Raw genomic sequence first — 72,089 nt, 5'->3', positions numbered from 1 at the left:
CACCTAAATTGTTATTTGAACAAAAAGATCACAATAAACTTTTGGCAAAAGCACTTCCCACCAATAATAAAGGCTAGAGAGACCAGTACTTGGTCTATTATCCCCCTTGTGATTGTGCTGTGCTGGAATGTTTGTACTTCTCGAAAAGTGGCTTGAAGAAGTTGAACACCAAGCCTACTTTGTCTGCATTTAAAGAAGTAGTTTACCATATATTTGTTCGATGCGAGGGGGTTCCTGTCCATGATAGAAAAAAGGAGTATATTGCTCCCCTTATCAAGTGGGGAATTGTGGACAGTGAGCCCCCTGGCCTTCAACTTTTTTCCTAGTCATTCTTTTCTTTTTGGAATGCACACTAACACCTGTTTCTTTTTTCTAGCACCAAAGATGGCTACTCATGAAGAAGTTGTGGCAAAGTATAAGGCTGCAAAGATGGTAGCATTTGAAGACTCTTCCAAGAAAAAAGGGTAGTGGAAGGACAACAGAGTTGACATAAACAAAATGCCCCACCTAGTGGCCAAGATCCCTCCTGATTCCGAACTAAAAACCTTTGAGGAAATGGATGAATGCTTCAAAGGATCGGAATCAGGATTTTCCTTCCAATAATTGGAATGGTAGTAGCAGCTTTAATAGAGGCTATAAGACTTAGAATAGCTAAAGACCATGAGCTTGCTTGTCTACCTAAGGTAACTGTGCCAATGGCCATTTGGTGGTTACTTCCACTGTATATGATCTGAGGACTTGCTGATGTCTTTGCACTCATGGGATTGCAAGAACTCTTTTATGATCATATGCCAAATAGTTTGCATAGCTTGGGGTCAGCAACTTGGCTTAGCATCTTGGGTGTTGGGAGTCTATTGAGCGGTGCTATCATTTTCATTGTTCAGTCAATCAGCTCAAGATATGGAGAATCTTGGCTGGAGAATAACCTTAATGGAGCACACCTAGACTACTATTACTGGTTTCTAGCAGGGTTGAACACACTATGGTTTTGTTCATATGTTCTTGTGGCCAATCTTTACACTTACAAGAAAATTGACGCTGTTGCAATTGATGTTGTGTAGAGGAGGATCTCAAGAGTCTCTTAACATGTTTGGTTCATTAAGGAATAATTGATCAACATCTCATTGTTCGCGTGAATAGTCTCTATCTTAATTTTATTCTCCTAACATCAATAACTCTATTGTTCCTTGAAAGATCTAGGCTGTTTTAAGAATCATGATGCACTTGCATATACCAAGATGCATGAACATAGAGGATGTAGAAGTAGTTGGAGGCAATGACTGTACCACCACCCCTATTTGTAATAGAGAGCATGAATCCCCAAATCCACATATCCATTCTAACAACTATATGTTTAGCAGAAGGGATAAGAGCATCTACCCGTGATATGCCCCCAATGCATGCATGCCGAACATTAACATAGCAATTAGACATAAAACAACCTAAGCAATTCAAATATCAAAAATAGAATGCAAATTCAATTCTAGAGCTAGCATCAATTTCCCCTCACCGTGCATGACTTGAGAATTCACTTCTTAGGATCAGCATACCACTTTGGGTTTTTGTATCCACCTCTAATGCTAAATCCTCTATTTGTGATATACACGAGTTAGTAGGCACATAGTTCTCCCACCATTTATAGTTCCTAGTTTTGTTTAGCAACTATAGTCAATCGATACTCTGATCACTAGCCAGTCGTTTCTGTGTCGACCTGGCTATATACCCCCTTATCTACCTACACTGGTTCAATCCAAAATTTGGGGTGTTTGTTCTCCATTCTCCAGCGAGTTTTCCCAACGAATTGAGGTTTGCCCTTTTAGTAGCATTTTCAAGATATATTGCCCATCAGTTGATCGCAAACCCATTCGACACATCTCCAGTCAATTCCTACACCTCCCTTGGGTCCAATCCTGGATGACCTTGATCCCTATTGTAATTACAGCTAGCGTTTGACACATCAATGGACTTTTCTAAGTGCAAAGTTTTGGATTTCATTTAATTAAATAAACAAATATTAAAGCTTTTAACTTCTCCTAATTATGATGTGGCCCAAATATTCTTTAGAATTACAACTTAATTCAAGGTAACCGCATTGGTGGTGGTGTTTATCCTTATAGCTCATAGCATGTTATAATTTGCCCTTCCGGGTTCCGTTCATATAACGCAACATCAAGCTAGGGTATTAGGGGATATTACACATAGGGCTTGTATTAGTGATAAGTATGCAAGACAAAAGAAGTTTATCTACACAAAGAGCTCATTGTTTTATGGGAGAAAGGACTTGGTCCAATGAAAGGACAAAATGTCACCTATGCTGATGTGGAGGTCATTGGTGATGTGCTTTCAACATGATGATGGAAGCTTCTTATGTAGAAGCAATAAGATAAAGGAGGTCTTGGGTTCAAACCTTCATCACTCCACACCTTCCCACCCTATGGTCCCCCAGTCCTTGTGACTGGCCTTGATTATGTCCAAAAATGATACTGAGCTCATTGTTTAATGGCAGAATGCATGCACGTGTCCCATGAAAGGACAAAGTCTCAACTATGTTGATATTCAATTTTTGTACGTAGTTCCAAGAAGTTCTCAATTTTCACTTGACAACAATTTTGGAATAAATCTGACTCGGAGGGAGTACGCCAGCTAGTGGAGGATGGATGAAGGCCTTCCACTCACATGCTTGCCCCCTTAATGGTGTTGCTTCAGGGGTCAAGATGACCATTGGGGCATGGAAGGGCACTCTCCCTGGTCCATGCTAGCATGGAGGCCATGCTTTTGAATAGCAAAAATATTCCCTTTATTTAAGTTTTCTTGCCAAGTTAAGATTGATCTCTACCCTCGTGAGTGGAGGACTTTGTTCCTCTTACATTTCTCCAACTCATGTTTAGGAGGGACTCACCTCTAGTCCACCTTGTCATTGTTTAAAGTTGAACCCCATCTTAAATATATAGATGAGGCAAGTTTGAGGGGAGCACAATCCTCTACCGTGCAGAAAGAATATCTAGACTAACATTGAGTGTCCACTATTCTATTACGGCATCCATCCATTAACCCACCATCATTTGTTCTTTTAGGAACTGTAGCTTTTATATATATATATAGGAAAATGGGGATAACTCATATATAGGTGCAAAGCTCAATAACCCAAGGAGTTTTAACCTTTGGCCTCTTACTTATGAGGTGTTGGTCTTTATCAACTTAGCCAATTCCTTAGGATAACCTACCATCAAAATATAAAGTCCATGTTATACTCTATGATCCACTCACCACCCATTCCCAATCTACTATTCGACGTACCATCATCTATAAAAAGCCAAAAATATAAACTCGTGTGCCATATTATTGCAACTCTCTTAATTTTCAATTACATTTAATATTTCTAACCAACCAAGTCAGGTCTATGTGGATGCACAAGAGAACATATGTTATTATATGAGATAAATAATTAAATTTGAGTTTTAAAATTTTTAACTTAGTACAAAATCCCAGATCATCACTTAGAAAATTAGATAAATTAAGATGGTATGATTTGGACTTTTAATTGTTAAATCCATGTGCAGTTTTTCTTTTTGGTATAACGAACTACATGAAAGAGAAGAAGCCCATGCTAAGTCAAGGGAGTAGAGAGCAAATCTTGAAATTACTCTTAAGCCCAGGAGTCGGCAACAACATTAATCTTAAAAATTACTGTATATCATACAAGAGAGAAAACTTTGTTGAAATTAATATATCTCATCAACCACGCTGGATGCAAGAAGGAGCTGCCCCAAGGCCATGTTCAGTTCGCTACAATAGGAAGTGCATGAGAGTAATCCTGTAAATAAGGAGGGTTGACCGGAGAGAAAAAGAAGGATTTATTTCATTCTTAATGTAGGACTACAATAGCATTTCAAATTTTTTTGAAAGTTTTCAATACAACTTGGAGACTTTATTTGAAAATCCTTCATTTATTAATTCACTAAGGGCCTATTTGGTTACATGAATCCAGAGATTTCAAATCTATGGATTCATGAATATGAGAATTATACCCGTTTGGTTGTAAAAATCTCTAGATTCATGGAATCTAGAGATTCACCTTTTTACATTAAAAACGTGAATCTGGAGATTTAAGGGTAAGGGGTGAAATCTAGAGATTTCAAAATAGCTATACATTTGCACATTCATAAAAATCACGTAGATTAAATAGTTTTTTAGGATGAATCCTCAGTATTCATTCCAACAAAATATCTAATTTTATAAATTATAACTCTATAGATTTGAAGTTTATAGATTTGAAATCTCTAGATATTTGAAATCTCCAGACTCATGTAACCAAACAGGCCCTAAATTATTGTAGCATTAAAGTGAGTGCCGGAGCTTCTCCAGTGCCGGGGGCTATGGCCCCTCGCCCTCAATTTGTTTTTTAAAATTTTCCTAACAAGTTCTCTTTAGCCCTCTTTCCATATGTAAAATACCAGCAGTCGGCCTTCCTGATCCTTTAAATTTTCTCTATGGAGACCCATCAGCGTCTTTCCGTGCATGAAATATCAACACTTAGCCCTTGCTCTTAATTTATTGATTTTTTCAAAGGGACCATTTTGGCCTTCTTTCTATATATAAACTACTAGCACTTTCATACCCTTTTCTAGTTTTTTGAAATTTCCCTACATAATTTTCTCTAGTCTTTTATATATGTGTGAATACCGTACTTATCCCCCAGCGGATGTTAAATCTTAGCTCCGCCTCTATTATAATAATTTTTAATCATATCATAAACTAATTAAAAAAAAGAAAAAAATTAAAATAAGCATAAAATCTTTAATCATGAACCTCGCTTGGTTATAAATTCTAAGAACAATTCTTCTTATGAATTTACTATTATTTTATTTTTCAAATATTATAATTTTTCTACCAAACCAAAGGCCATATACTCATGGATCCTCTAAAATGACGTCTAACTACCTCACTCAGTCTCCTGGTATCTATAGGTTGTGCTCACCTCATCCCAGAGGTGGTCCTTACACTCCATAATGGTGAGAAAACAACTTATAACTAAATGTCATCAAAGAAGGTCTCAGCTGTATTGCTTGCTATTCTTATCTTTTCGTTTCTATTTTTCTAGTCTTGGGTTGATTTTTTTCTGTTTTTTAAATGGTAGAGGCCCTAGAGGGGCTTTTTTTCTTCTTTTTTTTTCCTTCTAAATATGATTTCAAATATGTATTCTACTCACAAGTGAATAATCTGAACAGTTGAGAAACTATTATATTAATATAAACGAGTAGTTGACCCAACAAAAACAAAAATATGAGGTAGATATTTTTGTGATGCATCTTGCCCTTGTTCACCTTCAAAGCCTTCACTGTATTTATTACTCCTAGATTAACGTAACATGCTTTTTCATTCCAAAGATGCAAATCCCAAATTTTCTGATGCTCTCACGGTAAACTAGCTTCGCATGAAAAGCTCGCCCAAACTTCCCTTGTTCAACCTTTGAACATCAAGGAAACATAAATGGAATCAGAGATCTCTACCCAGCAGCAAAAAAACCCCACCAGAGGAGGATGGAAATCAGCCATCTTCATCATCTGTAAGTCTGTTTCTACATCATATCTCCAGTTCTTAAACCTTAACTGAATCATACAATTCTTTAAAATAATTTCCCTTTTCTCGGATTTCTGATATGTTCTTACTACAGGGGTTGAAGTTGCAGAGAGGTTTGCTTATTTTGGTATGCAAGGCAATCTCATCATCTACCTAACCAGTGTCTTAAATGAACCAGTCGCAGAAGCAGCCAAGAATGTGAACATCTGGTTCGGCATCTCCACTCTCCTTCCTATAATAGGAGCTTTTGTAGCTGATTCCTACCTGGGTCGTTTCAAAACCATAGTCATCTCTTCCTTCATTTATCTCAAGGTGGTTTCACTTATTTGAGAAATATTCTGAGATCTTGATTTCTTGGTAGAATATATTTTTTTCTTTCTCTGAACTAAAATATCCCATCTCACCCATTATTATCCACTATGAAAGACTCTTCTGGAGCCACTCATCATAATTTTGCAATACAATTATCATCGATAATGAGTTTATTTTTATTTTATTAATCAATTTGTCATAGCAAATATTTTTTTATTTTTTTTATTTTGGTTATAGGGACTAGTCTTGTTGACTTTATCAGTTTCAATAATTCCGGCGAGATTTCGGGGACCTCTCTTCTTCTTGTCTTTATACATTGTAGCATTTGGCCAAGGTGGACATAAGCCATGCGTGCAAGCATTTGGAGCAGATCAATTTGATGAGAACAACCTAGAAGAAAAGAAAGCCAAGAGCTCCTTCTTCAATTGGTGGTATTTTGGGATATGCAGTGGTGCAGTTTCAGCAACCCTGTTGGTGATTTATTTACAAGACAACGTTGGATGGGGAGTTGGGTTTGGAATTACTGCGGCTGCTATGGGGATGGCACTAGTTGTGTTCATATTAGCACGGAAACTGTACAGGCAACATGTTCCCAATGGAAGTCCCTTGACTCAAGTGGCACAGGTGTTTGTTGCAGCAATTTGCAAGCGGAAGTTGCCTTTCAAGGAGTCTAATGGTGGCTCTGCCATGGAGGTTAAAGGTAGTGGCCACAACCTCGCACCGACCAAACAGTTCAGGTAAGAAAAAATTGTTGAGGTATTTTTTATTTTTTGGTCGAAATTATTGTGGTTTTAGACTTATAACCCAATTTATGTTCTAATATATATACCGTTTTCGTTATAATCCAATGGTGTAAGGGTTTTATATAAGAGTCCAATTAACACTAAAATCTAGTGTTATTTGTAAATACTAGCTGAAAGCAATGATTTAGGTATTCCAAATTAAAGTGATTCTACCAAGGAGGTTAAAGGTAGTGGCTGCAACTTTGTACAGACTAATGGTTCAGGTAAGGAACAATTGTTGAGGTTTTTTTTTTTTTTTTCAAAATTATTGAGGTATTTGAGTTATACCCTTTATATTCTAATATATATCATCTTTATAATCTAACGGTGTAATGTGTGTTATATAAGAGTCCAATTAGCTGGAAGCAACGGTGTTATCTGTAAATACTAGCTGGAAGCAACGATCTAGGTGGTATTCCAAAATAATTACTTAGGGTGTAATGATTTAACATTATTTGGGTGTATAATACTTTAAGCAAACCTTGTGCTTAAACCCTAACATTGTGTTACAGAGAAAGTTTTGAGAATGGTTATGATTTATCACATATCACAAAGTGGTGATAGATTAAAGTCTTTCCATCTTACAATTTTACAACTTGCAGGTTTTTGGACAAGGCAACCATTGTTGATGACACCGATCAGTTAGCTGGGTTCAAATACAGTTGGAGACTTTGTTCAGTAACTCAAGTTGAAGAAGTGAAGCTTCTTATTCGTTTACTTCCTATATGGTTTAGTTGCTTGATGTTTGGTGTGGTCTATGCTCAAATTGGGACATTTTCCATCAAGCAAGGTAGCATGATGAACAGGAAAATTGGATCCAAGTTCCAATTTCCTCCTGCATCCCTTGCAGTGTTTTCAGGCCTCGTGATTATGTCTTTTCTCCCATTATATGACCGAGTTCTTGTTCCAATTGTTCGGAGGCTCACTGGTTTACCATCTGGAATTACAATGCTTCAAAGGATTGGAATCGGGTTGTTTCTTTCGATAATGGGAATGGTGACAGCAGCTTTAGTAGAGTCTAGAAGGCTTAGTATTGCCAGAGAGCATGGACTCGTTGATCTACCTACAGCAACTGTGCCGATGGCCATCTGGTGGTTAGTTCCACAGTACATGATTTGGGGACTTGCTGATGTCTTTGCTATTGTAGGATTGCAAGAACTCTTTTATGATCAAATGCCAGATAGATTGCGTAGCTTAGGGGCTGCATTTTGGCTTAGCATTATGGGAGTTGGGAGTCTATTGAGCGGTGTTGTGGTGTCCATTATTCAATCAATCAGCTCAAGACATGGAGAATCTTGGCTACCTAATAATCTTAACAAAGCTCATATTGACTACTATTACTGGGTTCTAGCAGGGTTGAGCACAGTCTGGTTATGTTCATATGTTCTTGTAGCCACATTTTTCATTTACAAGAAAGTTCATGGTGCTGGAAGTGATGATGCTATAGAGAAGGATCGCATGACTCTCTAATTTTTTCAATTGACATTTCTGTTTATGGGTCATGTTTCTATGAAGAACTGACTTTTTAAATTTCTATTATAGAGTCAAATTTCTGGCCAAAAAACATTAATGTGCTTGACAACACATAATAATTTCTATTTTTAGGTCTAAAAGGAAACAAATATGTTTATTATTGTTATAGAATTAGGTTAACAATGTAAAGGTAAAACATATGAGAAGAGTGGGCAAGACGTAGAGAAACAAAATATTTGCATGGTTCAGCCTCTCATTTAGAGAACCTATGTTCACCTATGACAGCACTTATCACATCAAGTTTGATGAGGGATAGTAATTTTTTTTTGGTACGAAAGGGCTTAAAATAAATAAATACATATATATAAAACCTTACGCATTAATATTATATTGGAAAAAAAAAAAAACCTAAGTAATACCAAAGATAATCGAATCTTCTTCTTTAAGAATATTTTCATTCATTCTTTGTAAAATAAAAACAATCTATTGATGGCTAACACAAAATCTAAAAATGTACACACAGATACTAGAGTGGATTTAAAAGGTTATTTTTTGAATTAATGTTTTGGTCCAAGAGAGCAACCACAAGAAGATAAAAGTAAAATATATGAGAGAGGGAAAGATGACAGCATACAATTTTGATGAAAAACAATTCTATTGAAGTTAATTTCAATAAATTTTGAAGTTTTTTTTATGGGGTTTTGAGGTAGGTCTGAAAAGATCATCGAAGGCTTTAGGGTTAAGGTTTGAATGGGGTTTCATCATGTTAAGGATAAAATTGGTCATTCTGTACATTTCAGTCTAAACTCATGATTGCACGATACGACCAAGCTTGTTATTTAATATGGCTCGGCCATACGGTTCATGATAGGACTGACCACAACATCTAGAGTATCCGACCTTCATGATTAGGGAACGTGACAAAGGTAAACTCCTATCATCTTTCAACATGGAAAGACAAGTTAGGTAAAGAACTCTTCGTAGAGTTACTTTCCTAGAACAACTCATCTTAGAGTCATATTCCGAATCTAACTCTACTATCTTACACTATATAAACACCTTAGATAAACATAATAAAGTAAGTATTCATATTAAGTGGGATCAATTACTTGAATTCCCTATTGAGTAGTTGTGATCATTCTCATTGGTACAGACTTGCTCGTTGGAGACGTACCTCGACCACCCAAGGTCAAGCACGTGTTTTGCAGGATCTTGACAAGGAAAGATGAACAGGATTCCATATCAACACATCAAAAGTCAGCAGTTCTTCAATGAATTTAGACAACTTAATTAATTTCTTTAGTGGTTTCTATCTGCATGGTAGAGAAAGCAATAGATGGAGAAGGTTTCATCGAGCTTTAGGGTAAGGGTATTAATTCGATACGGTACCAGTAATTCAGTATAGTATCGGTTCCACACGGAATTTCAAAACTACACATCAATATGGTCTCTCGTATCAAATTTACACAATAGAGTATAAAAATGGCTTTTTCAAAACGGTACGGTATGTTTGGAGTGATATATATATATATATATATATATATATATATATATATAGACTTGGGACTTGTGACTTGGATCGTGGGCTTTGATCCGGAAGGCCCATTTTGTCGTGGGCTCTATTCTGGAGAGCCCATTGCTGGGTGAATACGGGGAGATGCCATGAGAGGCACTCTCCTGCAGGGAGGTCAGCTAGACAGGTACCTTCCTGAAGGGAGTTGAGCTGAAAGGTACCTTCACAAAGAAAGGTACCTTACCCTTTCACCACAGCCTTTGGGGCTCTATATAAACTCAGTTTCGTGTTCATTCTAAACACGGATTTCTCCTCCTCTTTTTTTCTCTCTCTCCCTGTTGTTGTTCTGTCTAGCAGTGAACATTACCTGATATACCTTAAGTAACCTTTCTAGGGTGCAACCTTAAAGGTTGGGCTGACTGATCTTGGGGTGAAGACACTGTAGAACCCGTGTTGCACAAATCAGGGTGTCTAAATACCTTAAAGAAAGTACCTCTGGTACATTTCAGCTCATTTGACAGTATTGTGAGAACAAACGTTCAAGTATATTTGCAGATTCCTCAACAGCGTTACAACACACTCAACAGTGATGGAGAGTAAGGTTAACGTTCTTGCTGTTATAGCTTTAGCCTTCTCACTGCTGCTAGGCTTAGCCCTCATATTATTAATGTAACTTATTAGTGCTCAAATCAAATAAAATTTTGGTAGATCGACACATATTATCAGTTGCACCCGAATCTACTATAAATAAATACTAAAATAAAGAGATTAGTATTCTCGTCGCTTGAACTTGATATTACACAATTTAAAATGAGCTGAAAATTCTCTAGTTTTAAGCTTCACCTTTCGATGATTTTAAACAATACTTTAGAAAGTTTGATAGTTTCGATTGATAAATGCCAAGTTACGACCAAATTAACCAATATCAATCAACAGAATTTCGAGAAGTTTAAGTTATTTCAGCTAGGAATTTTATCCAAAAAAAAAAATCACTGATATCAATATGTCTCAATATATCTCAATCACATTTTATTTCATTTTTTGGGTACAATGACATTTTTTTTATGTATAGGGAAAGGGGTGTTGATGCCAAGTGACCAACCTAGTGATGATGTGTAACAAGACTTGCATTCAAAGAAAAATTATTCGAAATAATATTCTTCCTTTACTTATGACGTGTCATTGGATTCAAATTGTATGTTGCCACAAATGTGTCAATCATCGTTTAGCCGAGTAAGGATTGCATGCCAAATGTTTTTAGGTAAGTGTCACTCCTTTGGATGATTTAAAATTTTAAATTGAATTGAAACCTTGATTTAATTTCAAGCCCTCATGATGATAGACGATGTGGATCTTTGTGATATTACTTCTACTTCACTTTCCATAGAGAGAGAATCTCTTAAGCCACAACATTAATGGACCTTTAGATTAGACTGGGAAAGGATAGATTTAAACACTAGGGTAGAGGGTGTGAATATAGTGATGAAAATTAATCATAATCTATGATTCCTAATGTATATTGGAGAGGGTGGATTGATCTTGGACACCGTATGCGAAAGAATAAAAAATTTTAAATATCAGACACTCTCAAGTTTTCTTCTTGTCACATGTAAATCAGAGCACCATATGTAGCAAAATGTGAAGGGAGAGACCATTAAAAACATCAAACCATTAAGGGGAACAGAGCTTTAACCGATAGTGTTGTGGCAGTAGCAGGGTTCAAAAACACATAATAGGCTCTGTAGACTGTATAAACAGGTTGGTTTTTGTAGTTGTTTTTCTTGCAGTTTTAGCTATACATGATGGTGAAGCATTGAATGTTTATTACCCTAAATAGATGACCTACTGTGATTTCGGCTGAAGGGTTCATTTTGATTTGGTTCTTTGGTGAATCAGTTGGCATTTCTTCAGCTACCTTATTATGACTGTTGCTTGTAGTACTGATGCACCCATATGCTTGACTTTTTCTAATGCTACTCTCTCTGTGGCTCATTGAATTGAATTTCCAATAGAGGAAAATGAAAATAATGGCTTTTGCTCTTCCTGATTCACAATAAATGAGTCAAAACTTACAATAACTTCATCTGATGTGTGGTGACGCAGAAAGCTGAATGTGTAATGAACTTCCTAGCTTGATATATAGCAGCAGCTTGGAGTGAGGAAGAAGACACAGAAACTTCAGAGAGATTGGATATGAGAAACTCATTTGTGGTTGTTCTCTGCATTTTTTAGCCTTCTGGGTGTTGATGGAAATCAACTCTCATATCATTTCTATGAAAAATCGTGTCCACAAGTTGAGACCATTGTGAAGACAGCACTTGCACCATTCTTTCTTGAAGATCCAACTTCAACTGCTGCTGCTGAGGTTAATGTTCCATGACTGCCAAGTCCAGGTATCTCTCTCTCTTTTTCTCTGTGCATATAACTAAGTTATTATGTTCTCTAATTAATCCAAAATCTCTTCAGGGTTGTGATGCTTCCATTCTTCTTGAATCAAGTAATGGGGAAATGCTACCAGAGTTGGCTTCTAGTAATTCGAAAAACAGAGACAATTGCAGCAGTAAAATCAATTGTTGAAGCAGAATGTCCTGGGCATGTTTCTTGTGCAGACATTCTTGTGTTGGCAGCTAGAGAGGCTGTTTCAGTTTCTGGAGGTCCAATAATAAGAGTTCCTCTGGGTAGAAGAGACTCCACTACAATGAGTTATAAACTTGCTGAAGCCTCTCTTCCCCCACCAAGCACCGGAGTTGATGCCATGCTTCATCTTTTTGCCATCAAAGGGATGAACCTTGAAGAATCTGTTGCCATTTTGGGTAATCAGAGCACTTAAATTAACATTTTTCATAGTAGTTTGCACTCTAACCTTGCACATGACTTTGGGTTTCTGTTCTTGCAGGTGCACATACACTGGGGATTAGTCGTTTGAACATTGTTAACAGGTTGAACAGCCATGAAGAAAGCAGAAATGCAGGAGAAATGTCACCTGGGTTCGAAAAGCTCTTGAGATTAATTTGCAGAAATGGATCATTTGAGGGGCCCTTAAGCATAAACTCTACTTTTGTAGGCAATGATCTTACTGTGTTTTGTCTTTGATAACCAATATTTCAGAGATGCAATGGCAGGCCAAGGTGTGTTACAGATTGATGCTGATATATCCATGGACCCTCGAACAGCTCCGGTAGTCGCTAGATTTGCCATGGATGAAGTTGGTTTCTTCCAGACCTTCGCAACTGCATTTGTGAAACTCTCCTCTTCTGCTGTTCTAACAGGAAACCGATCGAGGTGTAATACGCAAGAAGTGCAATGAGGTCTTCTAAAGTTCTAATATGAAGTTGGTTTAGAATTATCTTTCAGAAAAGGACTCTACTCAATGTAGTTTTATGGCTTCCATTTCCAGGGATGTTATCTTGCTTCAGAAACTTGATCAATGGTTTGATGAAATCTTTTTGTTTGAATAATCTATGATTATCGAACTATTTGAACTAAGAAAAGTGATTTGGAGGTGAGCTATGTATTTATACAAGAATCGATACCTTGAGAAGTTGCTCACTTGGCAAAAGGAAAATGCATCATAGCATATGATCCAAGAGTTTGAAGAATTTAGATCCTCCCCACTCAGCTTGCCCATACAAACCATGCATCCACTTGCATGAGTGTAGGATGCAACCTACCCTACCCTGACATTGGCAGACCAGACAGTGCGGGTGCATGGATGTATCGGCAGGCTAAGTAGAGAGGATTTGACTCAAGCTTGAATTCCCTTGAGGCCAGAGTTGAAATCTCACCTTATATTTAAATTATATATAAAAAATTACAAAGTAAATGTTTTTTTTTCTGTTTTTTGTACGATCTAGCCAATGGATCGACCTGCATACCCGATTGTAGTATATATATTATGTTCTCCTACCACATCATTGAGAGGTTTAGGGTTTTTGGATGAGAGTTCTTGTAACACCATTCTTAGCAATGATGTGAGATCTTCTTCTTTATTTCTTCCACATAGTGAGAAGCTTTGACGTTGGTGTGTAAACCACATTAAATTCTTATGTGTGCAGGGGTACTTAACCCAGATTTGAAGAGCACCGGATGGAGTGTGGGGCTGATTTGGGGTGAACAACTAAAATACATCAGTACATGCAGGAGGAATAGGGAAAATGAACATCTTAGAGGTGCTTTTGTTGGGGTTACCAAATGGGTTAGAAGAAGCTAGAGTCCTCAATATCCAAATTTCTGGGATTTGGTGCAATGAGGAACAAACATCTACTCTCAACATTGAAACACAAGAAATAGCCGATAGATTATGTCCCCATTTTGCTACACCTAACTTTTTGTATAAACAATATTAACCTTAGCAAGTTTAACGATCCCACACTCTAACAATGGTTCATATTTTTTTGCTTCTAATTCCTCCGTAGAATATAAGAATGTTGTAAGAATGCTAGACTCTAGTAGCCTATGTAATTGCTACCTGAAGTAATATTAATATATTTTTTTTATATAAAAAAAACCCACATTAAATCTTTTTGTCTTTTCGACCTCTCTTTTTTTTTTCTTTTCATTTCTTCTTTCATGTCAACCAGTCATAATGACTAGGGACCCACAAGCCCAAGAAACGACAGGGGAAGAGAAAGTATGGTAGGATTGGAGGTCTAAACCCATGGCCTCTTTGAATTTATTGCTTCTATTTCGTAATATTTCTTTTGATATTTTGTTATTATTTTTCTGGAATTACGGATGTATATTGCTTTTATTTCATTCCACCATAGACTTGTCAGCTTCACAGTTGAACTTACCAAACCAAAAATATTTATGTATCTTAAAAGTTAAAACCCAAGCAATTAATTATTCAATGCGAAAATTGAAATTTAAATAAAGGTTACCAAATAGGTAGATTTATATCTTTAATTTGGAATTCAATTAATCCCATGCAAAAATGGAAATTAAATAAAACCATCAAAGAAAGAGATCTGTATCTGGACTCCATGCAAAAGGATAATATTTTTCTAAAAAAGGATTTTTTACTTTAAAAAAATGAATTCAAACGGTCCTTTCTTGTGATATCTATATTATATAGGACAATTTTAAATGCCACCCTCTAAGTGACTTTTTAAAATTAATCACCCCCAAAATTATTCAATTTATCAATCACACCCTTATAGGTTGAAAGTGTATCAATAACACTCTTTATCGTTAGGATATCACAATTAAATGTGGATGTAAACAAGCTTAACTTTTCAAAAAGACAAGATTAACCTTGGACAATAAACTTCATACTCGACTTATTTCTTCATTTTCCTTTATTGTTTGTGACTTCATCCTCTCTCAATGGTATATTCTCACAAAGTTTGAGATATATGCATGGTTCATGAGAAGTGTTTTTAAACATAAGATGTAGGAGTAATATTGAAAATGGATAAAGAAGAATTAACACAAACTAACGATGTTTACAATAAGGGGCCTGACTAATAAATTGGGCAACTCTGGGTCGACAAGTTTAAAGTATGGATATGGAGTATTGTATCGGACAAGTGAATTTAAGAAATATTGCCCCATATAGAGTATATTGTATGGCACTGGGCAATACATTTTAGTGCAATCCAATAGAGGGACATATCGATACATATCATATCGTATTATATTGTGGAATACTTTAAACCTTGCTCAGGGATAACATTAATATTAAGTGATAACTCAGGGGTGAGATTGAAAATTTTCCTACCATATACATGTATGAACTCTACCCAAAAAAAATTGTATGAACAAGTCTGGATTAGATGCTCGTCAGAGTAGGGGTTTATACTCCCGTTACAGTTCTCTAGCACACGATAGAAGTTGGGCCTACATTTGATTTATTGTGTCGACTTGCAAAAAGTAAATTTTACCCCTATTGTGTGATAAAAAAGTGCAAGAGAAATACTGGCGTCTATCCTGACGGGTATAGGATCTGAACTCTATCAACGCTGAAGCTGACGTCAGCACTTTTGGGTTGTCAACCATGCAATACAAGCAAAGGTAACGTCTCTTTACGCTTGAGAAGCGAAAAAACTGAACTCTGAAAATGAACTTCGCATACCCCGTGTCAGCTTCACAGTTGGGAGTTTCACCTGAGGACCGTACCCTACTTTCTTCTTATCTTTCTCTCTACTTGGTTGTTCCTCCCTCTTCTTCTTTTACATCGCATCTCTCCTCTTTCTGTTCCGTTCTAGGCTTTCTCTGTTAGAGATTTGATTCATCTTCTGCTCCATCATCTTTGTTCAGAGCAATCAGATCCAAATGGCTTTCCAGGGATCAGGTAACCCTCCAGTGAACCCTCAATGGCAAAACCCTGGTAGCTGGAATGCTTACTCCGGTGCCGGCCAACCTGATCAACCCTTCTTCCATCCTCAGCCACCCCTTCCAACTTATGTAACTGGCGCCGGTGAATTCCGTCCTGTGGGTAATACCGGCGGCTCTGCCAGGCCTGCATGGACTCCTCAGATCGGGCAAAAGCGTACTTTTCATTTTATTCATGGAGGTATGCCAGATTAGTTCTACTGTTATTTGCTTGCTCTATATATATATTCTCATTTCTATTTGTAATCTTTTATGGTTTTCTGTATTACCAGTGTTCTTAAGGTGGTTTAAGTTCAATATGGTTTTCTTATCCTTTTGGTTGCATGAGTTTTTCGGATCTGAATAAATCTTTCTTACTGTTTTAAGTGATCATGATCAGACTTGAATGATAGGTTTAATTTCTTGAGGTATGCCAGATTAATTAATTCTACTGTTATGTGCTTGTTATTCACATTCTGTCTGTCTAGCTTTTAAATTCAAGTGGAGTCTTTATTTATGGTTTTTATATATGGTGCATGGCACTGATCTTAAGGATAACACTAACAAGTCATTCAAGTTCAAGATGATTTTCTTACATTTCTGGTTGGATGCTGAATAGATCTTTCTTACTGTTTTAAGTGATCAAACTTGTATGGTATGTTTCTTTGAGGTAGAGATCTGGAACATGCATGCATCTTTTATAAACTTCAGCTTAGGCTATTCTAGTTCATCCTGCAAATGGTCCAGAACTAAGCCATTCTATCCAGATCTGCAAAACCCTTTTTTTTTTCATCATCAAAGAATTGGCCACTTGGTGATGACCAACGCCTCTTAGTAAAAAGGTTAGGGTTTGATACTCCTTGGTGAGTTACCTAAGAATAGGGGTGTAAATGAATAACCTAAATGCACTTCCATATTAGCATCTGTATCTCATTTGTATCTCTTTAGAGGTATCCAAATCCGCCTGATTACTAATTAGACATGGATATGGTAATATTTATTTTTAACTGATTATTATCTGGTTGATAAAATTATCTTATTAAGTTATTTATTTGGACTTGTTTTCTTATCTTTATAAATTTTTTCGCTTGAGATCAAAGGTTCGAAAATTTAGGTGTCGGTGGCTGGCGAAACCACCAAAACCCTGAAATGTCGGCGATATTTCACCCACATTTAAAAGGGTTTAAAGGGGTTTGTTCTCGTTGTTCGCTAGAGATTTTTGCAGAGAGAGAGAGAGAGAGAGAGAGTCAAGAGGGTGTATATATATATATATATATATATAGAGAGAGAGAGAGAGAGAGAGCATGAGATTTAACGGCTGCTTCATATCTTTGTCACCATCATTGCCATGGTTTCCGTCATCGCCACGGCTTTCGTTCGCAGGAGAAAAAGAAAGAAAAGAGCACTCATCGCAGAGATATTTTAACATTTTTAGATGAGAGAGAGTAGTTAATGCGATATTTTCAAATTTTGAATTTTAAATTTTTTTTATATTTTTGGAATTTATTGCGATATATCGACCTTTTGGCGATATATCGCGATATTTCAGCGATTTATCATCGATTTTTAGAAAAAATTGTATCACTCTTCCATGTTGTGTCATGTCTTTCCGATATGGCAATATATCACCTTATGTCAAGGATATATCGCCGACATTTTATATTGTGCTTGAGAAATGTGAATATATATTTTTCTAAATTTTTTATTAAAATAAATAACAAAGTTGCTTAATTCTTAAATTTTAAACTTAGCTCTCACAAATAATAATGGTAAAGATAATAGCAGATAGTCAAAAATTATATTCAATTTCTATTCATACCCATTTAGAAGAATCTATTTAGAAGAATAATTATCCCAATATCATCTGAATCCGACTGAATCCTTCCGAAAATAGATATGATATTATCTGAATTCATCCAAATATAGTAGGATACGGATATGGTATTATCAGTATCTAATCCGAATCCTATCCGTTTACTCCCTTACTTTAGGATATAGTCAAGATACAGCGAAACTGGCCTAGATTAATTTTATTGTTTTGTGTTTAGTATATATTTTCATTTATTTATCTTTTCTACATTAAAGTGGAATCTTTTATGGTTTTCAGAGCAATAGCAGTGTTAGCTAGATTACACTAACTAGTAATCTTTTAACTTCAAAATGGTTTCTTATATTTCTGGTTGCATTCGCTTGTTCGATTTGACTAATTTTTTTACTGTTTTAAGTGGTGACATCTAAAACATCTTTTACAAACTTTTGTCTATCCCATTCCATCTAATTCATTAAATGGATTAGGATAGGCAGAAGTTTGTAAAAGATGTTCTAAATCTCAGAACTTAAAACAGTAGAAAAGATAAAATCAAATCCAACAAACCAATGCAACCAGAAATATAAGAAACCATTTTAAACTTAGAAGATGACTAGTTAGTGTAATCTAGCTTAAGAACACTGCTATGTACTGTGAAAACCATAAGAGATTCCACTTGAATTTTAAAAAAAATTAAAAAATGAGAATATATATACTAAGCACATAACAATAAAATTAATCTAGGCCATTTTAACTGTTCCTTGACTATATCCTCGAGTAGGGGAGTAAATGGATAGAATTCGGATTGGATAGTGGTAATACTATATTTGTATCCTATTATATTTGGATGATTTCATATAATATCATATCTGTAAGGATGTCTATAACTGTAAATTCATTACAATTACAATTTTGTATCCACTCTTTTGGTTTTCAATTCTCTTGACCCAAAGATCCCACTCCTAAGAAATAAATTTGAAAAGACAAAATATTAAATTTGATAATTATATCTCTCCATCTTCCAAGAAATAATCTTGGTAATTCATGAATGTTGTTGCAGTTTCAAGAAACTAAAGGTCACATTGAATCTCAGTAATTACCCAAATTTTGCCTCTATTATATATTCTTAGAGGTAGCTCATTTCTCTACCATGCCTTCCCAAGGACCACAGATTGCAGAGAAGCAAACACTCAAAGTTCCAATTGCAAGTTCAAAAAGCCCAAATGTGTTCATGGCCGAAACTAAAGATCCCATGAGAGTTCTCTCCATCTCTTTCGATTCTTTGGGAACTATTAGACTAAAACTCTGCTATAACCCATCGTTATGCATTTCGTTCCATCTCCTCTGTTTTACTTTGCTACTTCATCTCACTGTATTTGAGCTTTTCACTTGCACTCTCCAAGTTCCCAAAGCTTTGGAAAGTCTAGTATAGATATAGATCGAGCTAGAGCAATAGAACAAGCCCAGCAGACATTAACTGAGTATCTTCATTCCAGCATTTTTTTTCCTTCACTTAGCTGAGAGCATTAGCAAGAACTATATTGTTTTCCTTTCTGATCTCATCTCAAAAGTTGACTTCTCGGGGTCTAATTGTTTCTAGAATTTACAGAAGTCCTTGAGGTACCATCCATCGACGAGACTGAGTTTTTCTTTGAGAGTATCGGCATAGATCCCTCGGAAATCAATAGTTTATTGTCAAGCCACGAGTTTTTCTTATCCAAAGATGGGAATATTTTGAAGGTCACCCATGTGCTTTCTGTTTTTGGGTTCTCCTGGAACGTGCTTGGAAATTGTATAAGGAGGGAATTTTGGTTGGCCAAATTGATGCGTTATTTAATGATTTGGATATGGTTTTTCTTAAATTTGGTTTTGCTAGTCATGTGAGTGGAATGTGTATTCGTGGCATGATATTTGTAGGAAAATTAGGATTTTATATGTTCTTGGATGTGAGATGAGTAAGATGGGGGTACTCTTTGGTAGGGAACATAACATTTTTCTTCATTACTCAGAGGAGTTTTTGGTGTAGAAGGTGGAATTCAAAGAATTTGGTGTGACCATGTGAATAAGGTGCATGTGGCTTTGTTGCTTCTTGAGAACCTTGATATTCTAACCATGACGTACTTAAGAGAGCCCTATGATATCGGTGTTTGATTTTTGAAACATACTGGATTGAGCTAAGAGCAATTGGATTCTATTGTTCATAAGTATCCACTACCCATATGTTTTGGGCAGGAACAAGTTTCTTAAACAAGATCATCAATGGGGAATGTCATCTATTAACTAATTGCGTCACAAGTAATTCTAAAGAAGACTTGGATATTGAGTTTAAACATCAACTGGAGAGAATCCAAAATGCTTGGAATCACAAGTATAAGATCAAGAAATTGAACTTTTTACTTGGAATAGGGTTTGGAGAGAATGTCGCTACAATGAATGTCTTATCTTTATTGCATGGTTCAATGGAAGAATTGTAGGAGAGGTTTGATTGCCTCTTGCGACAAGGCATTGACTTCTACAAACTCTGTAAGATGATAGTATTGAAGCTAGCTATCCGCTATCCTCAACCAAGATCTAGAAATGCTTGAATAATAGGTGAACTTCATTTGCAAGGAGGCAGGGAGCTCACTATAAGAACTTGAGATTTTCCCAGCTTGCCTGTGTTTTCATTTAAAGAATGGGATCAAGCCCAGGGTTAGATTCTATAGATGGTTTACAGAAAATGGTGGGAATCCAACTGATTATTCCATTGCAAGCATTGTTGGCTCTTCCAAAAAAAATTTCTTTCTCGTTTTTATAGAGGTCACCCAGCTACTCCAAAACAATTCTTGATTTTCTCACCTAAAAGACCATTTGATAATAATCAAGGTGACACGGTTTATGCCATCCCAGACATGATTTTCAATGGCATTGGTTAACAGCAACAAACATGATAGCTGCAAACTTCTATGAGAACCACCATTTCGTCTAACTATCTCAGTGTGAGCCAATTTATTATGGATTCATAATTTATAATGAAAGATCCAATCTCTCTATATTATAAGTAAAGGTAGGTCTACAATCGAAGAATAAGCAGTAGCAAAAAAAAAAAAGTTTCATATACATCTACATAACTTTGTTCTTGCTTATGGTTTTTTCGGACCAAGACAACCTCTCTGATAAAAATCATATTTGAAAACACATTGCACATGCATGTACATGTGTGTGTGTATATATATATATATATATATATATATATATATATATATATATATAATATTTATTTAATTTCTTTTTCTTTTCATGCATTTTTCTTGTACTTTCTTGTATCCTAACGTTTGTTTTGTAGTGAAGACTAAGGGTGTCAATCGGGGGGGGGCGGTACCAAGGGACAATCTCTTTGAATACGTATCCAATTTAAGGACGGTACGTTTCGGTATTTACAAAAACGTGTTTTTTTTTAACTAGCTTTTGTATTAAATCGGTACAAGAAAACGGTTTAAACACGGTATCTAGTGCGGTACAATTTTTGTACAAAGGAACTTATGCCACTTTTGTTATTAGTTCATTAAGATCCTAATGAAATTGTAAACAACCAATCTATATAATTTGAAACTAACATAGATAAAGCAAATAAATCTAATTAATAGAGACAAAACAAGTAAATCTAAGAAGAGAAGTGAATGATGAAACGAAAATTTGAAATAGAGAATTAGGAATAGGGAAAAGGTTAAGTGTTTTAATTGTAAAATTACAATTTATATCTCTTAATTTGGTATGGGTTTCCAATGCATTGTTTCTTCCGCGCCCGGGTGGGGGCCCCAAACCAGAACCGTACCAAAAAAATTCGGTTTTGGTATGTATCGTACCGAATTTCGAATGGTACGGTTAAACAGTTTCGGTACGCAATTGACACCCTTAGTGAAGACCCCAACTATGATTATTACTAACTCCCTCAATCTCATTCATTTTTTATACTTTTTCTATGCTTTTATTTATTTATTTATTTGAAAGAATGTAATATCTTGTAAATTATTTTATTAGTTTTTTTGTCATTGTTTTCAGAGGCCTTTATGTGATCTTGAGGAAATTAAAGAAGCTAAGCCATGAAATTCAATTCATCTTGATTTTGTATTCTTTTGGTAAATATTTTCTTATTTTCTATACTATTAAAAAGTTACCAAAATAGTAGATTCATTCTTTTCTTTGTAGATCCAAGTAATTTCTCAATACTGAAAATGGAATATATTTTTATATTTTATTTCAAATAATTTTTTTTTCTATAATTAACTTGGATACTGTGAGTTGGCGTGTCGGGTACGTATATCAGTGTCGTATCGGCATTGGTATCTGTATCGGCTGTGCACGTGTGAAAATAACGGAAATAACGATAGAGAAAGCTTTTTTCGAGCTTAGGAGTAAGAGAGACTGAACTTGGAAAAAAATTTGAAGTTCAGAGTACCTTGCTGCTTCCCTCTATTTGGTTCTTCTTCTTTGTTCCGTTCTGGCGCCTTCCTACTTAGCAACTTTTCTTTTCCGTTTTAGGGTTTGATTCCTTATCTGCTCTAATCATCTGGGTTTGGCAATGTTGTCTAAAATGCTTTGTAAACAGAGGAGAACGATTTGATAAAACCCCATGTTTTCACTACCACAGGCATTTCTAGAATGCCTCCTCTGTCGTCTGCTATTTCTATGGATTCTTACCATAGAATCTCCAGTTACATGGGCGGTTTCTCCCACAACGGTCCCCCTCATTATCCACCTGACGGTGGTGGATTCCGGTCAAATGGTGGTGGCAACGGTGGGAACTGCTTTGGTTCGATGCCTTACGCTGGGAAGAGACGTGATTTTTCTTCTTCTAGTCGAGGAGGCTCTCCAGGTAGGTCAGAGTTCTTGGTACTTGCTCTTTGTAGGGATGAATGTGGAAAATTAAGTTCATTTTTCTCTTAGATCATCTCCACAGTTGAAGTTTTGTTTATCTGGACTGAACTGGTTGTGTTCTTTCAGTTCCAGATAGTCTTCTTTGTTCTTATATTTCTGGTTGGATGGGTTTGTTGGGTCTGAGTCAAATTTTGTTACTGTCTTAATTATATTATGATCTTCTCTGAGATCCCCTTCTCTCTCAGAAACATTTTCTTAAATGTTGTAGACTATTGTTTTACCCCTCCTGACTGGGTAATTTGATTGTCCTTTGGCAGTGGGGACATCCGAGCCTAAACTTCAAAATGTTCTTGTGGAATAGAATCATTAGATCAACTTACAGCAATTGTATTCCTACATTGTCACTATTTCATGGATTTCTTGATGCTAGAGGACCATCTAATTTACCATAATTTCAGATGCAATGCTTTTGTCTTGTCCTTCCCCTTTTTCTTCCCCCAATCCCCTTCCACAGTATTTTTCATTGGGTACAGTGCACCCAAGTGTTTCATGCTTCACAATTACGAATGGTTTCTCCAATCATATCAGTCAGCATCCATCCTGCTCTTGCTAATTTATACATTGAGTTCTGGAGAGTTGAACACCCCTGGCTTTCCAGAAAGTATTATTCCGTACTTTGGAATTAGAGTTAATTAAAATTGTATCGTTTCATTGCTGCTACAATCAATCGCCACAGTGCATCCTTCTTGTTGCATTCTAGTAAACACAACTTCCTAACAGTGCCCTTTCTCTTCATGATCACCAAAGGCTACAGAAAAACCATGGGGACCTTGGTTTTTGTCCCTTAATGTCTTGGAAACTTACTTCTTAGTTTTGTCCTCTTGAAAGTCTTTCTAGCCAATCACTCATCCGTTTAATCTTTAACCCTTCGAAAGTGGCAATATTACCAGAAAAAATGTATCCTATCTAATTGGGCCTTGTTTACATCTAGAAAGTTCACTGTGGATTTCTGCTTCCTTTTTAATCTCCTCTATAAATAAGACCATCTTCAACTCATGTCGCCTGTTTATCTGTTCCCTTTTTCTCCTGTTAAGGTCATTTGATTCATCTTTGTGATCCCAATAAATGTTGCTGTTGAGAGGACTAGCTTTCCTCAGATTCACATTCAGACAGAATCCATTCTGTGAGATGGGTAGTTCTATTCTCTTTGTTCAAGCATTCTATTAGCCTGCAGCTATCTTGACCAAAGCATGAACACAGTTTTTAACATATTTTTGCAAAGAGAGGAGGTTTAGGACATTTATACATTCTTTTACTATAGAAACATGGTCAAAAATCATTTAGGAGTGGTAATCAATGTTCAACTTTTGAAAGTATAGAGATCAGAAAACCAACCAAGGACTGCAATGGAAAGATAGTGTGATCCATACAGTGTTTGTCTTGTTGAATAGTCTCTTGTATCCAAGGATGCCATCTGAGAAATTATTTACTTGGATCTGATCCTCTCTTGGTGTAGATCTTGAAATGCAAAATAAGGTTTACAGATTTTTATTGAACTCATGTGAAGTGAGGATTGTATTACCAGTAACATATCTTTCAAGTTCATTACCTCAAAAATTTTATAGACATACTTTCCACATCACCGTTGTCCAGTAAGTCCTAGACCTTACGCATTTTGCAATATGAAGGTCTAAAAAGTCAACACTTCACCCAATCTTTTGCAACTGTTGGAAATACGAGGCTTAAACCCTAAAAATGGTGTGTCTATCTCTTTGGCCCCAAAGATTAATGGCTAAGGAATCCATGAGATCCATAATTTATCTGACAGGTTAGCATGTTGAGCCCCAACATGTTGTAAAGAAGGGTGAGTCAGTGAAAGATTTCCTTGGTGATCGTGAATGATAACTATCCACTGTCATTGTATCAAGCTGAATCTGTTTATTTCTCTTTCTTATGAAGCATTCTTCTTGGTTGTATTTGTTGTGCTCTCATGTTCGTTGCTTCCCTCCTTTTTTCAAGTATTGCTGATATCAATTTTTTCAGATACTCTTGCGGCCGCTGGTTATGCCAAACTTTATGTTGCATCTATTCCAAGGGAAGCTGCCGAAGAAGATGTTAGTGATTTCTTCATTAAGTCATGCACTAGCCTGCAGTTATTAGTTCTGTTGCAATAGTAACTTTTACATAAATTTTCTTTCTGCCCTCTCTTTGTTTAACCCTTCATCATGAGTTCATTACAAATTTTAATAAAAAAAATTCTAAATTTAAGTTTTATTCTGTCCTTTTGTGCTCGAGACTCCTATAATCTGTGGTGTAATCCTCCAATTTGTTTCCATTTTAGTAGCTCTGGAGTTTATGTTGCTGAACCTTGAAATGAAATTTTTGAGCAACTCTTTTTGTGCACGTCCTCTAAGTTGGAAGTTCATCTTGAATGAACAGATCATTAAAGGCTTCAGTGTTTACCAAGATCTCCCCTCACCTTACCCTCAGAACAAAAAGTAATTTAAGATACTTATTTTCTGAATTTCTCCAGAATTGTCTTCTCGATGTAAATATGATACTATTTATAGCTTATGGAGTGAAAGTTCTTCCATACCATCTTTGATGCTAAATTTCTCTCAAATCTCACATTCATTCTTGATATTCCTTTTCCTTTTGGCTCTTTTCATCATTGTCAGAGTTTCTGACGTCATCTGTGCACCAGCGTAATTAACTATCCCCCTTTTCTTCAATTGATTCCAGATTCGCCCACTATTTGAGGAGCATGGGAATGTCATTGAGGTTTATTTGATGAAGGATAAAAAAACAGGAAGAAGGAATGGTATGTGAAATCCTGTTTTCTTCAAATTGAATGTGATTTTATACCTGTATCTCTTTTCAGGTCATCTGAGTAGCTGACAGGGGAACCAGTGAGCTCAGTTAGTTTTGGCAACCATTTGCTGGGTGTTGTCGTGGTTACGTATACCGGTTCAAAATTTGAAAGGCAAATAAATCTTGATCTTGTAGCTCACTATAGTGGTTAAACTCACTAGCATTGACCTGGCAAGTCAGCTGCAGTGGGAGATCTATTGCCTTAACTATAGAATTTTGGCCAAGATATTCACTATTTTGCTCCCTGTGGAGGTGTTGTACATTAATTGACATAATACCATACTGATGTTTGCTTTCTAAGCAGCAGGTTAATGACCTTAGTTGAGAATTTTTGCAGTTTCTTGTTACCTTGGTAACCAGCAAGAATATCTATACAAAGCACATCCTTTCCCATGCAATTCTTTAATTACAGTGTATATATACTATTATTATGTTATCTGTAACGTAGTCCTTATGGGAAAGAAAACATAGTATAATTAAATTGATTTACTTTCCACGTTTTATTCTGGTTACCCCCCCCCTTCTCAGTTGCTGGTGGTTGGGATTCAATTCATTATTGCTAGTTGATTACACATCGTGCTAGGCACTAATTTTTTGGCTTTGCAGGAGTGTGCATCTGCACTTCCATTATTTTCGCTTCAACCCAAATGTTATGATTATATATCACTGCTCTTCTTTCTGGACTATGAGAATATTTTACATTCAATACATATTAAATTTAGCTAAAGGAGGATGTTTGTTGCTGGAAGGAAAGTTCGAATTTGTCAAAACCAACAAGGATACACATGATATGGAGATCTCGTGCTTCTTTCATTGTTATATTGGTTACACTTTCTTTGGACTGTAAAGGGATGATAAAAGATTTTGTGGTGCAGATTCTGATGTTTTCACACGACTCCTAGGCTTGTTTATGTTATTATTATTATTTTTTTGGTGGGCACATGGGCATAATCTGTTTTCTTTAGTTTTTCCTTCAGTTGCTGATTGTTGTGCCAAAGAAAGCTGTGCTTTATGACAGACATTGCGATATAATGTCTAGAAATGTGGGGGCAAGTGTTTAATTGTCATGGAATGATCTTTCTAATCGTTAGTCCTTACAAAATAATAAACGTAGTGGTTGGAACTTCATGCGAACCAACCCATGGTTTTCTTAAAGATCCTATCTAATTGGTGGGTTGTCCAAGCTAAAATCTGACATATGGTTTATCTAGAAGAACTATAATCCTTTCAAATGATTCCTTCCAACCCATACTTGGTCCTAGATTCTAGTGCATGAGATGTATCAGTCAGGGATCATCGACTGCTTTAGTAAATTGTTCATATTACTTAATAATAGAGATATTGGTGCTTCAATATTACCTTTATAGCATACTCTTGTAACCCACTGTACCCAGGTTGGTGTTATCTCAAGTTTTATGGGTACTTCTTACGTAATCAATTCCACCCATAAAAATTATGATATGACACCCATGTGTTTGAGCAAGGTTATGGTAAGCGTGGTGGGAGATCTCGCTTTTTCAAAGAAGCAAGACGAGATGGAGATCGAGAGCAGAGAATTGGGATATCTCGTTCGAGATTTCGCCATATCTCGCCATATCTCACTATATCTTGCCATATCTCGCTATATCTCGCCCTGGATCTCGCCATATCTCACTGGAACTCTCAATTTTCGCCCATTTTTTTGCGTATTTCGGCTGGATTTTCACTTGCAACTACTCTTAGCACATCTACAACATCGAAGGAAGATCAATCATTCTTTGGTTGTCTTATGAACTTATGATTTAATGACTTATATATAACTTTTAATGGTTGTATAATTTTATTATTCAATTTTTGAAAATTGAGATTGTGATACTCATATGGATGGAATTTTTATGACATTTAGGTTATTTGTTGCATTTGATACACTTGCTTTTCATTTATATGCCTTAAAAGGTTTTATATTAGATGTTGTATAACCTTGCATTCCCTAATCCTACAACATTTTGGTTTCACACTATGAGTAGACTTAAAAATCATACATAGAGTTGTTTTCTGACAAATCCAAGGCCACTAATGTGTTCAGAAGGCCTTAAATAGGCTAGATGCCAAGTTTCAGCCTAATTAGGACCTTAAAACCCACCGAGATGGGCCACTGAGTTGACGCCAAAAAATTGCATATCTCAACCAAGATCTCGCTGAGATGATCGAGATCTCGGTTTTTCAAGGTGCCAAGATCTCGCTCTCGAGCGAGATCTTCTACCATGATGGTAAGTGTGTGCCTAGTCTTGATTTTTCTATCCAGATCATCCTTAAAATAGCAATGAATGTGGTTGAGAATTGCATTCTGTCATAGTTGTCATGTTATATGGATAATGCTATATGTTGGAAGGAAAAAGATCAAGTAACACCATTGATACTTCAAGGCATTTCCTAGGTGATGCCTTAACAATTATATATTCATAATTTTACTATTGAAGTCTCAACCTTCATCCTGCCTCCATCTGGTTGTCACTGAGTGTTAGAAGCATGCTTTTCAATCTATCCATCATCTTCTTTGATAGCTTCATGAGCATATTACTTGCATAGCTTATCATTGTACTTGACGGATAATGAACTGGAATGTAACCCATATGGATTACTTTGTCTTTATTGTTGGTAATTTTTAGTCTCCAATCTAGGAATTGGCCACATAATTGGGCAGCCAAGATGAACATTGTCTAACTTCCAAAATCCAACTCAATTTCTTAATTTATGTGGATGGAGGTTTTCTTTAATTTGGGGGGGGGGGGGGGATAGGAAATGTGGACGCAATTAGGATTTAAAATTATATTATTGGTATGGTTAATATATTATCTTTTCCCCTCTTTCTGATAATATTTTCGCCTTCTTTTACTGCTCCAGTTAGGATCTTCTTCCTCCTTTTCCTAATGCATTATTATTAGAGCAGACCAAGTTTTAGAAGCCTTCTTTTCAGGGAATGTATCTTTCCCATTAAGAGACAGTATGTCTTTTGCTTGATTTATTTTCTTCCTTCTATCAAGCAAGTGGTGTTTGAGTTTTTCTTGTAAAAAACCTTCAACGTGTCTTTGTGTTGATTTTAAATCAGTAGATTACCAGATTGGTCTTCTATTCTTTAATTAGTTATAGTGATATTCTATACTTTATTAGTTATCTATATCCATCTGATGCTTTTTTTTTTTGTTTGGCAATTTGTACGACCTTTTACCTGTGCTTTTTGTACTGCACAAACTTGTATATGTAGCTGAGAGTATGTATAGTTGATTGATGGTATCAGTAATCTAATGGAATCAGGTTTTGGAAACTTTACTTCTACAGGATGTTGTTTCATAAAATATGCAACCACAGACGAAGCTGACAGGGCCATTAGGGCTTTGCACAATCAATATACTTTGCCTGGGGTATGTTCTGGTGCTATGGGTTCCAATTAGGCACTAAACCGCCATTCTATCGTTTGACTAATTCATGTTTGTGTATTCTAGGCTGTAGGACCGATTCAGGTTAAATATGCTGATGGTGAACGGGAACGCCTTGGTAATTGTCTTTCAACTTTGAGAGTTTGCTGTTGTTACCTACAAATTTGTGCAATAACATACAAATTACGTCATTTGATGTCTTTCTCATCCAACTTACTGCCATGCTTTGCATAGTTTTGCACACCTGCATCATGAAATACCCGTGTATATATATACCTGCATCATGAAATACCCTTGTATATATTATTATTATTATTTTTTATTTTTGTGAGGGAAATACCCATGAAATCATATTTTGGATTTCTGGTTGTTCTGCTTTTTGAGTGTCTGCAATGTACAGAGAATTCAGTGTGGTTGTCAACAATTTATCCGGGGGGAGATAATGACTTTCCATCCTTAAAATATCAACACATATGTTCAATTTTAATGGATAGAATGGCTTCTCTTTTTCTCTCTTTTATTTATTTATTTATTTTAGTGGGGCGGGAGTGTCGGGCTGGTGAGTATATATATGTGTATATAAGAATGTAAAAATGTAGGGATCGCTACACAAACATAGGCCCAATTTACCCTTCTCATGATGAGAATGTATGTAACCCTATTCTAATCTGGTGTGATATAATGTGAGCTTATAATCACGAAATTGACTTGATTATCAGATTATAAGTTCACAATCCCAGCCCCTTCCCATTCTGGGTGGAGTAGATCTACAAATTCTTTGCTTTCTGTAGTAAGAGGGAACTAAATAATATATCCTGGATGCTAAAAGACAAAAAATCTCGAGTAGTTGCAATAATTGGGTTCGTTGGTATTCTTGATAAGCCTTGATATAGTAGCTGCTAGCTTGCTATCACCCATACAATCATATTCAAGTCGACAGAAATATTAGATCTTAAAGGATATCTTTATTTTTGGTTTTTCCTTGTCATTAATAACCAGATTATCTTTTAGAAAGAAACTCTTCAAAAGTTCTATTGGATCCAAGAAATACCATCCTACCTGTCATATACATCAGAATAAATGGAGATTTCTGAAAAAACCTTCTAGTGGAGGAAAAATATTAAGTATTTCTTTTATTAATATTTAGGTTTTCTAAGGAAGTATTAGAAGTAGTCATTTAGGGATTAATTGAATGTGGGAGAAGTTGTATGAGCTGTAACTACTTGGTTTGCCAATTTAATAGGTTAATTAGTATGAAATAGAAAGGAAAACTAATCCCAATTTATCTTAGAGAGTATCTCTTAAGAGGAGGCCTGTGGCCTCCTAATTGCAGCATATGGCGTTGCTTTATTCTAAAGCAAAACCTTTGTCTCTTATGATTTCTTTTCTTGTTATTCTTTATTTTTTAAAACTATTTTCTCTTAGAGAATTTGTGCACGTAACAACTTGGTAATTGGAGGATTGTCGATATGGATATGAAGATTGAGATAATTGAGATCATGTGTTCATCCATCTGGAACATGATGATGATATTCAATAAGAATGGTTAAAGTTTGTAAAAGTGTTAAACATAGTTTGGCCTAGTTAAGGAGGAGAAGAAGAATGCATCACATTGTCAAATTCATGAAGTTTTATTCAACGAGTACAAGGATGAAGATGTTGCCATAATAGAATTTCCAGTACAACCACCAAAGGAAAAAAAGGAAGCACACGAAGAAAAATGATATCCTTCAAGACAAAATTATTTGCTATAACATCATTGGAAGTTGGAACATTGAGATTATTATTTAGGGTTTGTTATTCCATATCAAGATATGGGATCCTGGTGAACTTTTATTTCTCTCTTCTTTTTTTTTAATTATTATTATTATTATTTTTTTTTAAAATTTCTGTCCTTGAGGACCAGGATGATTCTAGGGGGTTGGAGTGTCTTATGTTATCCAGTAGTTATCTATGGAAGTTATTTGAAGTATTTATTTAAGGACTAATGATTTTTTTATTTGATGTTGTATGTGAACTTGTGAAGTATGGGAGATGAAGGAGAAGTTGGAGTTGCATTTACTTGTTTTGCCTATTTGATACTTGATAGTTTAATTACTATGAATAACAAGCATAGAATCAAAGCCCAGTATTTCTCAAGAAAAGAAATCGCAGCCTTCCATTGTGTCCAATGCTATTGCTTTGTCTGTAAAGCAAAACCTCTATTCCCTGCTCCTTGTCCAACCCCCTCCCTTGGTTTTCTTGGAGAATTTGTGCAACTAACAACTTCAATAAGGTGACTGCACGAAGTGGATGAGGAAAAAAATAGGAGAAACAAGATAAGAAGGAATTATAGATAATTAAGAAATTAAACCAAATAAAATAGGGATAATAGCTTTAGTGGGAAGCTTAACATCTTTGGCTTTATAGGAAGCTTGACCTCCTTTTCCATAGAGGAATTGAGGAATTCTTTCATCATTCATAGTTTGCTCATCCTTCCACCTTAAGCTTATTCGATAGGCTAAAATTAGTTACAATGGACTAGAAATTCTGCTATCCACTTTCACATTATATTACAACTCCTACTAATAATCCATTCTCCCACTTTACATAATGCCTAGAATAACTGGTTCCTTTTCTGTAACAACTCCTTCAAAAGCTAGCTACATGTGTTACATAACCTCACTTTAACCCCACTTTATGCATGTACGAGGATCTCCTAGAGAATTTTTTTGGGAAGCACAACTGAAACATTTTGGAGCTACAAGGATAGTTATTAAATTGTTAGCACCATATATGAATGTTCCTCTAAACTCTGTTGTAGCCATTTCTGTATGTTCATTATACTCTATAAATAGAGGAAACAATAGAGTTTAGCATAGAAAAATAAGAGGATCAAAAGATTTTGTATGAAATTGTTCATTCAGAATCTCCTGAATAGCAAGTTACAGGTTTAGGATAACTTGTAGGAAAATGAAACTTTCCTGGAAGAGAAGCAAATTAAACACTTCCATAAAGTCTCTTGCTGAATTAAGAATGAAGTCTTCATTCTGTAAATGCCAGATCTTGAATTAGTAACTGCATCCAATTTCTAAAGAAGCCTGTCGTTTCAATCTTTCTTTTTGAAGTGGGATTACGGAATCCTCATAAATAGTTTTAAACCTTATTCCCTGATATTACGGGAGATTCCTCTTTTTCTATTCTTAAGCAAGACCTTGAGAGGGCTTAGTTGACACGCTTATATTTCATCTTTCATTTCCTTTTTTGTCTGCTTCAAGAAAGATTTCAACCAGTCCTGGTTCTTTTTTTTCCTGTTGATTTCCTTATCAAGATATATGGATCCAGGATCTATGCATCCATAATCCATATAGATCCTCTTCATGGATTAATGAAAAATGTGCAAAGCTTTATTTGCCTCTGCCACTACGAAGATCTTCCTTTTTGCATTTGGCATTACTACTCCTTTTGGCAGCATCCAATAATTTAGAATTTTGTTTGGAAGCCATACTTCGATGCATATGTTTTCATGATGCTCCTAATAACCAAATAATGCAGAACAAAGAAATGCAGATTTTATAATTCAGAAAATAGAAGTGCAGATCCTGGGGATAGGGACTTAAAATTCTCTTACGTTACTACAGTTTCTTTTCCAGGAATTTGTTTTGAATTATTTCTACACACAAGGAACTAATGGTCCTTAAAACTAGCTCATGTGGATCCATGGGGAGATGGCTTATGCTATGGAAGTTATATTCCATGGTTCAGGATACGTTGTAAGAATAGGAATTGTTTTCAGGAATTATCACACGAAAATTAGTAAGGCTTAATGTTTTCATTTCTTTTCTCTCTTACAATTACTATATACAGCCTGTGTTAGAATTGGGTTGTATTTAATTCTTTCCCCTCATACAATTACTATATACAACATATGTTAGAATTGGGATCTTTTAAGTCTTTGTTTTCTTACACACTATAAGAAGGAAAAGGGGAGGGAAGGGGATTTCAGAAACAAAATGATGATATTGTTGTTAATCATGTAGGTGAGACTTTTGAGGAACTTTAATGTGAGATACTAGGATAAGAGTCGGAGGGCTCAATCACCATCTTATCCTTTCATTTCCTTTTCTTTACATTTAAAAAAAAAAAGGCAAGCTATTTGTGAAATTTTAAAACATGTTTTAATTGGTTTTGGGTTGGATTCTTCTCTCTGTTATAGCATGTTTATCAGTGCTTTCATATGCTTTACACTGCAAGGTGGATAGATTGGATCGAACACCAAGATACCAACCTACCTTGATCAAACACAAGGTCTCTTCATAGAGAAGAATGGCTTGCAAAGCAACTATTAATTTCAATTGATGAGTGTGGTGATCCACCCTCTTACATAAGTTCTTTTATATGGTCAATTTAAAGACAGAGACATTAAATACATTACCCATCACTAGCTAACATGCACATAATATTGACTCCACCACTACCTAACTCTCTATAAAGGAAAGCTGGTTTTGACAATTAGTTCCTTATTTTCACTCTACAGTCCCTTTTACTGATTTTGATGAATTTCTTAAGTTCTCTTCATATTAGACTACTCTTGGCTTAGGTATAGCCAATGAAAATCATAATATGTGGGCTGACTTTAACCCACCAAAATACCTAGCCCATGAAAGCCATGTGCTGATTTGGGTCATATTCTTGGGTCATTGATTGGCTTGACCCCTGCTCTTTCAATTGAGAATATGTCTTCAAACCTGCATCAATGTCTTTCTTACATGGCTGTGTACAAACTCTTACGTTCTTTATGCTTTTCTTGTTGTGGATAGTGGCTCTTGTTATTACAGTTACTCTTACATTAAAAGGATTCTCAGAGTTAACATTCGTATACCTTGTATCAGATTTTTTCATCATATGGTAAATTGGATGATATCTACATCATGCGAGATGAAAGGCAACAAAGTAGAGGTGGTTCCTGACTTTTATTGTTCTCTCTCTCATTTTCAAAATGTCTGCATTGGCGTATTGTGAACCTCAACTGAACCTCCTGACCTAATATATATTTGAGGCAAGAACATTACTGAATTTTTTTTTTTTGGGAGGGGGTGGGTTTCAGTTTTGCTCCATTCACCTTTGGAAATCATTCACAGATTGATACTGGGAAGGAAGAAACTTGAAGCACTGGTTGCTACCATCCTGTTGTTTTGACTTGACTAGCAAAAACTATCACAAAAATTCATACAGGGATGTATGATATTCTTTTCTTTTCATCCCAATTCCATGATGCCATGCACGTCTTATACTCTCCTTTGTGACCTTGTAAAGTGAATGATGGAGTCAGTCAATTGTGTTGCACTTTTGCCAGTATTTCTTATCAATTTACTTCAAACCATTGTTGGAAAACGTCATTAGTTGAAGTTTGTATTTTCTTTCACTAATGGATTGTTTGTATAATCTGAAGGGTGTGGATTCGTTAAGTTTGCTCATAGAGACATGGCCGCAGCTGCTATTAATGGTCTAAATGGAATCTATGTGATGAGAGTAAGTTTCATTGTTTCTGCAGTATGAAGTGATTTTCTTTTAAATTTTGAAGGAGTTCTTATTTTTTTTTTCTCTCTTCTTTCTTCTGCTACCTTAGGGTTGTGATAAGCCATTAATTGTTCGTTTCGCTGACCCAAAGAAGCCTCGGACTGAAGAATCAAGGTCACTTCAATTTCTTGTACCCCTTTAAAATTTATACAATTCAAGCTATTCTGTCATAGGCATCTAAGTTGAACAGAAGGTTCACATGTTACTCTGGCTTTGATGTAATAGTGACTCCATCTGATAAAGGATGTTTCTGAATGACAACTCATAGGTGTATTTAGAACTTGGAACCTGCTTCTAAATGTCCCATGCCTTATTCCACAACATTGGGGCATAAAAGGTTATTTATTTATTTATTTGCAGGTGACATATCATAATGTCATTATCAGATGGTGTCATTGCCATGCACATTTTTTGAGTATACATGTGAAACTACACTATTGTTATCATTGAAAACTGTATATCCATACTAAAAGGGCCAAAAAGTATAATATTAAACATTATAGGGGTTGACAAGGAAGGTTGTTTAGATTTAAGGATAGAATAGAAATAGTAATTGAATGCTCAGTTCTCAAAGTGGAACTTGAGTTTACATAACAGATATGTCCTGAATAGACTAGCTTACCACACATTACATTTCTTAGCCACTTCCAGTGCGAGTTGCTAGGTTTTGTCCTTTAGTGGGATACCGTGTTCCTACAGAACAAAGAGATGTAGGTTATCAATTCTGATCAATGTGACTGAAGCCATGTGATTCTTCTGTTGGGAGACATCTAGCTAGTAGCATTGTCTGGGTTTCCTTAATTTTTGTATGAAATTACTCAATGGAGGTAGTTCTGCTTTAGATAGGTCTAGAAAATAGGTCCTGGAAAGATTCAATAATCTGACTCTCTTATGTTCTCTGAGTGTTCCAACGATATTGGTTGAAACTGTGACTTCTATCAAGCTCTCAACTAGATTAAAGTTGATTGTATTAGTGGATGTCTAAGGTTGGACTACAGTGGTGGCACCTGGATAATTAGTGTCTGGATTCTTTTTTCGTACTCTGGATGTCTCTGAAAGGAATAGAATGGTATATTTTTTTGGGTGAACAATCAGTACAAGAGGGAAAATTTGAACCTTACACCATCTCCACCCACATCATGATCAAGTACATCTCTGTGAAGCTATTCCATAAACCCAAACCGAGGTCTCCCCAATGCATCATTTTTCATGCTTGAAGGATCATTGCAGGCCACACATGTGTCTGAGAAAATGTGTGGTTTTTAGCTGCTGAATTTGCTAGGTAATCTGCCACTATCTGTTTCTCTATAGCAGTGAGTGATTTTCCATTCTACCGAATACAAGAACTTAACGGATCCCACCACCGCTGCAATATAAACTAAGGAGGTTTCTTTTTGGTCATTAGAGAATCAGCCACTGCCGAATCAGAATCTATCCAATGTTTTTGTAGATTTGATTTTCTTGCCTTCTCCAGACCAGCTACTAGAGTTTCCATTTCTGCCTCAAAATTTTGTTCTGACCCCCAAAAAGAGAAGAAACACCTGTAAGATTTGTGCCTTTTCATCCCTGAATATACCTCCTGCTCCTGCATTGCCAGGGTTTCCTAAGGAGCTCCCGCCAATGCTCAATTTGACCCATCCTGATTGAGGGTAACACCAGTGTAACTCTCTTGGTCTTTTACACACTCTAGACAGAACCTCACCCTCAACAGCCTTGTCACCATTAGATCTGTCTGTGTAAGCTTCAGCTTGATCTTATAGTCTGTGTATTCCCTCTTGATTGCTTAAAGCACATCAGAAGGCAGAAGGGAATGGTCTCAAAATAGTCTATTGTAGGAGTCCATCTCAACCTCCCAAACTCCCCCTTTTTTTCTTCCCTTTTCTGTAGTAATGTTTGTCTTGGTTGTTAATCTGAAACCTAGTCTCACATAGCTCCCAGTCATAAAAAATAACAGGATTAATTTAGAATTTTACTGAGAACCTCCAGAAACGAATAAAGCAAAGCCTGCTGTTATATTCTTTATTTTGCTTCTTTTTCCTATTTTCAAGTGGGAAATCATCAAATGCTTAGTGCTGACTATAACTGCTAGTGAATTATTTTGATGTGTATTAATGTTTCTTAGTGGTTCATGTTGGGGTATATTTACCTTTTCCATTTAGAAAATGTTACCAGCATATCTATATAGGCCTGGACTTTCCTTTTTGGTAATTATGGCCTGTCAAGTTTGCTTGTACTAACCTTGTTTATAGTTTCAGTAGAAAGCTATGAAGTTATTCTATTTCCAGTCTTGATCTTTCACTTCCTGTTCTCAGGAGTGGTTCTGATTTTGGTCCCCAGTCTCATGGACCATTTGGACTTAGGTCCTCCCTTATCTTTGACGATTTAAGCCTAATTTTCTTCTCCACTCCCAACTCTCCATTCTCTTTCTCTTATTACACTTCCTTGGGAACTTTTATTTTGTTCTGACATTCGTACTGCAGGCCTGGAGGCCCTGGGCCCAGTCATGTTCAACCAACAGGCATACTACCTCCTGAAGCTTTGCAGCCAATGAGTCCACAGAACCCGTCTTCTCAAAGTAATCCTCGTGGTTTTGGAAGTCCTATGATTGCTACGAGCAGAGTGACAGAAACGCTTTCAGCCACGGTTAGATTTCATTCATGTTTCTGTTTAATTCCCCCCCCCCCCCCCTCCCAAAGTTGTAGAGGTTTGATTGACCAACTTCACCCCCACCTCCAGGTATTCAGTCTTAAAGAGAGGCAACCTTTCATGACAAATTTCTCTTTTTATCTGTTAAAGTATGTCTAAACGGTATAATTTTGTTCAACCAATGTTGGGACTTCTTCCTGATGCTTTGCAGCCAATGAGTCCACAGAGCTTGGGAGCATCATTGCAAAGTAATCCTCGTGGTTTTAGTCCTATGACTGCTACAGGCAGAGTTCCTGGAACATCTTCAGCCGTGGTGAGATTTCATTTATGTTTCTGTTAAATTTCTTCCCCACATGTAGAGGTTTGATAGACCAACTTCACTCGCACCTCCAGGTATTCAGTCTTAAAGAGAGTTGACATTTCATGACATATTCCTGTTTTTTTCTGTTAAAATATCTTTAAATGGTACGTCTTTGTTATTTATTATCCTGTTTATAGTTATAAAAATAAATTGTCAGATAATGCTTACTGAAGGTTTCCTTCATAGCCCATTAGATAAACTTGATGACATGAATATCTTAATTGTGTTAACTCACACAGAATCTAAAATTGTTGAACTGGTCTTGATTACTCTTTACTCATGAAGTTTCAGCATGGATTGTTTGTGCCATGTGGTGTTATAAACATTTTGAAATGTGTTTGAGAAACCAAATTTTAACTGATCAAATCGAACAGTTTGAAATTCACCGGGGGGGGGGGAGGGGGGGTATTTTCGGCACGTGGTGGCCGTTTTGTTAATTAAGCTTATTTAGCTGTTCAGTTCACACACTTTATTTGGGGGCGGGGGAATGGGCCTGAAACGGTTGAATTGGAGAGACCAATCCTCCACGTACTTCAAATAGGCGACATGCAAAGAAATGCATAATTCATGATGCCATGTAAATGAAAAATCTCCTATAATTGCATCTATCTAGTGATTTTTATGAGTTAGTACTGTCTATAATACTCTAGTTATTACTTTTATCTGTGGAGAAGTTAACTTGTGTTGTTGCTTTTCTGATTCTGCTCAAATATCAGGCTGGACCTTTGGGAGGCTTTGGTGGTCCAGTAAATGATCCTCTTCCGGTTCCTTCAGTTCTACCACATTCAACAGTGCAGCAGGTTAGTCTATCTATTTCAGTTGGTACTATCTATAGTACAAGTTATTAAATTTACATGGAGAAATTGTTAACTTGTCTTTGTTTTTCTTCCAATTCTGCTCAAATACCAGGCTGCACCATTGGGAACCTTTGGTGGTCCACTGAATGCTCCTCTGTTGGCTCTTTCAGCTGAACCAATTTCAGCTGTGCCACAGGTAAGAACTGATGAACTGACCTTGTCCTGGGACTTTACATGGTTTTGGGATGGTTCATAGCTTACACGACATCTGGCCATCTATTCCAGATCATTAACCCACCTGAGTCACAAGCCCAATCTGTTGGTCAGAGAGGATCATCATTACCGAAGCAACTTCAGTCACCCTATCAGTTTCCATCCATAAACCATCAGCGATCCTCTGCACAAAGTTCGTTGGCATCATTTGAGCCACTCGGTCAGCTTCAACCCATTAATTCATCTGGGGAGACCTTATTCAATCAAGCTCTCCCCTTGCAACAGTTGCTTTGTCCAAATGGTCAGCTGCCTCTCTCCCAGCCTCAAGTTCAGGTCAGCACCTCTGCTGTTGCAGGACAACAAATGCCTTCTAGAATACAGATGCAAGCTGCTTCTGCTGCAGCAAACCAACAATTGCCACCTACCCCCACTGTTCAAAGACAGATGATTCAACCTCAACAGCAGCCACTGAATCAATTAAATCAGATGTTGCCTCAACAAAATCAAGTTCTAGACACAAGTTTTCAGTCATCACAGCCAGCATTCTCACAGCTGCAACAGCCATTGCACATGATGCAGCCTTTTAGTCAAAATTTGACTCAGCAGCAAGCTTCCCAGGCTGCAAAACTACAGGTGAGGCAATGTCTACAACTAAATGTTTAGACGCATATTTCTGAGAGGGGTGTTTTTTTGTGTGTTGTGTGTGGATTTTATTGTGTTTCTGTTTTTTTTTATTTTTTGTTGCCCCCGCGGGGCGGCCCCGCCCTGGTTGCTCCCCCCCTTGCCCCCCGCCCATCTGTTGGAATCTATTAGGAGTCTAATAAGAGTTTGTATAGGAGTTAAGTTAGAGTTTGTATTCATATAGAATTCTATTCCTTGTAATATTCTACTTTCCACTTAATTATAAATAAAGGGCTTGAGATCATGGATCAATAAGCCATTCTGCCAAACATTGTATTTCTACATGGCATCAGAGCCTAAATTCGATTAGGTTGTTCTTCTATTTTTTCTATTTCTTCAAACCCATTAACCCACAGCAGATTACCTTTTTTCTCCAAAACCCTTCGCAGTTTTTTCTTGTTCTTCTACAACCTAATTCTGCAACCATCGTTTGGCAGAATTTTTTTCCTTTTCAAACCCATCGCACCGCTGCACTATTGTTTCGGTTCCACCTCGAAGATCGAGAAAAAAAAAGGAGGGGGAGGGGGAGAAGAGAAGAAGAACCACAACCTGCTGCTGCTTCTTGCGATTAGAATCACAAAAAAAGGGAAAGAAGAAGAGAAGAAGAACCACAACCTGCTGCTGCTTCTTGCGATCAGAATCACAGGTGGGTGAGCCGCTTCTTGCGATTAGAATCACGGGTGTGGCTGCTGCTGCTGCTGCTGCTGCTTCAGCTAGAGTTTGCATCGATTGCAAACCCTCACAAATCCATCGCAACCAATTTCTTTCTCTCGCACTACACAGGGCTCTCGACCAAGAAGAAAAGGAAAGAAGAAGAGAAGAAAGAGAAGAAGAGAAGCCACCATCGCCTTCACCTTTACTTCCGATTCTGATCACAGCCTCTACCATCGAACCAGGTAACCCTTTCTATATCCCGTCTCCCTTGTTAAGCTGGCCCTTCAAAAAAACCCATTGAGCCATAATTTGTTCCCTAATTCTCTTTGGCCGAACCGGATTTGGTTTTTTTCCAAATTCCCAAACCAAATTTAGATCATATTTTACAACCAAATTTACCAAACCAAACCAAACCATTACATATTTGGCTGAACCATATTATTATAATTTTTCTTCTAATCTACTATTCGTTAGAAAAAAAAAAGAAAGGGGGAAGGAGGGGAGAGGGGGAAAAAGGAGGAGATTTGATCATATCATTGTTTGGGTATTGCATTGTGCGACGTTTTAGTTTTTTTCACAAGGTGATCAAGAACTGCAGACAATTTTTTCAACATGGCAACTATCGATGGTACTACTGCTCCCACCGGCCCTGAACATTACCCAAATTTTCATCCTCTTTCGGTAAGATTTGATGGGACAAATTATTTGATTTGGTCACGATCTGCTTACTTAACTATTGCTGGAAGAGGACTTGTTGGATACATTACGGGCACCACTATCAAACCTTCTACCACAGGGTTTCCCAGGAAAAATGGATCTCGAATGACTCTCTTATTATGTCATTTCTCTTGAATTCCATGATTCCAAATATTGCCCGTGGATATCTATTACTTGATACCGCTGCCCAAATCGAAGGCTACTACTTTGAAACATATGGACAAGTTGGGGAATGATGCCCGGGTTTTATGAGCTACGAAAGAAGCTTCATGAGACTACCCAAAAGGAACCGATGGCCCACTATTATGCTTTGAGTTGCGATCTCTTTGGCAAGAGTTGGATCATTATGGGGATTATCACCCCACTAATCCAGATGATGTGGCGACTTATAAGAAGCACATTGATAAGATTCGAGTATATGACTTCTTGGCGAGGTTTGAACGTGGAGTACGATCGATCGTAGTACAAGTCTTAAGTCGTTCTCCCTTTCCTACACTAGAACAGTCTTATGCTCTTGTTCAGTGTGAGGAAAGTCGTCGATTAGCCATGCTTCATACTCCTATTTTGGAGAAATCAGCTTTACAGTCTGTTCGCACTAAATCTGATCCGGCTAAGGAGATTGTCAAGTGTGAGCACTGTCACAAACCCTATCATACTAAGGAAAATTGTTGGAAACTCCATGGGAAGCCTGCTGATTTTGAGAAAAAAAGAGCACAAAAAAAAGGAAAATCGAAAGCTCATATCTCTGAGACAGTTTCCACAAGACCCTCTCGTAGATGTTGGTCTCTCGCAGGAGGAGTTAACTTCTTTGCGACGTATTCTGCAATCTTCTACTGCCGGTACAGCCTCTACCACTGCTTCCTCTACTAATCAAACCAACTCCTACCTTGCTACTTCAGGTAAAACTTTTACAAGCTTCCAAGTTTCTTCAGTTTCTACTCCTTGGATTATTGATACCGAGCCCACGGATCATATGACAGGTTTATCCTCTTTTTCTTACAATATGCTCCAACTTCGGAAAGGATAAAGTTCGAATTGCTGATGGCTCCTATTCTTCCATTGCTTGGAAAAGGGACCATTCAACATTCTCCATCCTGTCTTTGTCTAAAGTTTTACATGTTCCCTCTTTCTCTACTAACTTGCTCTCTATCGCCAGATCTTACACATGACTTAAATTGTAAAGTGACATTTTTCCCATCTTATTGTGTCTTTCAGGATCTGGTAACGGGGAAGGAGATTGGACGTGGTAAACTAGACAATGGACTTTATTTGCTCAAGCCGATTGAAGGATCTACTTCTGCTCTGACTACATCTTCTAATCAAGTCCATTCGGTAATATCAGACCTTCATCAGTGGCACCGTAGGCTAGGTCACCCCCCTCTAGGAACTCTTAAGAAAATATTTCCTGATTTAGTTTCTTCTTGTAATGAGGATGATTTTTTTGTGAAGCCTGCATTTTTGCGAAGCAAACTCGTTCTACTTATTTACCTTCTCTTCATAATAGAAAAAATATTCCTTTTATGTTAATTCATACTGATGTGTGGGGTCCCTGCCGACGTGTGTCTATCACTGGCCATAGGTACTTTGTTACTTTTATTGATTGTCACTCTCGTTCTACATGGATTTATCTTTTAAAACAAAAAAATGAAGTTTTCCGATGTTTTCGTGATTTTCATAATATGATTAAAACTCAGTTCAATGCCACTGTGAAGATCCTTCGCAGTGACAATGGCACAGAGTATATTGATGGTGAATTTCAAAGATATCTCTCTGACTCTGGCATAATACATCAGACTAGTTGCGTTGATACGGCTGCCCAAAATGGGGTGGCCGAAAGGAAGAATCGGCATCTCTTAGAGATAGCCCGTTCTATTATGATTGCTATGAATGTACACGACCGATCTTGGAGTGATGCTATTCTCACTGCTTCTTACCTTATGAATAGGATGCCCAGTAGGATACTTGGTTTTAAATGTCCTAATGAGATTCTTCAAGGAGCCTCTTCTTTTGTTATTTCTCCAAAGGTTTTTGGATGCGTGTGTTATGCCAGAATCACAGCCCACCAGAGTAAGTTGGCTCCCCGCAGCCTACGCTGCATATTTTTGGGGTATTCTGCTACTCAGAAAGGGTACAAATGTTATCATCCTCCCTCCAAGAAAACCATTGTATCCATGGATGTACTTTTTCATGAGTTTTGCCCTTACTATACACCTCTCCAGGGGGAGAGTCCTAGAGGAGAGGTGTTCTTTCCGACTCTAGATCTTCCTTTCACACACCAACACAACTTAAGAGTCCCAGAAGAGTTTCCCGACCGGGGGGAGACTTCGCCCAAGTATACTCGAGGACTCTAATCCTCCCCTTCAATTTCGAACCATGTGAAGAACCTAGCCAAGGGGAGACCACTCCCCTGTGAGACACACTGTTGGGGTCTTTCAAAACCAGATTGACCAAAATAAAGAGGTGCAGACTTATCAGAGGAAGAAATACAACCGGCTAAAGCGGTGGAGAAAGGGGATACGTTACCACTTCGGTCTCCTGCTCCGAGAATCGATTCTCTTTGAGGTATCTTCTTCTGATCTTCCTATTGCTGTTAGAAAAGGGGTCAGATCTTGTACTCAACATCCCATAGCTAAATATGTTTCTTATAACTCTTTGTCTGACTCCTACCGTGCTTTTATATCCTCTCTGTCATCTGTATCTGTTCCTAAAAGTTGGCAGGAAGCCTATGCTGATAAGAGATGGAAGGAAGCTATGGTAGAGGAAATGCAGGCAATGAAGAAAAATGACACTTGGGAGCTGGTTACACTTCCTCCAGAAAAAAAACCAGTGGGCTGCAAATGGGTATTTGTGGTTAAACAAAATATGGATGGATCAGTCAACAAGTTGAAAGCTAGACTAGTTGCAAAGGGGTTTACCCAGACCTATGGGATTGATTATCAGGAGACCTTTGCCCCAGTTGCGAAACTAAATACTGTCAGAGTTCTGTTGTCTGTAGCTGTGAACAAACACTGGAACTTGCACCAACTAGACGTAAAGAATGCCTTCTTACATGGGGAGTTAGCAGAAGAGGTCTATATGGAAATCCCACATGGTTTTTCCGATGACAATACTGCAGGGAAAGTCCGTCGGTTGAAGAGGTCAATATATGGGTTAAAACAGTCTCCTAGATGCTGGTTTGGACGCCTTCAGAAGGCAATGACTTCTATTGGGTACAAGCAAAGCAATGCTGATCATACACTATTTGTCAAGAAGTCAAGTACTAACATCACACTTCTCATTGTCTATGTAGACGATATTGTCATCACAGGGAATGATGGTGAAGAAATTCAAAAGTTGAAGGACTATCTTGGCAAAGAGTTTGAAATTAAAGATCTAGGGAAGTTACAGTATTTCCTAGGGATTGAGGTGGCTCGATCAAATAAAGGTATATTCCTATCCCAAAGAAAGTATGTCCTAGATCTATTATCAGAAGTGGGAATGTTGGGGTGTAAAGTAGTTGATACCCCTATTGAAGCTGGAGCTAAACTTAAAGAAAAAGAGGGAGAACCGGTGGACAAAGGAAGATACCAAAGGCTGGTAGGGAAGCTTATCTACTTGTCTCACACCAGGCCGGACATTGCTTATCTTGTAGGTATAGTGAGTCAATTCATGCATGATCCATATTTAGCTCATATGAAGGTGTTATCGAATACTACGGTATTTGAAGGGAACTCCTGGAAAAGGAATACTTTTGTCACCCACCGATAATCTAAAAGTAGAAGCATACACTGATGCGATGCAGATCGGGCTGGATCTCCGGACAGAAAAGTCAATTTCAGGTTTCTGTACCTTTATTGGAGGAAATCTAGTTACTTGGAGAAGTAAGAAACAGAATGTGGTAGCTTTATCTAGTACTTGAAGCTGAATATAGGGCTATGGTTCGTGGAGTTTGTGAGCTACTATGGTTGAAAGGCTTGCTGCAAGATATTGGAGTCCAAGTTCCAAACCCCATGATGTTATATTGTGACAACAAGGCTGCTATTAGTATTGCTAATAATCCAGTGCAACATGATCGAACTAAGCACATTGAAATTGACAGGTTTTTGTCAAAGGAAAGTTGGAACAAGGGCTTATCTGCATGCCTTTTGTAAGATCCGAAGACCAATTAGCAGATGTTTTCACTAAGGGATTGAAAGAAAGAGATTTCCTTCCTATTGTAGGCAAGTTAGGCATGAGTAATATCTATGCCTCAACTTGAGGGGGAGTGTTGGAATCTATTAGGAGTCTAATAAGAGTTTGTATAGGAGTTAAGTTAGAGTTTGTATTCATATAGAATTCTATTCCTTGTAATATTCTACTTTCCACTTAATTATAAATAAAGGGCTTGAGATCATGGATCAATAAGCCATTCTCGCCAAACATTGTATTTCTCCCACTCCTTACTCCATTTATTTTTTTTTTAATAAAAAAAAAAAAAAAAATAAATAAATAATAAAAAAAATTTAAAATAATAGTATAAAAAAAAAAAAAAAAAAAAAAGAAAAAAATAAAAAATAAAAACAAAAAAAAAAAAAAAAAAAAAAACAAAAAAAAACAATTTTTTTTTAAAACAAAAAAAACAAAAAAAACAAAAAAAAAAAACCACCAACCAGCCAACACCACTTTTTTACCTCAAATTAAGATTTTTTAAAAAAAAAGGGGGGCAAAAAAAAAAAAGGGAGAAAAAACAAACAACCCCAATTAAGAAGAGACCTCTTCTCCTTTTTTCCTCTAAGGGTTTAGAACAACCCAACCAGAGAAGATTCCAGTGGTTAGTTCTGGTAACTTAAGCCTACTTAGGTGACTCAACTGCATCACTTCTATCTTAAGCATCTTAACCCTACAGTGGTAGATCTCAACTAGTTATATGTGTGACCCATTTTCCTTTTTATGGTTGTAGACCATAAAATTTTCCTTCCCACAACGCAGCACATGCACACACATCCCAAATGAAAGGAGAGTGGAACCCGGTCAAGTATATCATATGATATTTATATATTATGTTGATGTTTAAAATGTTCTCTTTTTCCAACAGTCAGTTCCAGCTGGACTTACTTTAATAGGATAAACTGCAGTTGGCCTAGGGAAATGTGATTCAAACTTATCCTCATCTGAAAGAAATCGAGCTTTTCCCTACATTGATTACAATCACATATTACCACAGTTTTTATGTAACAGAATACATTTGTTATTGGAAATTAGGACTGAGATATTTGAGACTTCAATTTTCATGCCTGAACTTGTTTCTACTTAATTGTGGTCCCACCTTCTTTATATTATTAGTTTATTTTGCATGCAAATGATTTTGGAAATTTAATTTAGCTTATTTTTCCGTGCAGCCATCAGATGCAGTTGTGCCATCAACTATATCCAGCTCTCCTTCGGTTCCTGAAATTATGCAAGCTGCTTTGCTTGTTTGTAACTGGACTGAACATATCTCGCCTGAAGGATGCATGTACTATTATAACAGTGTAACTGGTGAAAGCAAGGTAAGATGCTTGAATGTACTATGTCCTTTAAGCAAAATTAGTTTCTTATAACCAATTGATGTGACCATTGTTAGGACTCGGATAAAACCCATCCTTAGAGCCATTAAAGAGGGTGCCAAATCTTTGCAAGACTTGGCATCTCCTCATATCTAGCATGAGACTGTTACTTCCCAATAGAATTCCAATAGCCTCCCCTACATGTGGGACTACACATGGGAATAGGATTTTCCCAACAAATTTATGCATCTTGGAGGCACACCTGACTACCTGAGTAGTCACATCCGATACCACTTGCTGAGATTCAGGTGGAACTTATCCTGAAAAAGCTAGTCATCAAGGAGAGAGTGCACAAATCCTTATGAGCCTTTCACATCGAGCCACCACATCTGATGTGGATAGCTGTTTTCATGTGGAACCCAACAAAAATGTCTACTAAAATGTATTTGCAGTGGGAAAAACCAGAACAGTTCATCTCGTTCGAGCAACTGCGAGAGATGCTGAAACAGCATCATGCATTCACCGTTCAGAATCTTAATTCTCAACAAGCAGCTCAAGCACATCCTCCAGTTCTTCCTGTACAAGTTGCACAAACACCACAGATGCAACTGCAGACAAAGATCCCACCTGCACAGATTCAACTGCAAACGCATATCATGCCTCCGCCTCCGCCTCCTTTATATTCATTGGTTAGTATCTTCTTGCTTGATTTATTACAACGCAGGAACTTTGGTTTTGTTTGCTAATACAACATGCTCTGCTTTTCCAATGTCAGGCTCATCCTGGTGTTCCTGGTCAACATATCCAGGTAATCTACCATTTAAACTAATAGGTGATGGTGATGGTGTTTCTTAGTGGTAATTATTATCTGGTCAGCATGTATGTCCAATGATAATTCTTTTTCTTTTGAAAGTATGTAGGGGCATGTGACATGTGACTCTCAGGATTCATCTTTTGCTTTTGGCAAGTAATGAAGTCCGCCAGAATCTCTCCTTGTCCATCATTTATGTATTGATAGTTTTGGAATTATTTGAAGCATGGATTCATGTGCTTCTCTATCATTCCATGCACGGATGGACTATTGCATGGCCCAATGGCTGTTTGGGAGAGTAACCAACAGCGTAGAAGCTAATAGTGAGAGAACTGTACATTGATGACCATGCAGTAAAGTCCCCTACATCCTACCCTTAAGTTTGATGGGATGGGAGAAATATATTAATGTTTGTTTGACTTATACAAGTTGCTTGGGTTATAAGACAAGGTTGTTGTCTTTCTTGGCAAAACTTCCATTAGGCATCCTACCATCATTGGGCTGCTCAATTGGCAACGACTGACACCTCTTAGTGAAGAGGTCATGGGTTCGACTCTCCCTGATGGCATATGTACTAGTCCCCACCCCTTGATATCAGAAGCTACCAGTTCCATTAGGCATCCTAGTTCGCCATGGAGTCAAATGAGGTGTCTAAGAAGAGTTAGAATACAAGGATTTAATTTAGTACAGGATTTGAGTAACCAAACAGTACCAAACAGAATCCTTCCACATAGAAAGTTATCCAGATTCAAGGAGACACAAAAGTATTAACTATAGATGGTTAGATAACCACCAAAACAAAAACTGACTTTACTAAACAAGGGCTAGGACAACTGCTGAAATCTGAAATTGAACTGATAGACTAGAAAAATATGCTGGGTCTTGGTACTACAAGGAAAAGGGAAACACTGTAATTTTAGAGGTTAAACAGGGAACATAATGTATGAGTTGGAGGATAACTTGATTCTTCATATGAATCTGATGACAGTAAATAAAGTAGAAAAGTAATTGAGAATTAATATCGGAAGACAAGGGTGTCGTTTTAGAATTTCTTCCAAAAATGCCTTGAATGTGAATTCTGAGTACAATATAAGTTGGGGAAATTTTCCGAACTCACTTGTTTGTGGATGAATAATTAATAGACGAGATTACATCCAGAAAAAAAAACCACTCTGGCTTCACTAGAAGGTGTTTGATTAGACAGACACCAGTCTACCTTGATCACACAAATATGTTACTCAATTTTGATTAATCTGCACAAGGCTAAGAACAAGATGTTAGCTCCTTCTGCTGATGCACCTCATCATTTGTTGCTTCATATGTGTGCATTTTTTTATTTAGAGGGACTTCCTGAAGTGCAACTGCAGTCCACACCCAGTACAGTCATTGATCCTGCTCGCTTCCAGCAGGTATCTAAGTTTAATGGATTGATGTGCAAAAAATCTCTACTGATGCCTATGTTCTCAACTGCACTTTCTAAATTTTCCAGGGTTTTCAGACAGCTCCAGGTTGGATGTGGTACAACAAGCCTGCAGGTACCAATACCAATAATCCCTCGGCTTTAACTTTTATTCTTGTTATGGAACAGTCTTGATCTAGCTGCCATTGAGCTGTTTGCAAGTAAAGCTGGGTGGGTCTGATGTTGGACTACTTAGTGGGACTTTAACCTTCAAATCATTGGAATGATGGTTTTAACCCTCTGAATGTGTAATTTCTTATTTTCTGTGGAGGGGTATGTTTAGTGCACCTAGGAGCGGCTGTAGTGGTTTAATCATCGGAACCTACAGAGTATGTTGTACAACAACATGGGAAAGGGGTTGACACGTGGACAGTGAACAGATTCATGTGCTGGAGGAGCAGTAGTACGGGAAAACATTAACAAGATTCCCCTTGGTGGGGGGGGGGATGTTTGGACATTTTACTAAGGGCCTGTTTGATTATTTGAATCCAGGGATTCATGAATCGAAGATTTATACCTGTTTGGTTATAAAACATCCTTAGATTCTTTAGAATCCAGGGATTTCACTTTTTTGCCTAAAAACGGGAACTAAGCCATTCTTGGGTATTGGGTGAAATCCTTGGATTCCACCCTAGGTATAATTGTATAAAATGGATGAAATTTGCAGATTCACGGGGAGTAACCTGACGGAAATCTACAAACTTCGATAGATTTGAGGTTAACCAAACAGTTAATTTTTTGAACCATGAATCCATAGATTTGAAATCACATTTCATTTCAAATCCCTGGATTAATGTAACCAAGCAGTCCCTAAGGGAAGGTGCCAGTAATTTGAGTCATATGAGGGGTTCCAACATTCAAATTAGTACCAAATCTGGCTTTTTACCAAAAAAATTTCCATAACATATACATCTAAAACCACCAAGTGGGATGGGAAGAAACTCTGATGCTTCTTTAAAAATAGTTGTACATCTTCACTTTACGCTCACAATGTTGAAATGTGTTTTCATTCTTCAGGAACGTAAAAGTGAAAGGGTGAGCTTAAGAATGCATACTAGCAGGTGAGTACAGCTCAAATTGCCAATGAAGCAGCCCTTCAATATCAGGTTCAGTTTGTTGATAGAAGCCTGAAAGGGTATATCATTAGGGTTTAGGGCTGTACTTTTTCTCAGGTATTTTCTTATGTTTGTCTATCTGAGTCTTTTATAGATTGATTCTTATCATCTAAGCAATTCATACTTACAGTGCTTGAAAAAAAGAGATTAGACTGACCAACCTGGGTATATGAGAGAGGATCTATACTTGTTAGAAAATGTTATATTGTAAAGAAGTTTTTGAACTTTTTAATTTTAGTTTATTTTTAATCTTTTTTTGGTGTTTATATTGAATCCCACTGCCCTCACCTTGGGCCAGCCATCACTGGAGTGATGGTAGGCATGGTGACTGTCCTGTCACTCCCTGATTATCACAAGGAAGGAAATTTTTATTGCGTTTGGTTTATGGTTTTAGTCTTTTGGGTTGTTTTTCACACACAAGTAGATTGAGCCGTGATGTCAAAAACAACATGATTTGCTCTCCATGCAACCATTAGGCCATGCTGGCTGGCATTGAGAGGTAACCGATGCCAGCATGCATCTGAATATGAAATCAAAGATTACTGAATATTAATACAGAAACACGAAATTCAACTACAGAGAAGTGTAGGATATGAAAATAACCTGTTAAGAGTGAGGTAGATATCGCTTATTGCTACTTCAAGGAGGCCAGCCAAGTCACATATAGTCTAAGGAAGTAGACATATTCATAGCAGAGCCCAAGAGCGTCTAGACTAGTTCTTCCTCTACTACTGCTACTTGAAATCAATTGATGGACCTGCAGCTCATACGGATCTGACCATTGCTCCCAGTGAGAGGTTTCAGGCTACTCATGTTGCTCATGGATGTCTTGAAGTCCTGGAAAAAGATAAATGAATAACCCTCAATGAGCAAAATGCTGTAAAGATGAGAGGAACCAAGGTTGAGAGCAGGTGGAGCATAAGATTCAGAGTGCAACCACCACCATCAGCCCCTCTGTCAATGCCATTGATGAGGCCTGAGCTGAAAGTAGAGCATCTGGCTTTTCCAATGGCGTGTGCGCCTGTAATGGATTTCTACTGAGTGGTAGTGAAGTGATCAGTTTATGACGAATTAGTAGACTGAGAAGCTAGAGACCACACTGAGAGAGTGAGAAGGAGGATCTTATTGTTTGCTACAATTTTTCTATGCAATCATATTTCAACAGTGTTTATTGGGAGCTCGTTTCAATCTTGCCAAGGGTGGTGCCAAGATCTAACATCAGGGGCTGAGTATTGATGTTTCACCTAAAACACAATGATTTTTCTGTACATTGTCTTTACTGATGGAACAAACAAGGGCCAGACGAGAAATTTCAAAAAATTGGAAAGATGGAGAGTGAAATTTTCAAAAAATTAGAGGGGAACAAGTGCTGATATTTCACACATGAAAAGAGGGTCAAAAGGGAAAATTTTGCCGCTATGCCCTAAATATCGTGACCCTTGGCTACAACTGTAGCCCATTGACCATTGTGCCAAGACCCATCCGTTGTATATGGGACAAGTTCGAGACTCAAAAGTTTTGGATAAGCTCATGTGAAAACAGACACAACTACATACGTATGAAGCTTAATTTTGGCCGCTCATTCATTTTCAAACTGACTTTGTATCTGGGAGAGAATTCTTTGACAAGATAAGATACTGTAAAACAGTTTGGTACAGAATCTGTCTCTTGCAACTATGGCAAGTTGTCAATCAGCGAAAGTGGGACCTTGTGTGCATTAAATATGCGCAGGACAGTTCAAAGAGACAATGAGACCGTTGAGTCGAGATCTCAGTCGAGATTTAAATTTGAACTGAAATTCTATATCCGATAGTCCAGAGTTTCGCAGGACGGTCATGAACATTTAATGCACACATAAGCTTTTTCAGCAAAGCCCAGTACAGTTTGAAGGCACAGGGAGTCGATCACCTGGAACCTGGGCTCTTAGGAAATTTGCATTTGGTGCATGCTGTGTTGTTTTCTCACGACCCACGAATGTTTTTGAAGTGTGTAACAACAACTAATAACGCTGATACGTTGCATCGGAGTTTAAGTAATTGGAAGTAGTAAAGAGTGAATAAAACTTACCTCAACGATCATCATGGAAATATACTGATGAATGAATTATTGAATGGGTACCTTAACGAAGCAATCATGTAAATAGAGATCGGGCGAGAGATGTCGGGCGGTGTAAACGGATTGAATTCGAATCGGATAGTGGTAATACCATATTCGCATCCTTATTCGGACGGATTCGGATAATATCCTATTAGTTATCGGACGGATTCAATCAGATTTGGATGATAGTCGGATTGTTATTTTCTCAAGTAGATTCTTCTCAATTGATATGAATACAAACCGAATACAAGCTTTCGACTTCCTATTGACATCTTTAGCACTTTATTTGTGAGGGCTAGGCTTGAAATTTAAGAATTTAGCAACTTTGATGGTTATTCTAGTGAAAAATCTAAAAAAATAGTCGCATATCTCGAATAAAAAATTTATAAAAATGAGAAAATAAACTCAAGTAAGTAATTTAATCAGATAATTGGACGGATAATAATCGGTAAGAAAGGGGTATACCATATCCGCATTCTATTAGTAATTAGACGGATTTGGATACCCCTAAACGGACGCAGATGCGGATGTAAATGCGAATTTGAAGGTGGATTTCGGTTATCCATTTACAATCCTAGATGCCACCATAAGACGATATCACTAGAAATGGCTCTGACGGATAGAGGCTTGTGCTCAATTTGTGTTTTTTTATCACATAATATGAGGGCTCAATAGTGATAAATGTTTTTTTATCACTAAGGGTCTCACATCTTATTCAGTTTTTCATAACTCAAAGGTGTACCTCCCTTGAAACATGTGGTAGAGAAGTCGGAGACTAAAGAAAATTATAACTTCAGCGTGTGGGTTATAATTATAACCTAGAAGAAAAGAAAGCCAAGAGCTCCTTCTTCAATTGGTGGTATTTTGGGATATGCAGTGGTGCAGTTTCAGCAACCCTGTTGGTGATTTATTTACAAGACAACGTTTGATGGGGAGTTGGGTTTGGAATTACTGCGGCTGCTATGGGGATGGCACTAGTTGTGTTCATATTAGCACGGAAACTGCAGGCAACATGTTCCCAATGGAAGTCCCTTGACTCTAGTGGCACAGGTGTTTGTTGCAGCAATTTGTAAGCGGAATTTGCCTTTCAAGGAGCCTGGTGGTGGCTCTACCATAGAGGTTAAAGGGGGTGTCCACAACCTTGCACCGACCAAACAGTTCAGGTAAGGGACAAATTGTTGAGTTTTTATTTTTTATTTTTTGTCGAAATTATTGAGGTTTTAGAGTTATACCCCAATTTATGTTCTATTAATATATATTATCCTTTTAATCCAACGGTGTAATGGGTTTTATATAATAGTCCAATTGATACTAGAACCTAGTGTTATCTATAAATACTACCTGAAAGCAATGGTCTAGGTATTTCAAATTGAAGTGGTTCTACCAAAGAGGCTAAAGGTAGTGGCCGCAACTTTGCACCGACCAATGGTTCAGGTAAGGAACAAATTGTTGAGGTATCTTTTTTTTTTTTTTGGTCAAAATTATTGAGGTATTTGAGTTATACCCAATTTATATTCGAATATATATCATCATTATATTCTAATGGTGTAATGGGTCTTATATAAGAGTCTGATTAACACTAGAACCTAGTGTTACCTGTAAAACTAGCTGGAAGCAACGGTCTAGGTATTCCAAACTAAATACTGATCGATGATGTAATGTTTAAACATTGTTTGGCTGTATATACTTTAAGCAAACCATTGTGCGTAAACTCTAACATATGTTACGGAGAAAGTTTTGAGAATGGATATGATTTATCACATGTCACAAAGTGGTAATACATTAAAGTCTTTCCATCTTTTAATTTTACTAACTTGCAGGTTTTTGGACAAGGCAACCATTGTTGATGACACCGATCAATTAGCTGGGTTCAAATACAGTTGGAGACTTTGTTCAGTAAATCAAGTTGAAGAAGTGAAGCTTCTTATTTGTTTACTTCCTATATGGTTCAGTTGCTTGATGTTTGGTGTGGCCTATGCTCAAATTGGGACATTTTCCATCAGGCAAGGTAGCACGATGAACAGGAAATTGGACCCAAGTTCCAATTTCCTCCTGCATCCCTTGCAGTGTTTTCAGCTTTTCTCCCATTATATGACCGAGTTCTTGTTCCAATTGTACGGAGGCTCACTGGTTTACCATCTGGAATTACAATGCTTCAAAGGATTGGAATCGGGTTGTCACTTTCGATAATGGGAATGGTGACAGCAACTTTAGTAGAGGCTAGAAGGCTTAGTATAGCCAGAGAGCGTGAACTTGTTGATCTACCTACAGCAACTGTGCCGATGGCCATCTGGTGGTTAGTTCCACAGTACATGATTTGGGGACTTGCTGATGTCTTTGCTATTGTAGGATTGCAAGAACTCTTTTATGATCAAATGCCAGATAGATTGCGTAGCTTAGGGGCTGCATTTTGGCTTAGCATTATGGGAGTTGGGAGTCTATTGAGCGGTGTTGTGGTGTCCATTATTAAATCAATCAGCTCAAGATATTGAGAATCTTGGCTACCTAATAATCTTAACAAAGCTCATATTGACTACTATTACTGGGTTCTAGCAGGGTTGAGCACAGTCTGGTTATGTTCATATGTTCTTGTAGCCACATTTTTCATTTACAAGAAAGTTGATGGTGCTGGAAGTGATGATGCTCATAGTTGTCAAGGCGTTGCCTAGGCAACGCCTTGGTGTCCTGGCGGGTATCTAGGGCCTGTGGCGACCATCGCCTCAAGCAAAGTGAATAAGGCGGTCGCCTCAGAGATGAAGCGTCTTCGAGTCGTTGACTCAGACGACTCGGACGCCTTATTGCACTGGGCGATCGCCTTATTGGGGGTTTAGAAATTGTAAATTATTTGATTCCAAATCAAAGGTAAAAATTAATTTAAAACGTAGATTCCAATCGGAAAGAATCTAATGGGTGAGTTGTTATATAGGTGTTACATACATTTGTAACATTAAATTAATTAAAAAAAAAAAAGAAGGAAAAACGAGATTGAATTATTGAAATCGATCGAAACTCAGCCCTAACCTCTCGCTCTCTCTCTCAGTCTCTCTCTTGCTCTCTGCTACTCTCCCTCTGCAACTCTCTTCGTCTTTGACTCTGACAGCGACCACCGGCGACACCAGTGACACCTGCAACAGCTAGCGTCATCACCGGCGACAGCCTTTGGAGGATTTGGACTCGTGCGACTCTCTTTCTTCTTCTTTCTTCTGCAAATCCACCGTATCTCAGCCTTCTTCTTTCTTCTGCAACTCCTCTGGCGGTTGCAGGCTTGCAGTGAGTCACTTCCGGTCACTCTGGTCTCCATCTCAGGCAACGGTAAGTCACTAGAATACTCTCTTTTTTTTTTCTTTCTTTCTTTCTTACTTCTGGTCACTCTACTCTCTTACTTCTGCTTCTTCTTCCCCCCCCCCCCTCATAGGCTCATACGAAGGCCACCGTAGTTGCAGTGATCAAGTTGCAGCGGCGTCGGTCACCATCTCAGGCGACGGTATGTCACCGGATTTGTTTTTTTCCTGCGATTGTTACAACTTGCTTTTTCTTTCTTCTTTTTTTCTGGTATGGTTGTTGCATACTGCTTGGTGTATGACTGTATTATCATTGTATGTTGCTTTTTTTTCTTTCCTGCAATTTGCTCCCAAGCATGAATTTTTCAGAAGCTTGGTTGATGCACCATGTGCAAACCATTTGTTTTCAGCATCAAACAGTTGAGATTGATGCTTTGTTTCCATCAGCTTTGCTTCGATCAGTAAACCTTCTTCTGTGAGATCTTCTCATGGATTAAAAAAATCACAGTTTATGACTGATTATGCCACAAACAGTAACAATACCCATTACCAGGGAGTGATCTACGTGAGGTTCTACCACCAAAGTTAATACATCATTTCCCAGTGAGACACCCTTGCATGATTGCTTCTGCTTTACCTGAAACCCAAAACAAAAACACAAATTAACTTCCAGATTAATTCATACCAACGTTTCTAAACATATATAATTTGATGATCACAATAAAAACTAATCTCTGCAACAGGCTCCCCTGATTCACTCAATATCCTGTATTCTGAATTTCTGATTTGCTTGTGATGGATCCTTCTATTAACAACTGCATCGGTTGATTAGCTTCATCACCATGTACAGTAATTTTTTTGGTCATCATCATCTTCATCTTATATTTTATGATTTTTCAGAATAGAAGCTTGGTATCATTATCAATTTCATTATTGTTTTTAGTTTTTGCTCATGCATCTATGTGTTTACTATTTAGTTACATTTTATCGTATCTTGATTCTTGTTAATGATAGTATGATACTTGAAATTTATTTAGGACCTACTATATGTGGTTTGTAGTATGTTGGATGACTTGAGGTAGGCTAAATGGCTAATATTAGTTTTTTTTTTATTATATATAAGATATGTTTATAATGAATTAGTGTATGAGATGTACACTAAAACGCCTCGACCGCCTCAAAAGCGCCTCGGAGGGCGCCTCGTCGACTCATCACCCCAACTAGCTAAAAGCGCCTCGCATCGCCTCGTCGCCGTGACAACTATGATGATGCTATAGAGAAGGATCGCATGACTCTCTAACTTGTTCAATTGACATTTCTGTTTATGGGTCATGTTTCTATGAAGAAGTGACTTTTTAAATCTCTATTATAGAGTCAAATTTCAGGCCGAAAAACATTAACGTGCTTGACAACACATAATAATTTCTATTTTTAGGTCTAAAAGGAAACAAAATATGTTTATTATTGTTATAGAATTAGGTTAACAATGTAAAGGTAAAACATATGAGAAGAGTGAGCAAGACGTAGAGAAACAAAATATTTGCATGGTTCAGCCTCCAGTTTAGAGAACCTATGTTCACCTATGACAGCACTTATCACATCAAGTTATTGATGAGGGATAGTAATTTTTTTTTGGGTACGAAAGGGCTTTATTAAGCCGGGGGATGGGGATATTAATATGCCTTAGTAGAGTCAAACCACGACCTCTTCATTAAGAGGTGTTGGTTTCAACCACTAGAACAGCTCTGCGTTGGCGATGAGGGATAGTAATTATCTTTAAATAAATGATACAAGGTGGAGCCCCATACAATTTTAAGAATTCAAATTTCAATTTTGAGAGGAAGTTATGGCAGTAATTAACTACCAAAGAGAAAACTTATTTAAGGAAGATCTCAACAGAAGGATGAGGATCTCAACAACACAAGCATACAAGGATCAAAACAACTTTCAAATTTATCACTTTCTTTGCAACATGTAGATTTGTCTTTTCCTTTTTGTTTGAGTTTTAGTCTTCTCTTCAAAAGATATTCAGTCTTTTCTTAAAAGGCCTCTATAAGTTTCTCAGCTGTCTTTCCAAAAGGTTGAATTGAAGTCCTCGATACACCAAGACATGGGGATAGACTCTGCATTTGCATGGAAGTCAAATGAAGGCTTGATGTTTTCTTTTAAGGACTGCACACTTCACAAATTGGGGCACGCCAAAAATAGACTTGATGGAGGAAACATCACATTGTAAGAAGGCTTCCTAGGCAAAAGTCCTGGAAGCAGAGAAAGAGTAATGTACAATGAAGGTTGGGAGAGAACCAACTCAACCCCTAGAAAAATGGAGCCTATAAGCTCCAATAGCAAGATAGTTTAGAGACCTATTAACAAACTGAAACGTATAAAAATCAAGACTAGAAGCAAGAGATAGGATTTCAGATGCAATTTTCTGTGATGCCCAATCGCATGAATAGGGGAGAAAATTCAACAACTTGATTGCTTGTTGACAATCCAAATACATGGAAATGTGCTTCAGCTGTAAAGACCTAGAAAGGAGGATTCTATTCTTTATGGCTTAAAGCTCTAAGGCAGTTGCTAAAAGGCTCCTTCTTGTAGAGTACTTAGCCACGAAGAACGCTAACCTACCCCCAAGATTCCAAATCATTCCACTTGTAACACCTTTTGAGGAGTCTGAGGACCAAGCAACATCTATGAATAAATTAAAACAAACAACAGGTAAAGGGAATTACATAGGAGGAGGAGCTGCAAAAGGGGGATCATTTACCAATTCTTTCAGGTTTACAGCTTCAGCCAAGTGGAATCCAAAGGTTGACATGGTAGAATCTAAAGTCTGCCGTCCGACAATGTGGATTCTACATTAATACATTTTGAAGCCCCATTATCATTTTTTTTGGGTGAAAGAAAGATTTATTTATCAAACCGGAAGCCCCTGGGGAGTTTACAACCCAACATATCTAATAGCACTGACGAAAAAAGAAAGGGGGGAGGGAATAAAGGGCGATTAAATCGCGTGTGTTATTTACACATAAAGTGCGATTAATCCATAGCCCAATAAACTTTCCTATGATAAGGGGTGTACATGTAAAGTGTGATTCATCCTTAGTGTTTGAATTTGTGGCCACGGATGAGAGAGAGATGTTTGAGGAGAGAGAGAGATGCGTGTGTGAGAGAGAGAACGAGGACACCAATATTTTATGTGGTTCGGTTGAATGCAACCTACGACCACGGTAGAATTTCAGATGTTTTCCACCATGTATGAATGAGGTGTTTTCATGTTCTTTTATAGGAAGTCAGAGTTCTTGTTCTTCAATCATCTAGGACTTTGATGGTGGAGTCCATCGATTACAAGACTTGCAGAGTTTGGGTTCACATAAAGATATGTTTGAGATTACATAAAATGTTGGTTAGGGTTTTGCATGAATACTGTGATCTACTTCAAGCAGTAAGATACCTTGGCATCAGCTGCAGATATAGTCTTTGGATAATGTGGACTCCTTAAGATGTTTATACGCTTGATGCCTTTGAAAAAGAACTCTAGCCACGCATACTCCTAAGAAGATGTGGCAACTAGGGTTTGAGGGGGTATTGCTGGATATACCTTTAATACTCCCCCTCAAACACAAGGGAGGTGACGTGACCTTGAGGTTGGACTGCAGTTGATTGAAGTGCTGAGTGGAGTGAGGTTTCATGAACATGTTAACGAGATGATCTTTCATGGATAAGAAATACAAACTTGAGATCCCCTTTAGCAACTCTATCATGGACAAAGTGGAAGTTCATTTTGACATGCTTGGTACGAGCACAGAAAACCGAATTCGCCATGAGATACATGGCACCAACGTTGTCACACCACAAACTGGTGAATCCACCAGAAGTATGTGAAGTTCATTTAGAAGAGATTGGAGCTAGATAAGTTCAGCAGCAGTGTTAGCCAGCGCTCTATACTCGGATTCAGTGCTAGAACAAGCAACTATGTCCTATTTGTGAGAGCTTGAAGGAACGAGATTACATCCTAGAAAAAATTGCATAACCCCCGGTAGACTTATGATCATCAGGTCAGCCAGCTCGGTCAGCAACTAAGACGATTGTTAATGTCATTGTGGAGGACTTATTAATAACAAGACCATGAGAGACAGTACCCTTCAAGTAACAAAGAATCCTTTTTACAGTAGACCAGTGCATAACTGATAGACCTTGTTGAGTATAGATTGTATATCATGTCTAGTCATTGCAGCAAATTGAAGAGCTCTCACAATACTTCTATACAAGGTAGGATGGGCCATGAGCTACAGACTGTATATTAGGTCTAGTCATTGTAGCAAATTGAAGAGCTCTCACAATACTTCTATACAAGGTAGGATCGGTCATGAGCTCTCCCGAAAATTTACTTAACTATGTAGAGGGCAAAATAGGTTTGATAGCGAGCTTGCAATCACTCATATTTTCCCTATGAAGAAGATCCATGATGTATTGCTGTTGAGAGAGATGAGGAACATTAAAAAAACCAAGAAATAGACATTCTAAAAAGCAAAGCAATGGACCTAATCTTTTACAACAAATACAGAAGCACTCTTATCTAAAAACTGAGTAGGGAGCAAGTCTGCTAGTAAGAATGATATCAGCCACATAGACTGAAATAGATATTGTGCCAATAGACCCATGATAAATAAATAGAGAAGTGTCTGTCTTGGAACCAATAATTCCATACTCCAACAAAAATGAACTAAGTCTATCAAACCATGCTCATGGGGGTTGTTTGAGGCCATATAGGGACCGATGAAGCTGACATACATACTCAGGATAATGTGAGTCCGTAACCCTGGAGGTTGTCTCATAGGAAATCTCATTAAAAAATCCATGTAGAAAAGTATTTTGTGTATCCAACTATCGGATATGCCAAGTGTGAGAGACTGCAAGAGATAAGACCAATCTAATAGTGCTTTTCACAGCAGGGCTAAAGATTTCAGTGTAGTCTTGACCGTCTTGTTGACTAAACTACTTGGCAACCAACCTTGCTTTGTATCTGTCAATGGAACCATCAGCTTTTCTTTTGATTCTAAAAACCCATTTGTAGCCTATAATATTTGTCCTAAACAAAAGGAGGAACAAGAGACCAAGTTCCATTCTTCAAGAGGGCATTAAATTCTTTATCCATAGCCTTATGCCACTGAGGAGACTTATGTGCAATGGCGAAAGAGGTTGGCTCAATTTCGATTAAGTGTAGAGTGGAGGTGGAAGACAAGAGGACTCTAGGAGGAGTATGGGCTTTAGATCTAGTAATCAGGGATGCGCGTTCAAAGGAGGACTAGGATTGGTTGGGGGGGGGTGTGAGGGTAGACATGGAGGGTGGCGATTGTAGGGTAGGTCAACCACAAGTTGTAGAGGAGGAGAGTTGGTTGGAAAGGATTCGGTGGTTGGGGAGGAAAGGGATTCGGCTAGATGACGGGGAGTTGGTGGTGGGGCCGAAGGTGGTGGTGTTGGCCTTGGGTTACATAAGACAAGGGGAGCCCAAGGAGAGAGGGTAGGGGTGTTTGATAGGGAGATGGAATCTCTCTAGGTTGTTGATGAAGGAAAGGAAACTACTGCTCATCAAACACAACATGGTGAGAGATTAAAACCTTTCCTGTTTGAAGGTCAAAACTGCAGTAGCCACAATGACAGGGACAATATCCAAAAAACACATACTTATTTGATTGAAATTCTAGCTTGGCTTTGTTATATGGATGAAGGCATGGGTAGCAAGCACAAAACCACTCTTAATGCATTATAAATAGGGGGAAATCCCCTAAAATCCTAACCCGTTAACCCCTTTAGTTTAGGACCGCGTACCGGAGTTTGAGTAGAATACAACTCTAGACCATTCGAGTTGAGCGCGGAGGTTTGGAAATCTAACCTATGGAGGTGGATGAGTATGAAGAAGAGCCGGATGGTCTAATGGAGTTCAAGAGGAGAGAGAAAGTTAGTCCGGAAGGCATTTTTAAAAAAGAAGAACATGCTGAGAAATAGATGCTAGAGGACTCAAATGTCAAGGTAAACTATACCATTGATTAGGACTTGATTAGAGTTTTCTACCCTCTGATACCTGTCGAAATCGGCCTTCGCATTAAGGAGATAGGGGTTGGTGGATTGGAGCCACGTGCATGGCTGGATCGATCGCCCATACTCAATTTCAAGGCAATTTCGTGAATTTTGGTTTAAAACCTGGGAGAGAGGAAGAACTTTCGATTTTGAACAGTTCTCACTCATTTGGCGATGCCAAGGCGCGAGATATAAAGGGAATCACATGTTAAGGTAAGGAAACTCTAAAAACACTATTTGCAACATTTCTCTTGGTGTATTTATGATGGGATATTGCAATAATGGTGGTTGTTGGAGGGTTGGATAGTATTGAATGTTAGTTGAGTTTCTTTTAAGTCTCTTAGCCTTTATGTTTGATGGTTCCATTTAACCCATTTGAGACCAATTGGACCTCTATGAGACGCCTACGACTATTTGGTGACCCAATTTGGGCCTTTTTAATTTAGAATCAATTGGGGTGATTGGAAGGTGTTTTTGGGACACTACTAGTGTTCCATTGAAGTCCCAAACCCCCCCTAGTGATTGGATTTAGACAAGAGTTTGAGAACAATCTTTATCGTAGCCCTAGGGTTGGCAGTCAACAAGGGGTGGTCAACCGGCCTTGGTAGGCCTATCCAACCACCCCTTGGTTTGGGTGTGTGTTTTGGCCCCTTTGATATCCGGTTGATCCCCGATTGATACCAATTTTTATCTTCATGTATCTAGGCTTATTTTAGGTCATTTGCACTCTCATTTTGTAGGACCATCATTCAACCAACTATGATGTACGATGCAAAGTATTAAGTTGTTAAAAAGAATCATATAGATAAACTCAGTGTAGCAGAAATGAGAATGCTAAGATTGATGAGTGGTAAAACTAGGAAGGATAAGATAAGAAATGATTATATTAGAGTTGGTTTGGGAGTTGCTCCCATAAGTGATAAGCTTTGGGAAAGTCATCACGACCAAGAGACCTATAAATGCCCCTGTATGGAGAAGTGATATAATCCAGATTGAAGGAACTAAAAGAGCTAGAGGTAGACCTAACATAACCTTAAGAAAAGTGGTGAGAAAGGATTAAATAGCTTAGGCCTTGTATCTAGCATGGCCTCAAACATAACTGATTGGAAGGCAAGAATCCATGTAGTCGACCGACTCAACTCGACCCCATTTAGTTGGGACAAGGCTTATTGTTATTGTTGTTGTTGCTCTCATTTTGTGGATTCCTTTGGACTGTGGAGATTAATTATTGTCGTTCACAAGTGAAAAAATACATTGCCATATCTTGTATATTTGATTCATTCTAAATTCTCATTTATATAGATGTTGTATATTTATTATGAAATGCATGAGACCTTACACGAATGAAAGGTAATATGATGTTTATGTTTATTTACTATTCAATTTACATTAATGATAATTGTGAACATGATGTATTTGGATTGGATGGTAGGAAGCTGTCTACTTACATTTATATACCGATTGGGGTTGTGGGATTTGCCCATTATCCTGGTGACTTTACATTCACTTAGACCTACTAGGTACATGGTCAATAAGTGTCTAAATGTGTTGGCTAGTGAACCCTTGAATACTACTACCTTTTCGGCAGGGGTATTGAAGCCAAGTGACCCGTGGTGGCAGTGATTAGGTCATGTGTGCATCGAGTAGGCTCACTGTCATCATGTGATGGTAGAGTTGCATATGTTAGGGTTGGGATCATGGGGAGTCCAAAAGACGGCTTAAGTGCCTAGAGGAGCCATGAGAAGCATCCGCTCCAACATATGTGGATGACCATATGGTTAAAGAATGGGGTTCAACAGATGTCTCTAGTTGAAGATACCATTCCAAGGTGAAGAAGGATACTGGACCAAAAGGGCACTAGGTATGAGGAAGATATCTGGACCACATGTAGTATGATACTTTATAACCTTGCATTGGCCTAGGGTTATCCCTAACACGTGCATTTCTTAGACTGATGGTGACATGAGAAAGTGGTGACCTAATCCCCAACTACGGTTTGATGTGACTTGACCCAACTACCACAAAGAACCTAAAAGACATCTCAAGTTGAGGGACAGTGACGAGACCGCCCGAGGAGGGCTGGTGTGTACCTTAATGCATGTCTATAGAGACTCCATTATTAGAGTTAAGAGCATACTTGCATATTCATTAATTTATTCATCTCATATATATATATATATATATACACACACATAGATTGTTTATTGAAATGTGTGATGGATGCATGATATATAGTCATGTTGACCTCATTGATTTTTGTTGAACTCATTCATTTCTATATATGCTTTTTAGATCTTATTACAGGTTATGAGGACTACGTTCAAGTGGAGAGCACGCCGCTACCTGAATTCTATTAGGGACCGACAGGCGAGGATGTGGGGGCACATGGAGCCTTGTGCCCATATTCGGATTGCTCCTATGGAGTCGAGTACTATTCAGGCCACAATGATCACCCATGAGATTGTAATTGCCTTTGTGACTATTTGTTATATTCTTCTTATAGAACCAATAGATGGTGGCGCTACTTAGATTTTTGGGCCTCTTCGAGAACATAGACTTCTAAAGATATACAATCTTTTTATTAAACTCTGATCATGAATCTAGATAATTTTGATTAACATTTGGGAGATAATTGTAATAACTTTGATGTTATAATTTTGATACTTGCCACTTTAATCTTTCTTTATCTTTGATTACACTATATCGTGTTGTGGTATGGATTTGGCCATGAACCTAGATCCTGTAGTATATCGCCTCGATGAGTATTTGGGTATGATCGGATCCGGCTGGGTGGGGTGTGACAAGGGTTCACCTTAAAGAATTCGTAAAGAGGGTGAAATGTTACCTAGTATTGGAGTGACAAGCCAATTAATTAGAAACACTACAGTCTCAAAGCCGTAGTTCCAATATTGTTTGGGATAAGAAGAGTAGGTCAAAAGGGGGAGTCCAATCTCAAGAATATGTCTATGACGACATTCCACAACCCCATTTTTCTCATGCGTGTGGGAGCAAGAAACACAATGGTCAATCCCACAATTGGTTAGAAAGTGGAGGTAGTTCGATATTCACCACCCCAGTTACTCTAAAATCTATTTTCCTGTCGGATTAATAGATTTTCAACAAGCACCTTAAATATTTGAAAAATTCCCACAACTCCATATTATAAGCGCATTGGATATATCCAAATATATTTACTAAAATCATCCACAAAAATCACACAATAGCAAAAACCATCAATAGAAGTCACCTGGGAGGGACCACAACCATCTGGGGGAAAAAAATAATCTAAAGGCCCATCAGAGATAGTGTCCAACAAGGAGAAGGCTAGGACTTTTCCCTTTCTAACATGCATCACAAATAAAATTATTTGTTTCTAAAGTATTTAGTAAACCAAATTCTTAGACAATGCTACGAACTAATTTAAATGCTAGATGACCCAATTTAGAATGCCACTGGGATACTGAACTGCATTCACCAAGTAGAGCCTGTGGATAATAGTTGCCCAACTATAACTGGTAGAGCCCATGTTTAACGGTTACCTTGAGAAGACTGCTCCCTTTAGCTTGATCCTTCACAAAAACCATATTAGGATGAAACTCAAAAAATGCATTATTATCATGTGTGAATTGAGACACTAACAATAATTCTTTTAATATTTGGCACATGAAGCGCTCAATGAAGAAGGAACTTTAGAAGAGGGTGTGTGAAGAGAAATATTACTAGTATGAGTGATTGGCAAGCCTATACCATTACCAACTTGCACTTGATTTGATCTATAGACAGTTGAGCCAAGTGAAGGCTTTCAAGAGCATCAATGATGTGATTTGTGTTGGAACTTCTAGGGTTTTCCTCAAAACCCTAATCAATAATAAAACCATGCAAGAACTAGAATACGATATTAAATTTAGAAAGTATTGGACATTACCTTACAACAGACATATATTGAAGAAGATTGATGCAAACCTTGAATGCCAAATCTGCAGAGTGACTAAGTCTTCTCCAATCTCCTCGTCTTTCTACCATACCTCTTTCTTGTGGAGAGAGAAGAGAACAAAAGAACTTGAGAGATTGGAGGGACCCCATCATAATTATTTATAATAGCAATCCAAAACTCTAGTCTACTTCCACAATGGACCGGTTTGGCCCATCTCAAACCTAATGGTATTGCATCGACCCGATGTGTTGAGACCCCGATCAATTATTAACCGTAGTAATTAATCCAAGCCCATATATTGCCTAGGATAAACCTAACAATCTCCCACTTGGGCTAGATTAACTACTCTGTTACGATTGATGTGGCCATGGAATCTTAATCACAAAAATCTGTCATTAATCCTTTTCTAGTTAATAAGTTCACTAATGTTGGACAATAGTAGAATATATGTCTCATCATACGACATATTTCTTTCTATCAGTCATAACAGAAGTTTACTTACTAACTAAACCGAAATGAGATGAACAAGGAATATTCAACAATTGTGATCACATAAACGACATTATTCCTTGTTGATCCTTCATCATTCCTTTGTATATCGTCATATTCATGGGTTGCCTTGAACACCGTCGCATTCAAGGCCAACACACATTTAGGCCCAAGGCCATGGTCAATTGTCAATTCGTTAATTATGACTAAACCACATTTGGACAATAGTAAAATTACCATTTCCAAAACATCACAACAATAAAGCACAATAAAATTCATGTGTGCATCAAAACATCCATAAGAAAATAATTCCTTCATCATATATATCATCAATATCAAGTCATTAACTCCCACTGAGTTCTCCCACTAAACAAGCATAAATTTAATCAAGAACAGATCATAAGATCAATCAAACTACCAAATAACAGTGATGAGAGTGCAAAGTTCAATCATCAAAAATTAAGGATTACTAAGGGAAAAAGGTTTCATCCCTTGAATTACTCTTTCTTCTCAAGCTAAGATTTACGTGCATTACAGTCTCTCTTAAAATGTCCATTTTGATCACACTAGTAACACATAATATCATCATGGTTCTTCTTTTCCTTGTTATATGGATGATATTTGTTTTTTTTTTTTTGAAGAAAATTGTTTGTTCTTATGAGACCCACTAGCAGATGCATTGTTGTGTTCAATCAAATTCATAGTCTCGATTCTTATCCTTTTCTTGTCGCTTTCTTCTTGAGCACATATGGAAATAAGGTCTTTCATGGTCTTTTCCTTTGTCTGTGCATTGAGTGAAGTTCTAAGGGTAGCGTATGACTCTGGAAGAGATTTGATAGCAAGATGAACTAGAAATTCATCATTGATCGTTATCCCAAGATCTTTTAATTTATTTACAATAGAAGACATCTCCAGAAGATATTCTCTAACACTTCCCATTCCATCAAATGTAGATGAAGTCAGCTTGGACATCAGTTCTCCTTTCTCCCCCTTTTGTGATAACTTAAACACTGCTTTTATCTCTGTAAGATATTCTATTGCAGTGTCATTCATCTCTACACTGTCACGCATGGACTCAGAGATTGACTTTTTCATTATAATTAAACTTTTCTTATTGGCTGTCACCCATTCTTTATGCTTCAGCTTCTCCTCATGTGTACTTGCAGCGGAAAGATCAGCGGGCTTTGGCTTTTTAAGAGCCACATCAAAATCAAGCAATCCAAGTGTAGCATTTATTTCATCTACCCATCTTTTATAGTTTTCCCCAGAAAGAGCAGGGATGGAAGACAAAGCATTAGCCTGAGCAGACATCTTAAGAGGAGAACAAAATTCAAAAATCAACATAAGTGAGGGCAGACATTCAAACAATTATATCATGATCATATTATGAGAATCACACGTCAATCTCAGATATACATGTATGAGAATCATACCATACCAAATACCTCGGAATACCAAATTTTTAGCCAACATGAGCCGACCAAGTGATATTTCAACCTTTGGGTTAAAATATAGAAGACCTCATATGTAATCTTGCAAATACCGCGGAATAGCAACGAGTTTCTAAAATTCCTTCACCTTTGGGTGATAAGAAACTTATGAAAATCACACCATACCAGACATGCTAAAAGTGTAAACCTTAGCCAACATGAGCCGACCAAGTAATATTTCAACCTTTGGGTTAGAATATACAAGGTCTCACATGTAACTTGCAAATACCGCGGGACAACAATAACTTTCGAAAATTCCTTTCACCTTTGGGTGATAAAAAACTTCTAAATTATGCTTCCCAAAACATCATAATGTATTAACCACATTTTAAAAAAAAAAAATTGAATGCAACAATAACTTTCGAAAATCTCATTACCTTTGGGTTAATGAAATTTCTTAAATTATTATTCATTCCTACTTGACTGCAAATATCAATGTTACTTAGATAACATCACCTTTGGGAAAATGTCACCAAACTTTGACTATTGTAGCAGACAATAAGAAGATAGGGGAGATGCCACTTTGGTGGATTACATTCCTCCTCTTATTATCTCCATTCAAAATTTATAGTCGAGAAACAAAATATGCACAATCTATTAATATAAAGCACAATCAGCAAGGGGTTAATGCAAACTTAAATCTTTATTTTCTTTTCTTTCCTTCCTTCCTTTTTTTTTCCCTTTTTTTTTTTTTTTGTTGAAAAAACTTTTCTGCGAGCGTGGTGCACACTGGCACGACAATTTGCATGTGTGGCGCACGCTGGTGGGGCCGTCTACGCGCGTGGCGCTTGTGGGTTGGCTGTCTACGCGCACACTGCCGGTGGTGTGATCGTTTGTGCGCGCGGCGCTCACTATGTTCGTGCTGCGCGTGTGCAATGCACCCACAACTTAAAAAAAAATGTTTTTTATTATTATTATTTTTTATTTTTTATTTTTCATGTCTCTTGCCCTCTCTCAACAAAAACTATATCATTATGATCCTTTTATTTTTGGATCCCAAAAATAAAATCAAAGTAACAGAATCTAATTCCATAATGATTTAGGGTTTTAATTAAACCCTAAATCCTCCCATAGGATCCAATTCCAAAATCAAATCAACATAATTTAGGGTTTCAATTAAACCTTGAATCCTCCCATTGGATCCAATCAAATCAGCATAATCTAAGGTTTCAATTAAACCCTAGATCCTCCCACTGGGTCCAATAAAAAATCAAATAACATAATTGGATATCTCTTTTCTAAAAAAAAAAAATCCCTTTAAACCATATAATATGATCTATAAAAAATTATGACTAAAACGAACAATCGATTCTAGTTTTACAGGAAAGGCTCTGATACCAATTGTTAGAACTTCTAGGGTTTTCCTCAAAACCCTAATCAATAATAAAACCATGCAAGAACTAGAATACGATATTAAATTTAGAAAGTATTGGGCATTACCTTACACCAGACGTATATTGAAGAAGATTGATGCAAACCTTGAATGCTAAATCTGTAGAGTGGCGAAGCCTTTTCCAATCTCATCGTCTTTCTACCGTACCTCTTTCTTGTGGAGAGAGAAGAGAACAAAAGAACTTGAGAGATTGGAGGGACCCCATCATAGTTATTTATAATAGCAATCCAAAACCCTAGTCCACTTCCACAATGGACCGGTTTGACCCATCTCAAACCTAATGGCAATGCATCGACCTGATGTGTTGAGACCCCCATCAATTATTAACCCCAGTAATTAATACAAGCCCATATATTGCCTAGGATAAACCTAACATTTGTAGTCCCAGAGTTAGGATACCAATTTTCATCTATAATAGAAACACTAGAAATTTAGGAATATTCATAGACAAGGAAGGACTGGTCGTACCGTGAAAATCATGATTTTTTTCTAATAATGGTCACGAGCTTTATGTTTAGGTCAATCACAAATCTAACATACAATAGGGAACTACTAATTTTGTCTGAAATGACCATTAGGACGATTTGGTGGTGTAGGGAGAATGGGAGGACGAGTGCCAATTGGCCTCCTACGAAATTGTCTTCCTCTATTATTAGGGCAACCTCTGAAGGGAGAACAAGAAAAGGGAGGGTTACCAGCATTACATGTCTATGTTAGATTGGCCAGAGGAGGAGGTGATTCAGAAGCAAACTCATCCTTAAGACGAGTCTCTTCTGTTAGCAACATGCCACTTAATTAAAAAAAAAGTAACAAGAAATCCACAAGTTCTTATTGAAGTAACAAACCTTGCTGAGTAATCAGGACCCAAACTGTTTAGAACATGTAAGCAAAGATCGTCATCTGAGACTATCTCACTAGCAGTAACAAGTTGATCAGTTGTGGATTTGTTGCAAAGGTAGTCATGAATACAATTGTTACCTCAATTCATCTACTAGAGTGGGCGACAGAGTTGCATTATTTTAGCAGTGGAAGAAGTGGCATAAGTCTTCTCAACTTGCAGCCAAACTTTGGCAGTGGTACAGTGACAACCCTGAGCATGAACTGATTCAAATATGGATGTAACGAGCTAGCAGATGAGAAGCTGATCTTGATGAATCCATTTCTTGTAGTCAAGATTTGGCTTGCAAACAAGGACAAAATCTTCATCAACAGTGATAGTGGTGGGTGGGCATAGTGAGGAGCCATTCACAATTTTAAATAATTTATAATTCTTCAAAAGAGGGACAAGTTGAGACCTCCATAACAAATACTTGTTCTCTGTGAGCTTGATAGAAAGGAGATTATTCAGGGAGGGAAGCGAAGAAGGGGAGGGAGAAAAAGCATGGTGCTCTAATGCCATGTTTGAATTCATGACCATGGATGAGAGAGAGAGAGAGAAGTTTGATAAGAGAGAGAAGTGTGTGTGTGTGTGAGAGAGAGAAAGAAGCTAATATTTTACGTGGTTTGGTTGGATGCAACCTATGTTCATGTTAGAGTTTTAGATGTTTTCCACCATATATCAACGATGTGTTTATATCTTCTTTTATAGGAGATAAGAATCCTTGTTCTTTAGTTATCTAGGACTCTAATGGTGGAGTTTGGGTTTACATAAAGATAAGTGTTTGAGATTACATAAAATATTGGCTTGGGTTTTGCATTAACTGTGAAATGCTTCAAGCACTAAGATAGAGTCCTTGTCATTAGCTGTAGATATGAAGTCCTTGGATAGAGTGGACTCCTTAAGAGGTCTACATGCTGGAGGCCTCTAAGAATGTTGAAAATGTAGAAGAGAAGATAGTTGAAGAAGAAGAAGAAGAAGAAGAAGAAGAAGAAGAAGAAGAAGAAGAAGAAGAAGAGGAAGAGAGAGAGAGAGAGAGAGAGAGAGAGAGAGAGAGAGTACACTAGGATTTACGTGGTTTGTTTGTATTCAACCTACGTCCATGGGAGAGTTTCAGATGTTTTCACTATTGTAAAGAGTTGTATACATGGCTTCCTTATAAAGAAATAGAGTCATTGTTCAGCAGTGTTCTAGGACTCTTGTAGTTGTGATCTTCTAGATACCCTGGAGTTACGTGTTTGGATTTACATGAAGATAGGTGTTTTAGATTACATAAAATATTGACCAGGGTGTTTTAGCAATTGTAATCTTTATCAAACTCTTCTTTGGGTTGGCTAGAGTTTTTGTAAGTACCAATTGTAGAGTCCTTCTTGGATGTAGTAGTTATTGTTTGGTCAGCTGTGGAACTTCTAGCGGCTGTGGAACTCTTGGAAGAGTCTTTGTGAGTACCAATTGTAGAGTCCTTCTTGGATGTAATAGCTAGTGTTTGATCAGCTTTGGGACTCTTAGTAGCTATGCAACTCTTGGAAGCAACCCTAGCCGCATAAGCTTGAGATGGAGTGACGGCTAGGGTTTTGGTTTATTTTCCAGAAATATCCTTAATAGAGAAAGAACCCTAGCATATAAGCTTAAGAAGAGGTAGCAGCTAGGTTTGAGGGATATTGCCAGAAATATCCTTAATATTGAGGAACAAACTTTGTTGTGATATTTGCTTCCCTACATGTTTGGATGAATTGAATACTCTAGAATGAAGCCCCATTATCATATTCTCCTAATGACAATAGAGAAGGTTTTGACTTGAATTGTTGAGACTGAAGCAAAGGAGTATCACTGAATGGTTTAATGATGACAAACTCCTCCGACTAATCTCCGTTACTCATCTTTTATTCATCCCTATTGCTCAACTTCTCTAAAGACAATTGATCTCTGTTACTCTTTTTTTCTAGGGTTTGCCTAAAGTTGATTGATCTTAGTTACTCATCCTTTCTAAGGTTTGCCTGTTGCAGGTTTTATTTGCCTCAAACTTTTTTTTTCCGTTGTTGGTACATTTAATTTCCTCATACAGGTATGACGAATGAGAGATGGAATGGAGAACTATGATAAACCGAGAAACCAATCAATAGGAATGTTTGGCGTCAGAAAAAACAAAACTCTAATATTTAGTTGTCCATGGGAAGACCTTGCTGCCCTCCCTTTATCTAGTTGTCTGTGGATGGTAATGGGGGACTTCAATGCTACCTTGCAAGCTTCAAAAAAAGAGAGGTCATGGTAGATACAATTTGGGTTCTGCAGCAGAATTTTAGGCAATGGTGGATGCTTGCGAATTAGTTGAGCTTTTGTCATTTGGAGAAGTTCACCTGGTCAAATTAGCGTTGCCATGGGAATGCTCGATCAGTTCTGTACAGAAGCTTCTGTACCATAGAGTGGTTAGGAAAATTTGGTGATACAAAACAATTCACACTTCCTGTTCAAGCCTTTGATCATAACCCCATTACGGTGTCGGTAGAGTATGGTAAGAAACCTTCTAACACTCCTTTAAGATTCAATAATTTTTAGATGACTAGTTTATCTTTCTTGGAAGTGGTAAAGGATGCATGGCAAGCGCCCGCCATGGGTGACCCAATTTTTTGTTGGCTCAGAAATTAAAAAAGTTGAAGGGTCGTTTTAAGGTATGGGCTAAACAAACCTTTACAAATATATATTTTTGGAAGTGAAGTAAGCTGAATGAAAGTTAGAAAAAGTTTGATGGAGATTGATCAACAAGGTTGGTCGGAAACATTGTTTGATCAGGAGGCAACAAAGAAGACTACATTGCTTCAAGCAGTCAAATGGCAAGAATCCTTGCTTCAACAAAAACCCAAGGTACACTGGTTGAAAGAAGATGATAGGATGTCAAAAGTTTTTCATTGTCTACAAAGATTCATATAGTTAAAATTCTGTTAATACCCTAAAGACGGAGGATGGCTCCTGGATGTCAGGAAAAGATGAGTTACATGACTATGCTGTA

The 72,089-nt window shown here is 37.4% G+C and overlaps 3 protein-coding genes, 2 long non-coding RNA genes and 3 pseudogenes across 5 annotated transcripts; 7 read left to right on the top strand and 1 right to left on the bottom strand.

Moving 5' to 3' along the window:
* The first annotated feature begins 5,233 nt into the window (after positions 1-5,233).
* On the top strand, positions 5,234-8,251 carry LOC149002143 (protein NRT1/ PTR FAMILY 5.4-like). The gene is made up of 4 exons (XM_089138894.1): positions 5,234-5,566; positions 5,675-5,892; positions 6,130-6,629; positions 7,277-8,251. Exons 1-4 carry the CDS (start codon positions 5,491-5,493, stop codon positions 8,142-8,144), a joined length of 1,662 nt encoding a protein of 553 aa, XP_088995020.1. The 5' UTR covers positions 5,234-5,490; the 3' UTR covers positions 8,145-8,251.
* A 3,602-nt stretch (positions 8,252-11,853) lies between these two features.
* Positions 11,854-12,977, top strand: LOC149002142 (peroxidase 29 pseudogene; annotated as a pseudogene).
* Positions 12,978-19,083: 6,106 nt separating this feature from the next.
* On the top strand, positions 19,084-20,694 carry LOC149002141 (transcription termination factor MTEF18, mitochondrial-like; annotated as a pseudogene).
* A 1,726-nt stretch (positions 20,695-22,420) lies between these two features.
* On the top strand, positions 22,421-46,910 carry LOC149002139 (flowering time control protein FCA-like). Its single transcript, XM_089138644.1, has 12 exons — positions 22,421-22,634; positions 24,680-24,750; positions 25,379-25,457; positions 28,826-28,908; positions 28,990-29,041; positions 34,355-34,434; positions 38,206-38,289; positions 38,399-38,482; positions 38,572-39,132; positions 45,909-46,058; positions 46,508-46,744; positions 46,831-46,910. The coding sequence occupies exons 1-12, from the start codon at positions 22,421-22,423 to the stop codon at positions 46,882-46,884; spliced, it is 1,749 nt and encodes a 582-aa protein (XP_088994770.1). The 3' UTR covers positions 46,885-46,910.
* LOC149002140 (uncharacterized) lies at positions 34,486-37,419 on the top strand. The gene is made up of 3 exons (XR_016170186.1): positions 34,486-34,596; positions 36,963-37,125; positions 37,340-37,419. It is a non-coding gene; the product is annotated as an uncharacterized LOC149002140 (long non-coding RNA).
* A 1,302-nt stretch (positions 46,911-48,212) lies between the features above and the next one.
* On the top strand, positions 48,213-49,419 carry LOC149002138 (uncharacterized). The gene is made up of 3 exons (XR_016170185.1): positions 48,213-48,275; positions 48,356-48,401; positions 49,343-49,419. It is a non-coding gene; the product is annotated as an uncharacterized LOC149002138 (long non-coding RNA).
* Positions 49,420-50,325: 906 nt separating this feature from the next.
* LOC149002137 (protein NRT1/ PTR FAMILY 5.4 pseudogene) lies at positions 50,326-54,206 on the top strand (annotated as a pseudogene).
* Positions 54,207-55,320: 1,114 nt separating this feature from the next.
* LOC149002136 (uncharacterized) lies at positions 55,321-66,633 on the bottom strand. The gene is made up of 2 exons (XM_089138643.1): positions 66,220-66,633; positions 55,321-55,455 (listed from the first exon to the last, which is right to left on the bottom strand). The coding sequence occupies exons 1-2, from the start codon at positions 66,631-66,633 to the stop codon at positions 55,321-55,323; spliced, it is 549 nt and encodes a 182-aa protein (XP_088994769.1).
* Positions 66,634-72,089: the final 5,456 nt, after the last annotated feature.

Source organism: Hakea prostrata, chromosome 10 (assembly GCF_041222555.1).
Source record: "Hakea prostrata isolate BN-2017 chromosome 10, UWA_Hpros_2, whole genome shotgun sequence".
In the NCBI taxonomy this organism is placed as follows: Eukaryota; Viridiplantae; Streptophyta; class Magnoliopsida; order Proteales; family Proteaceae; genus Hakea; species Hakea prostrata.
The sequence above is the reverse complement of the archived record's forward strand: the minus strand, read 5'-3'. Positions and strand labels throughout refer to the sequence as shown.

What these genes read in the sequence shown, in the direction of transcription:
- LOC149002136 (XM_089138643.1), bottom strand. Translation starts at nt 66,633, where the DNA reads ATGTCTGCTCAGGCTAATGCTTTGTCTTCCATCCCTGCTCTTTCTGGG. An exon ending in TTCTGGAGATGTCTTCTATT is followed by an intron (nt 55,456 to 66,219) that starts GTAAATAAATTA and finishes TTTGGGTTTCAG; the next exon opens with GTAAAGCAGAAGCAATCATG.
- LOC149002139 (XM_089138644.1), top strand. Translation starts at nt 22,421, where the DNA reads ATGCCTCCTCTGTCGTCTGCTATTTCTATGGATTCTTACCATAGAATC. An exon ending in ATCAATATACTTTGCCTGGG is followed by an intron (nt 28,909 to 28,989) that starts GTATGTTCTGGT and finishes TGTGTATTCTAG; the next exon opens with GCTGTAGGACCGATTCAGGT. An exon ending in CGCCTCCTTTATATTCATTG is followed by an intron (nt 46,745 to 46,830) that starts GTTAGTATCTTC and finishes TTCCAATGTCAG; the next exon opens with GCTCATCCTGGTGTTCCTGG.
- LOC149002143 (XM_089138894.1), top strand. Translation starts at nt 5,491, where the DNA reads ATGGAATCAGAGATCTCTACCCAGCAGCAAAAAAACCCCACCAGAGGA. An exon ending in ATCAGCCATCTTCATCATCT is followed by an intron (nt 5,567 to 5,674) that starts GTAAGTCTGTTT and finishes TTCTTACTACAG; the next exon opens with GGGTTGAAGTTGCAGAGAGG. An exon ending in GCACCGACCAAACAGTTCAG is followed by an intron (nt 6,630 to 7,276) that starts GTAAGAAAAAAT and finishes TACAACTTGCAG; the next exon opens with GTTTTTGGACAAGGCAACCA.